This window comes from Dermochelys coriacea, chromosome 19 (assembly GCF_009764565.3).
Source record: "Dermochelys coriacea isolate rDerCor1 chromosome 19, rDerCor1.pri.v4, whole genome shotgun sequence".
NCBI lineage: Eukaryota > Metazoa > Chordata > Testudines > Dermochelyidae > Dermochelys > Dermochelys coriacea.
In genome coordinates, this window is record NC_050086.2 from 12,170,762 (window position 1) to 12,235,295 (window position 64,534).

General features: G+C 44.1%; 2 protein-coding genes and 1 pseudogene across 13 annotated transcripts in view; all 3 read right to left on the reverse strand.

The window, feature by feature from the left end:
- Positions 1-19,425: 19,425 nt before the first annotated feature.
- On the reverse strand, positions 19,426-46,422 carry YTHDF2 (YTH N6-methyladenosine RNA binding protein 2). 2 transcript variants are annotated; one of them, XM_038377653.2, is made up of 6 exons: positions 46,038-46,391; positions 45,642-45,666; positions 44,942-45,021; positions 38,097-39,683; positions 35,393-35,478; positions 19,426-20,348 (listed from the first exon to the last, which is right to left on the reverse strand). In XM_038377653.2, the coding sequence occupies exons 1-5, from the start codon at positions 46,062-46,064 to the stop codon at positions 35,422-35,424; spliced, it is 1,776 nt and encodes a 591-aa protein (XP_038233581.1). In that variant the 5' UTR covers positions 46,065-46,391; the 3' UTR covers positions 19,426-20,348; positions 35,393-35,421. The 2 variants fall into 2 exon arrangements, with proteins under 2 accessions (XP_038233581.1, XP_038233582.1); XM_038377654.2 differs by lacking the exon at positions 35,393-35,478 and having other exon boundaries at positions 46,038-46,422.
- Positions 46,423-53,591: 7,169 nt separating this feature from the next.
- LOC119845266 lies at positions 53,592-55,046 on the reverse strand (annotated as a pseudogene).
- GMEB1 (glucocorticoid modulatory element binding protein 1) overlaps positions 53,592-64,534 on the reverse strand; it is a 19,466-nt gene continuing 8,523 nt past the window's right edge. For 7 of the 11 annotated variants that reach the window (XM_038377898.2, XM_038377894.2, XM_038377896.2 and 4 more), the window contains 6 exons: positions 61,016-61,119; positions 60,314-60,471; positions 58,543-58,671; positions 57,546-57,683; positions 56,833-56,955; positions 53,592-55,776 (listed from right to left, as the gene is read on the reverse strand). In XM_038377898.2, coding sequence (XP_038233826.1) covers positions 55,073-55,776; positions 56,833-56,955; positions 57,546-57,683; positions 58,543-58,671; positions 60,314-60,471; positions 61,016-61,119 — 1,356 coding nt within the window. In that variant the 3' untranslated portion in view covers positions 53,592-55,072. The remainder of the gene's footprint in view (positions 55,777-56,832; positions 56,956-57,545; positions 57,684-58,542; positions 58,672-60,313; positions 60,472-61,015; positions 61,120-64,534) is intronic. The other 4 variants (XM_043506148.1, XM_038377900.2, XM_038377901.2 and 1 more) reach the window with 1 other exon arrangement.

The window sequence follows — 64,534 nt, forward strand, 5'->3', positions numbered from 1 at the left end:
CCATGCTGCAGCCCCAGTTTGGTCACCAACTTGGACACATCGGCCCCACTCCGTGCCTCAGTTTCCCCATCTGTAGAATGGAGATAACACTGACACACCATAGTGAAGAGCTGTGAGATGGATGGATAGAAACCCCTCCAGCAGCAGAGAGTGCTATTATCTTGGCCCTCCCTTTAAAACACCTGGAACTTACATATGCCTTTAGCACGAGAGACAGATCTGTCCATTTCCGTTTTCACTCACACTTACCCTTCTCCAGGATGAGACAACCTTGGAAATCAAAGTTTGCTAGGGACTCGCTCTCCTTGTTCCTGCTTGGTTGTTTTTTTTTATTTGGCCGGGGCAAAAGCCTGGTTGAGTTGCTTACATTTGCAAAATGAAGACAGCTTCCCCGCCTGGGCAGACGGCATGTGTCTCTATGCTTTGCCCACACACACCTGCTCTGATGCATTTCGCATGGAAGCAGACAGAAGCCCCCACCCCACCATGCCTCTTGCCCGCAGTAACTGTGCCATCCAACACAGGACAGAAAGGGAAGGGAATGACCAAGAGGACTGATGGTGAACTCACAGTCAGGGGGCTGCTTTAAGAAGCAACCAAGGATGGGAATTCTGGGAGAGGGAATGAAAACGCTGCCATGAATAAGGAACAGCTGCAATTACACCCACTCAGATAAAGCGAGCAGGGCCATCAATCCTCATGCTTTGATGCACACACTGATCACCAGCTGGGGGTAGGAAGACATCTCTCCCCTCCCCCTCACCTCCGCGGTGATACTGGCCCAGATCATCATGCCGTGCTTACTGGCATGGAACTCCTACTAAGCTCCCTGACCCCCCAGTGCTGTACAGTAGGTGATTACAGGAGATTGGGGGTGCACCAGGGGAGTGTCAGATCGTAGCACCCCAGCCCTGGCTGCCACCAGAGTCCCATCCTGTGACAGCTCTGTGTCCATTCTGGAATGGAAATGAATTCTCTTCCCTTAAGGCAGTGGTTCTTCACCTATTTAACATTGTGGGGTCACATATGTGACCCACAATGTGTTACCTGGGCCACAGGTTGAGAACCACAGTGCACACCCCCCCCCGAAATCCCTCCAAATACCCCTATGCGCAGTGCCTCTGGCTCAGAGACCCCTCCACAGAGTGGGGCCAAGAGCAGAGCCCTGGCCAAGGGGCTGTGTGGGGCCGGGAGTCAGCCCTGACCCTGGATCTGGCCCCACAAGGCCAGGCAGCAAGGCAGCTGGCTGGCAGACCCAACCCCAGACCCCCGCCAGGCAGTGGGGATAGGTGGCGATCCTAGAGCCCTGCCAGCAGTGGGGCCAGCAAGCGGTGGCTGTCCCGGACCCCTGCCATGCCAGACAGCCAGGAACCCAGACCCCGCCATGCATCCCAATGGCCTTTAGCACACAGCTGGGCCACGGGTTGAGAACCGCTGCCTTTAGGCAAAGTGTCTCCAGAGCCACTTGGGGCAGAGGGGACATTACCGTGACTTCCAAATACATTCAAGAGGCTGCAGAGAAGTTTAGGAGCAGAGGTCCCACCTTTCTCCTCATGTGGCCCACATCTTCAGAGTGAGATTGGCAGGTGTCCACAGGACAGTTTTGACCATGCACCCACCCACCTCCCCTCTCTCTGGCCATCACATCCCAGCCCTGCAGCAACTGCTCGGGGCCGGATTTCCCTCAGAGTTCAGCTCCCATTTGGGCAGCAGAGTAAGGACCAGATCTGCCCACATGATCAGAGCCCAGCAGCTCCCACTGGGATACGCACAATCACGTTTTCACAACACGCCATGTTCTTTTGCGGACTGAGCCCATCGCCTCTGCCCCACTGCTCTGTTCAGACACAGCCAGGGCAGATCCCTCACCACGTAGACAACAACAGGGGACCCACTGACGTGCCGAAGGAACCTCGCGGGAGCAGCACCACTGAGCGGATTTGATGAAGCTGAAGGTTATTGAGCAATTGGGCTGCTGCCCTTCCAAGTTGCTGCTGTTAGAAGCGAAACCATTTTCATTAGCCGTAGAGCATCATTCGGTCCTAAAATCTGGTGAAGCTTTACGGGCAAGGCACAAAATGAGAAACCCTCCGATGCCTCAGTGCTGCAGCAACAGAAATAGTAACAATACGTTCACAGATTTCTTTCCTATCTTAGCTCAAAAAATCCTTTATAGTTTAAACACAAGCATCCTCCTAGCCGACATTCTCAGTCAAAACAAACAAGAGACCCTGGGCCTGCTTCTGCTCTCACGAGCGGAATCAATCGGGTGTAACTCCATTAGCATTGCTGCTCTGTGTTGTAGAACCAGCAGAAGCAAGATCAGAACCGGTGCCCAGGAGAGACGGGCTTTGCAGAGCCGCATCACTCCAGCGCTGAGCTGGCGGGGCACTGCTAAGTCACAGTGATGCCAGGCTGGTATGGCCTCATTCCAGTGGGTGAGCAAGGTTCCGCGGCCTGCACTGTGCAGGAGATCAGATGAGATGAGCACGGTCCCGTCCGCCCTTAAAGTCTTTAAGTCAATGGTGTGACTCCAGATTTACTCTGAAGGCCAAATATGGCCTTTAAAGTGAGAGCGAACAAAAACAAAAAAAACCAAACAAACCAACTACCCTTGGGCTAGAGCCTCAGTTGGGGCAAATCAGAAGAGCCACTGAGGTCAACACTGCTGGAATCCCACTTTACAACAGCTGGTACCTGCTCCCTTGTGCCACAACTTCATTATTTATTCCTCCAACATTGACACCCATGCTCATATCCTGACCCACCAAGGGACTTGGCAATCAGCCCCCCACTCTGGCACAGGGTAAGACACTCTGTACAGGAGTGAGGGATTACACTGAGATTGGAACAGACTTGCAGCCTTTGTGGATTAGGCACAAGCAGGGAACACATGCTGAACAGTGGGTCCCAGCTGCACCCGCTGCAGGGCCACAAGCATACATTGCACAATCTAGAGTGAGCCACATGCGGCTCCGTCTCAGCCCGAGTTTGGTTCTTGGGAGCCCCGGCCCAATGCTGCACTGCCGCTTCAGTTCTGTACCGGTACGCTCCCCTGCCTTGTAAACAAGGCCAGATTGGAAATAGCCAGCCAGCTGCTCCATTAAAGCAAACAGCATTCTGTGCAGCTTCGGAACGCCAGAGAACTTTGTGCTTGATGTCAGAGTCTGTAAGGGACTAGCCACATGTAGAAGTTTTAGATAAAAGTGTGATGTAAAATTGGTTTAGTTAAACTGGTGCAAAAGGGCTGTATGAACACACTTAATTCAGTTCAAACCAGGCTTAGCGCCATTAGGAGCAGGTTAATGGAAACTAAGCCACTCAGACCGAAATAAGAGTGTCTATCTAGGGGGTTGCTCCCAGTTTATTTAAATCAGTGCAAGTTGGCCTAGACAAGGGCTAAGGAATAGGGTTTGGAAGAGAGTTTAGAGCCTTCTGAGGGTGAATCCATTAAAACCAGACTCCTCATGACCTGGCTCCATTTTTTTTTTAAATCCAGATTGTAAAATCCTCAGGGCTCTGTAAAGTGCTGTAATCACCCATGGTGCCACAATGTACATATTAAATGTACATTTAAAAATACAAGCTGAATCCCCTAGTGGCTGCACCAGCTGCATGTGGGTGGGTTTGAGTTAGAGACCCCAACCAAGATCATGGCCTCATTGTGCCAGGTGCTGTACATAGAACCAATGAGAGACGGCCCCTGCCCAGAAGAGCCCTATAGACCAGACAGAGCCTGGGTGGGAAAACAGAGACACAGCGAAGGGAAGTGATATGTACACGGTCACCTAGTAAAGCCAGGAATAGAAAGCCGGCCTCCCAAGTGCCGGCCCAGCAGCCTAACCACAACCCGACAGCTGGTGGGGAACCTATAAGTCAAGGACTTAGGTACATATCTATGGTACTTATAGAGCCCCCTTCAGTGTTGTCCCTGAGGACTGTAATGTATTTATCGTCGTAACAGCCCTGCAAGGTAGGATGCTGTTATATCCCCATTGTACAGATGAGGAATTGAGGCAGAGAGAAATTAAGCAACTTGTTGGAACCCATGTCTCCGGCTAGTATCCTAAACTCCTGGGCCATCCTTCCATGGCCTCCGCTGTCAAACCCAGGATCTTTTACCAGATTAAAAAATAAAGGGAGGGGGAAGGGGTTGAGACTACCCCTGCCCAGGGATTTCTATATGGAAATATGATAAAAATCAAGGCTGGGTTTCCAAAGCCTACAGCATTCACAGCCCTCAGCTGCCTTTGAAAATGTAAATCAACAAGGAAAGTCAGAAAATGTAAAGTAAGGGGAGGAGGAAAGGGCAAAATGACAAGCTTTATAGCAGCTGCCCCGATCCACCCAGAGGTGACTGTATTACCACGGCAGGTGGAGCCGTTCCTCTTGCCTCTAGATCGCACAGCTTTTGGGAACGAAAGACCCTGTGCATAGATATTAAATGCTGGCAACAGTGAAAACAGGGCATGGGGGAGGGAAGTGAAAGGCATCTGCAAGTGTCCTGAAGACCCTAAGCCACTTTGGAGTTGGTCAGGATGGACTGACAGATGGACAAGCAGCCAGACACAGCAGAGAATCAGAGAGCAGCTGTTTGCTCAGGAGGGGGACGGGCAGCACCATCATCAGATGTATGGCTGCCGGTCTCTGCATTGGGGTACACGAAAGGGTCCACTGATAATCCCCATTCCCAGAAGGATGGGGTGGCTAAGAGGCAAGTGTGGGATCAATAGGACAAACAAGGTGCCCCAGCTCCATCTCTTGTCCAGACAGATGGATTTGCCCTGTAAGCAGGCAGGTGGGAGGGAGGCCAGGGTGAAGTGAACCCACGTCACGCGTCCACTGCAAGGGAAGGTGGGGCTAGTCTAAGCCAATGTCTGAAGTTTGACAGGAACCACTAGCCAGGGACACCTGTGGGTCATCCTTCCCCCACACCTAGTGACTCCTGCATTCTCTCCATGATCAGACACTAGAGCAGATTACCAAAGGCCAGCATGCTCCAGCTGGTAACTGAAGTCACTGCACACGTGACCAAGAGGACACACTGGGGCAGCAGCTGTTCTAAAGAGGAGATGAAGGGCCAAGCTGGGTCCAGCTGTGTTAAGATGATGCCAGCGGGTGGCTGCAGGCCACAGGGTCTCAGCTGCACCTCATACAAGAAACTCTTTTAAAGTGGGATTGTTGCACTTGGCTCTAGGTTTACCTCTTGGCCCTGAGCATTAACAGAAAGGCCCTCACAGCTGATGGGTAACCTTTGAAAGCCTTTGCCACATGCTGCCCCACTCACCGCTGCCTCCATGGGGAGGGAAGTATTTGGGATGTGGAAAGGAAGGCTTGATCCTAACAGGGCAAAAAGCCAGGCTGCAGTTCCAGGGAGTTAACAGGCCAGGTAAAGACAGTGGGGTGGCCTAGTGGTTGGGCTTGTCTGCACAGGGTTTAGCTGGCTTCTACTATAAAACTATGCTGGTCAGTTTCCCCATGCAGACAAGCCCTTGAATGGAACTTCGTATATAAGGTGAAAACTATAAACTGCCCTGTCTTGGTTTTACTGTGTGTTGATTTGAGCTGGTTAAATTGATTTAAGAGACTTTAACTGCTATGCCCATCATCCCTGCTCAACTCTCACCAGAAGATTTAATTAGATCTCTTCTTTCTCAAAGGATATCATCCCTGTTCATAAGCAGAAGGCTCCAAAACAGGTCTCATTGGCAACTATTTTCAAGTCCCTCCATCCACAGGAGGAAAAGCTCCATAAAGCTCTACAGAAGGAAGAAAATTATTCTTGTAAAACGATTAAAGGAAAGGTAGAAAGATTTCATTCCCAAGCACGCTTTATGCTGGTTTTTTATACATTAGATAATTCAGGTCCTTTCTACCCTGATTTTTCCTTGAAGACATTACAGATGGCTGGAGAGCTAACGGGACTTTATCACAACCACACCTAGGAAATGATACAGGATTGAGGAGACACTTTTATTCAGATTGTATGAACACAAACTGGACTGGATCCCCAGCTACTCTAAGCTGATGTAGTATCACTGCAGAGGAGCAGAGAGGATTTATATGAAGTGGGGAATCCGGCCCTTTATTTTTGTCAACACCATTTTAACTCAAATGCCCGAGGAACGGTTAGGAGAAAAATCTCTTAACAAGACCAGCCTCATTCCTATTATGATGGAGAAGGGTTCTGTGGTAAATGCCCTGGCCTGGGGCTCAGGAGAACTGGGTTCAGTTCCAGTGATCTTGGACAACCCGATTCATCTCTTTGGCCCTCAGCTTCTCACGCTGTACAACGGAAATACTAGCACCTTGTCTATTCAGTCTGTAAGCTCCTGGGGCCGGGCTGCCTCTTACTGTATAGCTCCGAGCACAGCAGGGCTATGATCTCAGCTGGACCTCCAAAATGTACATAACAAAAGGGCTCCAGCTGTCTAAGGCAAAGCCAAAACTTGCACCTCTTGATACCTCCAGGAAAATGTGTCCATTAAGGCCTGCCTCACATACCACAGAGCAGCAAAACAATGAGGTCGCAAGTCCATGCCCTCACCCAGCAGATCACCTTTTGCTTCTTAACTTTCAGACTCATCACACAGCTGGGCTGAGCCAAACAGCTGCTCTTTCCTTCTACTCTAATTATTCCAACAAAGGGAGGGGGGGATGACCCTGCATCACTCCCAAATGCCCTCTCGGTTCAAGCCCTGCTGATAAATGAGCCATCTGCTTCCAGAACCGCAATCGCCTCCTTTTTTAGTGGGACCTTAGGACAGGCTCGGATGTCAGAGCAGCATGGAGGGGGTTTATAAAAATGCTGCTACGAGCAAGATCTTTGGGCTTAAAATATACTTCGGATGATGACACAAATGCTGTGAATTTCATTGCCGGTCACGTGCCAACCTCTAACTGCCTGCGGTTTGGAAGAAAGCTTCCGCCAGGTCTGATCACCGTGGGCTCCCTTTCCCCTGCCTCTGAGGCAGCTGACTCTGGTTACATCAGAGATCCAGTGAGCTGGATGGATCCCTGATCCAGTGCAGCAAGGCATGAATGAGCTTTTTCAGGGGCCCTCACCTGAGATGGGATCGAAACCGGTCTCTGTGATCCCTTCAGAGCTCATGCTCTCACTGCTGAGTGGGACACCGATTGCAATGGTGGACTGATGCCCAGTGGGAACAGAAATTTAATTTCGGACAAGCTCAGTCACCCAGCGACAGAGCCCAACTGGAGATTTAGCTGGCTGCCTCAGCCCTGAGCACTAGCCATGACCAAGCGGGTAACATGAAGGACTCATGCAGCTTTTGATGCCAGCCCTACGGCCTGGGAATTCAACGAGACCAGCTGCCAAAGTTCTGATCTGAGGGTCACCAAAGCAATGAGCCCAGGGGGCGTGACTGGGATCAGAACGTGTCCCAGGCCGAGGTAGGATCAGACTCCAGAGGCCTTTGCAGCAGGGGAAGGACAAGCAAGGCTGGGGGCTAGTCATTACAGGGGAGAGGCCAGGAGCCTATAAATAAATGGAGCTCATACATAAATGTATATCGCCAAGCAGCTACGGGCTCAGAGAGGTGTCTCAAGAGAGCAGCGGTTCAAGCGCACCAACTGCACTGCTTCCCGCGCCATGAATACCATTAGGTCCTTAACACTTTCAGTGCTGGAGCCTCTCCGGAGCCCCCCTTTCCATGGGCCACTGGGAGGCTGGTCTCCCCGAAGGGGCAAACGAGGGATGGGATCATACAGCTGCACTGGAAGGCAGGGAGCCGGGATCCCCAAACAGAGAGAGCAGCATGCAGCTTCCAGCTAAGGGTGATGCTCTGCCCATGACCCACCACTCGCTGCTTTCCCCATGGATCTTCCCCCAAAGTATGAAGCCTTTGCTGCCTTCCCATGCTCAGCACGGCCAGGGAGGGGGGCTGACTAGTGGTTACAGCAGGAGACTGGGTAGCCCAGAGTTCAGGGTTCTGTTCCCCTCCCCGCAGTGTGATGTGGATGGAATGACCCACCCTCTCTACTCCTCTATTACCCCTGCTGCAGGATGACTATGGCACAGTGACCAGTCAGCAGGAGGGGCCCTATGCAAAGCATCCTTGAGCAGAGCGTCTGCCCTGCGGAAGTGGGCCGGGACCTGCTCCCCCAGGAGTTCTATCCACAGCTCAGGGCAACATTCGAGTCCCTGGCTGGGACGTGGGTGGATACAGTGAATAACTGAGCCAGCACCTGGGTTGAAAGCCTCCCTCCCATTGAGTCACTGAAAGACTGCAGGAGGGGTTCTCTGCCTGTGGCCAGTTTGCAAGTGGTTCAGCGGGCATTTCAAAGGCTCCCAACGTTGGTTCATTTGGACCGGAGCCGTGGGTCACACACACACAGGGCAGGCTGGAGACGTGCTGGTGCACGACTTACTGGGCCATGCTCACCTGGCAACTTCCAGGCAGCTGCTGTACCTGGAGGTGAGCAAGCCCGGAGCCTTGAGCAATATCCCTGCGCTTGTTTAGATGTGATGCTGTAGGGGTCTGCTTCTCCCAAGCGCCAGCCCCTTCCCAAGTCCTGCCCTCACAGCCACCCTCAGCAAGGGCAGGTCAGACGAGGCTCCCCTCCAGAGAGAGCTATTGATTAAAGGGACAGTGAGTTATTGTCAAGCCCTCCATAGTCCCCAGGAGGGCTCACAGGGCTGATATAGCCCAAGAACTGGCCCCTAGCTCTCCCTTGTGGAAGGACAGAAGCTCACAAAGCGTGTTCAAACACAGAGGTGCTGCCCAGCATGCTCTTGACTGGAGGGTCACAGAGCGCTTTGCAAGATGCGAGTTACCCAATAGGGAAACTGAGGCACAGACCTAGAGAAATGACTCATATTCACAATCAGAAGAACCAGCTCTCCCAGCCTATCTTGCTCTGACCAGGACACTACACTAGCAACTCCTTTGCAGACTCAAATTTCAGAGCTGGCTGCCTGCAGTCAGAGGGGCATAATGGACAACGGAGGCACTGAACAGAGTGACAAACAAGGCCTGGGACTGCACTCGTGGGAGTCTCCTCTGCTGCGACGGGCGCTTCCCATCAGCTCTACCTCTCGCTGCCAGGCAACATGCCTTTGTATTACAGTAGCGCCTAAACGCTTCCACTAAGAACTGGGATTCCATCGCACAAGGCGCTGAACACACAGTAGGAGACAGCCCCTGCCCCACAGAGCTTCCAGATCTAAAATGGCCATCAAGGGCAGGGCTCCTCTCTGCAGAGCTGGGCGCCGGCTGAACGTCCAGGATCCCAGTTCGGACTCTGATCCTGCAGCCAGGTGCTGAGCACCCTTAATTCCTGTGGGCTTCAGAGGCAGTCGAGGGTGCTCAGCAGCTAGACTGAGCCTTTCCTGCTTTCTAAACCCCTCTGCAAGCCCAGATGGTATCCGCTGTGAAGGGAAGTTTCCCCACAGAGAATGAATGGGTCTATGCAGCAAGGCTTAATAGTGCAAGGGCTCCCTCTTGAGGTTAGCACCAGAATCACAGAAGGCCTACATGGTGCATCTGGAACGGGTTCGTGACTTCACCTTTCCTAGAGTGAAACGGCTCCTGCTTGCGCTCCCATTTTAACACTCTCTTTTGAGCAGATTGGGCTTTATTTTGATTTCCCCATTTGGCTGAAAAGTGTTAAAAGCTGCAAATTAACCACAATGCCAGGAGAGAGCAAATCTAGAAGGGAAGGTGGGAATGAGTGAGATGTGAGAAAGCAGAGGGCCTTCAGATCTTCACTGATCAACCAGATTCATCCACTGGCCAACTCTGCGCACACTGTCACCTCCTAAAGCTATCCGAGCTAAAAACAGGAAGATGCATTTAAACGTCACAATAGACTTTAAAGCAGCAATGCCAGATAAAAGCCAAGATACCAGGCACCTCAGAGATGTCCTCCAGCTTTTTCATTCTACTGACCACACCTCAAGAGAAAGCCTCTGACCTAGTTACCCTGTGTGTCTACCCCATTGCCCAACTCCTTTCAAATCTCAGTTGGGCATTAACATTCCTGGCCCACACCTTTTATCTTCCGCTCTGTTTCTCAATTTAACTAGCATCGGACAAGGGTCTTTCAAGGAGGGGGAAATGGAGGAGTTTTGTGGTTGAAGCATGGGAGAGATCAGGAGGTCAGGGATCTATATTCTAATATGTTAAGAGTTGTTATAAAGACAGTGATCAATTGTTCTCCATGGCCACTGAAGGCAGGACAAGTAGTAATGGGCTTAATCTGCAGCCAGGGAGATTTAGGTTAGATATTAGGAAAAAAACTATAAGGGTAGTTCAGTTCTGGAACAGGTTGGACCAACACCTGTCAGGGTGGGTGTAGGTTTACTTGGCCCTGCCATGAGTGCAGGGGGCTGGACTAGACCTCTCGAAGTCCCTTCCCACCCACCATTTCTATGATCTTTGACCTTCAAGTTCACAGATGACATTAAACTAGGAGGTGTGGTAGAAAAGCTGGAGGGTAGGGATAGGATACAGAGGTCCCTAGACAAATTAGAGGATTAGGCCAAAAGAAATCTGATGAGGGTCAACAAGGACAAATGCAGAGTCCTGCACTTAGAACAGAAGAATCCCATGCACTGCTACAGACTAGGGACCAAGTGGCTAGGCAGCAGTTCTGCAGAAAAGGATCTACGGGTTACAGTGGACCAGAAGCTGGATACGAGTCAACAGCGTGCCCTTGTTGCCAAGGCGGCTAATGGCATTTTGGGCTGTATAAGTAGGGGCATTGCCAACAGATCAAGGGACATGATCATTCCCCTCTATTCTGCATTGCTGAGGCCTCATGTGGAGTAGTGTGTCCAGTTTTGGGCCCTACACTACAAGAAGGATGTGGAAAAATTGGAGAGAGTCCAGCAAAGGGCAACAAAAATGATTAGGGGGCTGGAGCACATGACTTCTGAGGAGAGGCAGAGGGAACTGGGATTAGTTAGTCTGCAGAAGAGAAGAATGAGGGGGGATTTGACAGCTGCTTTCAACTACCTGAAAGGGGGTTCCAAAGAGAATGGAGCTCGGCTGTTCTCAGTGGTACCAGATGACAGAACAAGGAGTAATGGTCTCAAGTTGCAATGGGGGAGGTTTAGATTGGATATTAGGAAAAACTTTCACTAGGAGGGTGGTGAAGCACTGCAATGTGTTACCTAGGGAGGAGGTAGAATCTCTTTCCTTAGAGGTTTTTAAGGTCAGGCTTGACAAAACCCTGGCTGGGATGATTTAGTTGGGGTTGGTCCTGCTTTTAGCAGGAGGTTTGATTAGATGACCTCCCGAGGTCCCTTCCAACCCTGATAGTCTATGATTCACCGTTGGCTTTGGGATTTTGGCTGTGCCACGTCACTCCTCAGTTTTCATTTGTGAAAAACCCGGGATAACTCGTACCTACTGTACAGGGCACATTGGGAAGCCTGATTCATTCACGAGAGTGAATCAACTATTCACACAGCAGATGCTAGAGGTGGGAAAATATTCCCCTGGTGCCTACGACTAAGGTGGCATTGTCTGGTTAAACCTTGTGCTGGAAGCATTCCTTACACAGTGTAAGGTGGTAGCTAAGCAATCACACAGAGGGCAGCAGTTTCAAAGGTGGATGCCTAAACTCCACATTTAGGTAAAACTGGTGGCTCAGTAAGTCTGATTCAGGCCATTTTATTTAGGTACCTCAATGTGGATCTAGGTGCCTGATATCAGCCCTCCCCCACACAAAATTTTTGACCTTAATGCACTTTTCACCCTTTATCCTGTTTATAGAGTCTTAAAAAAAACAAAAAACCCCAAACCATTTAACTTGGACCAGGAGAACAGATTAATCAGTTTCACTTTCTAGCCCTGGAGCTAGGACAAGGCAGCAATGTTTGTTTTGTGAACACCCCAGGGAAATTTCTTAAGTGGAAACCAACATTGAGATCTTATTGAGTTAAAACACAATAGATGCCGTAAAGAGGAAAGCACACAGCATGACCAACCCCCAAGCCTTCAGAAATCATGACTGTTTTTAAAAATGACAAATGTTGGATTCTTTTTATTTACCTTCTGGGTTTTGAGCCTTAGGATTCATGTTTCCCACCTTCTCAAGGCTAGAAACTAAAAAAAAAACAAAAAAAAAAACCACACAAACCAAGCGTTAGTTCAGGGCAACTGCACCTGTATTCCCCCTTGATGGTGCAGCAAGGGCACCCAACTCTAGGCTTCTGGCCTCTCAGTTGTGGGCTGTCTTGGGTGGACACACGTCTTCCTTCTGACTGGGATATTTCCAGGCTGCAGAGTCCCCTGACTACACTGTGAAATCCCCAGCAAGAAGCAGGCTGCCTAAGCAGGCTTCTTTTCACTTCTCTTCGGAGACTGTACACAGTGTAAATACCACAGGTGTAAGTTACCACACAGCTCTTTCTAAGCAAGCATATTTTATTCCTAAGGTAAAAGGATTACAGAGAACACACATTAAAAACAATAAAAGAACCTACACGCATACTAATGAGCTTACCAGAGATCACCCTGGCTCCAGCAGTCTTTGAAACCACAGGAAAACCCCTCTGCGGGGGTTCAAAGTTCGTAACACCCTTTGCTCAGAACAAGAATCCTCGTGAGTTTGGGAGACTCATTCATCCCATATGGGCCTTTGGGGTGACAATTGTTAATCAGCCAGACAATGGATTTCTGCTCCAGGCTCAGCTACAAAAGGATGGACTCAGAGATGGGTCATTTGCATTCCCTTCACACCAAGTATTGCCTAGGAAATTCACTTTGCACATGTTGTCTCCAAAAGTCCTTTGGAGTTCCTAAATGCTCCTAGAGATTGTATTCCTCAGGTCTCCTAGTGAAGTTACATATAATTCCACAACACAAACAATTCAATTTTTAATACAATGGACCCCAAAATTATTAACTCCATAAGGTTTGTCCAGGAGACTTGCAGGATACTGTCCTATCCTGTCACAGATTCTCCCATGATCACAATAGCCCAGGGGCTGGGGCTTGAAGAGAAACCACCAAACCCCACAAGACTCAGTAGAACAGAGTTGGCAACACTACCTGTGTTCTGGGCCTCAAATTACCTGCCTCTTCTATTCGATCATTTCTTCTCATACATCTGGATAATGCTTACCTTCCTGTTGTGAGGCTGAATGGTTTGTACACAGCTTTGTACACAGCTTTGAGGCTTCCAGTGAAAGGTACTGTTCTACAGGTATAGCCCCTTCCATGCAAAAATTAAGCCTGGTCTACCAGTATTATTATTTCAGCTGAGGGTGTTTGTGTGTTTTACAGTATCACAGACACAACCCTGAGTGTTGACAATTATACCGGCAAAAAGGTGCTTTATACCAGCATAGCTATACCCCTTCCCATATGGGAATAAGCTATACCAGTGTCAGTACATTTGTATCAGAATAATTACATCCACACTTTTTTTTGTGGGGGGGGGCACGCATACACCATTAGATATACCAGTATAGTTAAAGCAGTGCACATTTGTATTTAGACAGGGCCTTATAAGCAACATACAACAGTTGACATTTCAAGCATTCTTGACACCAATTCCCCCTCTTTTCATCCTCTCACTCTACTAAGAGGCCAATCTGGATTTCAAGATGCTCACAGGGTGGAGAGATCTTCTGATGTACACAGACACATTGGGATGTATCTAATTCACATCTCCAGAAAGCTTAAAAATCCCCTAATAGCAAGCCCAAAGGATATCAAGGTTATCACTCACTGTGCTCTAGCTCTTGATGAGCATCTTTCTTGGACCACGTGTGTTTTTGGGACGCTCAGACAAAAGGCGAACACCTGCCCCTCCTCCCCCACAAAATTGAAGCCAGAATCATTCAGTCCACCCAAGCAAGATGCAGCTGATGAAATCACTGATGCTGCAAAGAGGCAGTTAAGAAGGTTTAGGAATGGAATATTATTACAGATCAATTAAAGGCCATGATCCTGCAATCATTTAAGAATATGCTTAACTTTAGGCACATAACTTCTGGCCTTGGGCACTGGTGCACCTCTGTCCCTCCTATTCTCTGTCTAATGCACAGAGTACTCTAGTGGGCTGTAATACTTCAGAAAAATTTTGACTGTTGGGTTTAGTGTGCGGGTGCTGAAAGGGGTTCTTGGCCTGTTACAGGAGGTCCCTTCTGGCCTTAAACTCTGAGACTATAAGCACATGCATTTGCAGAACACATTTTGCTCCCTGAGAATTCTCAAGCAATATATTCTAAGATAAGAAGAGTTTCATTTTACAGGAGAGGAGTGGGAGAGAGACACAGCAGGGGAATCAACCTGTCTTGGGTTGCATTAGCAGGCACAACAACAAAGGCCAATGACTTTTGCCAGCCAAGAAATGTTGAAACTGCCACACTGCACTGTCAGGAGGAGCTTGAAATGGAATTCAAACATAAGGCGAAGTCAGATCCACAGCCTGACTGTTTCAGAGTAGCAGCCGTGTTAGTCTGTATTCGCAAAAAGAAAAGGAGTACTTGTGGAACCTTAGAGACTAACAAATGTATTAGACTGACTGTTATAGATGTGCGGTTTGATTTTCAAATTCACTTGGTGCTTAGGAGCCTAAGTCCCCTGGAAAGGCAATGAGCTAAGTCACTTTTTGTCACCTATTTTGGCCTCATTGCTGACCAATCTCGGAATGGAACAATCCGGGCAACCAAGGGTCATGAGAACCCCCCCATCTTCTCTGAAATGGCACCTTCATTTGCTTCAGCAGTGTGAACTCTCCCTCTGGTGGCTGTAAGAAATAAGAAACCAGAGAGGCCTGTTTAAAATGGGCTGCTTGTGACTTCTTATGGGTTATTTTACTAAGCTTAACTCAAGCGAGCCTGGCAGAGAAGGCCTATTTTGCAGCAAGAGTGGCCTGTTCTCCAGCTCAGCAGAGCGACTTGTTCAGTGAACAACTTGTGGCATACGCTACCAATGAGATGGAAGAGTGCTATCAACAGACAATGGAATATCAGAACTAGGTAATGATCACCCACTTAGCTCAGGGAGAAAGAATATTCAATGGAAATCCATTGAGAAATTACTGAATTCTACAACTATGGTCCTTGTAAAGTAAAAACATTCCAGCAAATCAACATTTTCACACTTACCTGTACATTACCTGCAAGGAGATTATATGTCATGCCACCATAGCCTAGGGACAAAACCAAGATTACTCAAACGTAGGGAAAGTTCTTTTGTCCATATCCTGCAACCAGTCCTGCAGTTCATAACACAAAGCACTGCCACAGCTCATTAGGAAGTAAAGCTTCCTTAGATCTGTAATAAGATCCCTGGATCTGACCTACCGTACAACCTCAATATCACAGTATAGGAATCCTTTATATCCAATGCCAGAAACACACCCACTCAATGACGATTCCCCGTTTACAGCTACATTCTGAGACCTATCAGTTGGCCAGTTTTTAATCCATTTAATGTGTGCAATGTATCAGTCTCATTGTTTTTAGAATCAAAATGCCATGAGGTACCAAGAGAAGTCTAAATATATTAGATCAACACCGTTACCTTTCTCTACCAAATTCATCTAATCAAAAGATGATATCAAATTAGAAAATAGATCCTGTCAAACTATAAATCCATGTTGATTGGCATTAACTACAATACCCTCCTTTAATTCTTGATTAATGGAGGCCTGGATCAGACACTCCATTATCTTGCCTAGGAGTGATATCAGATTGACAGGCCTATAATTACCTGGTTCATCCCATTTACTTTTTTTAAAATATTGGACAACAACATTCTGCCAGTCTTGTGGAACTCACCAGTGTTAAGTTATTGAAAATCAACATTAATGGTCCAGCAAGCTCCTCAGAAGCAAGTTATGTGGACCTGCTGATTTAAAGATGTCTAACTTTAGTAGCAGCTGTTTAACATAGCATGGAATTACTACTGGAATGGAAAGAGCATCATCTTTTGCCTGATTACATCATGTTTTTTCCTCAAATACACAACAGAAATACACATTGAACACTTCTGCCTTTTCTGAATTGATAATTCTATTGTTTCCTCTTGTAATGGACCAATACCATTGTTAAGATTCTTTTGGTACTTAATACACTTAAAGTCCTTAACTCTGCTGCGTCATAGATTTTTTCCATTTGTCCCTTCGCTTCCTCCAATAGCATTAACTCAAAGCAGACTACAGAACTTTTAGCGCACAGCAGCAAGGTCCACACAGCAACTTGGTGAACTGCAGATTTACATCTCTGCTTGCCACGCACCAAGTCTTTATATAGAAAAAGCCCCGAGACACCATGTGGAAGTCAGCAACATTGGGTCTGTGCTGACTTCTGCAGGGAACACATCCCTGAAGAGCAGATTTGGGTAGCAAGTGTGCATTATAAAACTGGAAACATCCCTCAAAAGTAGTGACACTTGGGATTGGTCCTACTTTGAGCAGGGGGTTGGACTAGATGACCTCCTGAGGTCCCTTCCAACCCTGATATTCTACGATTCTATGATACATTTTACAACAGCTTCACCCAAAAGGCTGCAAATCACATCAGCATCTAGAAGAGGTTAAAGCTTGTTTAACCCCATCAGAAATTCCCATTTCTCTCTCCCCCCCACCTTTTTACTCTGCACCACCCGTTTTGTCTTCCTTTGATATTTCCTGTAACACAGTGATTTAAAAATTATATACACTCCAATGGTGGCGTTTTGCACCCAATAAGACCTTCCATCCAAGAATCCCGAAGTGCCTTATATGCAGCAATCAGACTAAGTATACCTGGCCTGTGCTTATGAAGCCAGTTTTACTGCAGAGGGGTTAAGTGGAGAAATCTGTGAGATCCAGGAAAAAAAGCTGCAGCTCCTGATCCCCAGCCCTGTGCCTTAAGCTCAAGACCATCCCTTTCTTACTGAAATACGACTGCTTCATTTCTTCTCCTTGTGGGTAAACCTCAGAGCTGGTTTACAAACCTGGGTCCTAATCCCTCTGAACTACAGGTGGGCTGACCCCTGTGAAGCAATGACAAGGAAGACATGTTAAAGTACCAAGCCCAAGCAACTAAGTGAGCTTTGGTTCAGAAAAGAGGATTTTAACTCATGCAGCTAACATAAGGGAACAAATGTCATCTCAAATTAAATGAGGCACATCAGCTTGGTGCAGTCCCAGACTGTTTAAAGTGATAGTTCACTTAAGATAGTTAAAAAAAAAAAAAAGAGGCAAAAGTAGTTTCATGTGTTACATCGGAGCTGAATCCAGGTCAAGTTCTGGGGGATTTTCAAATCACATTTTTCTGTTCCTTTAACAGGTCTTTTCCCTTGTTACTGTGTGAAGATCCACCCTAAAATGGGATCTGACTATACAGAAGGGAACAATTAAACTGACTATGCAAAGTATTGCGAATTGCATGGACTGACCACACAGAAAAACCTCTCTTTTTGGACTTGTGGGACTCGGGTGTTACTGACAGCAGCAGGTAAGACCTCTTCAGAGAAAAAGTATGCTTAAATTGACACGGCCTCTTCAATAAAAGTACAATATATATGCTTCTTCCAGGCATTTTGCTCATCATGAAGCTTTAAAAACTATGCAGACTTTCCATGATCAAAGTTTTTCCCAATGGAACACCAGTCTGTAGAAGGGTACCTCAAATCAATTTGCATTTATACTGCTGAGCTGAGGCAAACAGAGGGAGCAGTCAATAGGTTGGATGAAGAAATCAAGGGATTAAATCCAGGCTGGAATTTTCAAAAGAAAGTAAAGGAATGAGGTGCCCAAATCCTATTAAATCCAATGAGAGCTGAGCATCAAGCTCCCCTCAACTCCTTTGAAAAGGCATACAGCCTGTGTAACTGCATTGTTCAGTAAGCAGGCGATCAGGCAGTTAATAGAACATCTTTAGACCTGTGACCTTGAGACAACACAATCAAGTTAGTTCAGACACACAAAAAATGTGGGACAGGGTTTCATTCTCCAGTCTGAAAATAAGCTTTTTCCCCCCCCCCACGAAGCTTTTCAATTACCAGCTCCCCTTCTGTGATATAACCGCCACTGCAACAGCTAGTGCTAATGCAGGAGAATCAGGAAGTGAAACAGACTAGCCCAATTTCTCTGCTCCAGGTGAAGGAAATGCAGAGTAGACAGCTAGCAATAGTGAAAGCCATATGATAATCAACACCCATTTAACAACAAGGTGTTTTTAATGACATTTTCTCTCTCAACAATATCTCATTTCACTAACAAGAATAAAGTACCGTTCTAGAGCTCAGATGCTAATTTTGTTTGCAGCCTGCTCAGCAGAAAGAAAAAAGGCAAGCAGGAGACTTGGATTTTTGGTTTCTTGATCTCAAATCATTTCACAGGAAAAGGAGATCTTGGACCCAAGTCTACCCTTATGTGTTTGAAGGGCTTTGGTAGGGTCTTCTAACCTACTCACTGAATAGAACTTAATATCTAATACACTCCATTATTTGACACTGACACTTTTTGTACTTGGGAAAGAGGGAATGTTACAGTGTATGCTAGAGCCAGGCATAGTGCATGCAACTACTGGAGAGCTATGGCCTTCATGGATCTAACACCACACCTCAGTCCTGACATGCGGCATCTCCTGCTATTCCAGGCCTGGGCTCCCTACACAGCTGCATCAATGCACTTCAATACTGGATCTGGAGCACCCTTGTTCTTCTCATTCTGACCTTCCTAAACAGGGACATCTTGACAAATCCTGTATTTTGGAGATAAATATAATTTGTAATGTAGGAAAATGTCCACCAGAGATCAAACTTACTTTGCTTGGCACCTTGGAAGTCAGGCCTCCAAATGCAAAAAGCTGGCATGTTAACCAAAGCAGTTGTACTAATTTATCAGGCAAACCTCAGCTGTACCAGTCAGTCCCCAGTGCCCATGTTTCATATTTAGGGTCCATCTACACTAGCAGAACTCCTATGTTCCTGAACCTGTTTATCACAGACCATACCCTAATTCTATTTTAACAGGCATCCCAATGCTGTAAAGGGAGTCAGCAATAGATTAGTTCAGTTTGATCTTGTTCACATACATGAAAAAAAAAAATCACTGCAGGATCAGGCCAGTATCATGCTGTAACCGGTTCTGGGTCAAAACGGTTTTGTTATACATGGGCCAAACTGACCTGCTTCAAAGCCAATCTCAAAACAGCAAGAGGAGCGTTTGGATGAGACCAAGCTCCCACAGATGATTAGAGTGCACACAAATAAAAAGGAAAGTAGCAGTAGTGTGCTGTGTCCTAACAATGATGTTTAAAACAAACAGGGGAAGCCTAGAGCATTGGCTCAAAACCCTGCAGGGATCACACAATAGTCAATGAACCAGAAGTTAGGAACTGAAGTATTAGCCTGCTACCTCATTTGCAATTTTATTCTCCCATGTACAGCCTCCTCATAGTCACAGCCAGGGCAGCACCTACCACACTGAAAACTAACTGGAACACAGAAGTGATGCTCAACAGGATCTCACGTTTATTATTGAGAAGTGATTAATGGTGAAAAGAAAGGCAACGCCCATTCCTCATTGGCTTAACAAGAAACTGAAGAAACATATTCACTACACATTTTACAATATTTTTCGTTCAAAATTCATGTTCCTGTAAACAAAACAAGTTTTTACCACTGTTCTCAGCCTTTAAATCAAATTAATCCAGACTTAATCTGTAATCCATATAATGCACAAGAACAGAACATTTCTTAGGACTCCTAGTACTTGACTTTTGAGTAACAAAGGGTCAGAGGAAAACAAACCGCCCTTAGACACAACCTTGGCAATAATTTCCATTCGATTCTTCCAGGCAAATAAACCCAAATTTTTCATAAAATTCCTCCTCTTCCATTCCAAGGAAAAAATAGTTCTTCCACTTTCTGCGGCAGATGTCCAAAAAAAGTCACAACTCGGTGTTCCAAGTGCAAATGTCAAAACCAGGGGGAAAGGAGGCGCGAGGGAAGTGGAAGAAAGGGATGCAGCAGGTTTAAAAATTAGAGAAAAAAGGCATATGCCACTTATGGACTTTCAAATCCGGAAAACATAGTAAAAAGACAAAAAACAAAGCATATGCTCTGAAATCACAACCAAAGCCAAAAGAAAGGGGACAGTTTTTTACCTATACTCTACCTAGAAGGGATTTTTTTTTTGTTTTGTTTTTTTTAGTCCTATGTCTCTTGTGACATTCCAATACTTTTTTTTTTTTTAAACTGCAAGTTTGTAAGTTTTTTTGTTTTAAAGTCAATGAAATTAAGAAAAAAGTCCTAATTCTCTCTGGGGTGTTTTTTTCTCCTCTCTCTCTTTTTGAAAGATATCCCGGATGCAACCTCTGCTGCAGTCTCTGTGGGAAGGGTAGCGTTTTACTTGACACGGCCTTGGCGTTCCTGCAGGAGGAAAGAGAAGATGGTTAGTTTAGAGCAACTCTTGCAAAACTTCCATGGTCAAGAGGGAACAGGATTTTGTTCACTATCATCTCATACACGGATCATCAAAACATAGGGCTGGAACGAATGTCAAAAGATCACCCAGTTCACCTCCCCACACTGAAGCGAGATTAAGTATTCCTAAAACCTTCCCTGAGGGGTGTTAGATCACTAAATATTAATGTGGACAATCTGGTTTATGACAGGAGAGGTCCCTTATAACTAAGCTGAATCTGAGAAACAGTCAGTTTCTGTTCAAGGAGTAGGAGCTCATTTTAAGAGGGCAGCTGCACATGGCTAGTATGACAATATACTTACATTGTATCGTGTGATGCCTCCCAGCTCTTGGGATTTCCTCTTTATAACAGTAGTTGCCACCACAACCCCTCCCCCCGCACCCTGCTCCTTTCCTCTCCCTAGCCCCAGCAACATCTTTTGCAGAAAGCAAGAGCAGAGGTCCTACCAATTTAATTCATTAAAAAAAACAGCTCTAACAGATGCAACCTGCTCAGATTCCCCCAGTTCTGTACAGCCTGCCAAGTATAATGAAGGGAAGTGGGACTCAAACAAGGAGGGAGGGGGAAAAAGGGCAGCCAGTGAAGAGCTAGTGAAATAAACCAACTATTCACTGCTAATACAGGGTACAAGCCTTCATTTTAAAACACCAATGCTTCTAGCCAACATGACAGCAAAAAATGGCAGACTCAGGCTGACATCCTATTGGTTCACACTTCACTTTTTCAAGGCAGACAGTACAAAAGAAGTGCGAATGGTTCCATGCATTGAATGGACTGGTAAGCACTGAAACCTAAAGATGGCAATACATAAGGAGAGCCGTGCTGTGTCAGACCAATGTTCCATCTAGCTCAGTACCCTTTTTCTGACAGCAGCCAGCGCCAGATGCTTCAGAGGGAATGAACAGAACAAGGCAATTTTGAGTGATCCATCCCGTCATCCAGTCCCAGCTTTTGGCAGTTGGGGGGTTTACACCCACAGCATGGGTGTGTGTCTCTGACCATCTTGGTTAATAGTCATTGATGGACCTGTCCTCCGTGAACTTATGATTTGATAGACCTCGGTCATATCCCTGCTTAGTCATCTCTTTTCTAAGCAGACGAGTCCCGGTCTTTTTAATGTCTCCTCCTAGGGAAGCTGTTCAATATGCCTAGTCATTTGTTCCCTTCTCTGCACCTTTTCCAATTCTAATATCTTTTTTGAGATGAGGTGACCAGAACTGCAGACAGCATTCAAGGTGTGGACATATCATGGATTTAATATAATAGCATTATGATCCCTTTCCTAATAGTCCCAAAATTGTTTGCTTTTTTGACTGCTGCTGCACACTGAGCAGATGTTTTCAGAGAACTACCCACAATGACTTCCCAAATCTCTTTATGTGACAGCAGCTAATTTAGACCCCATCATTTTGCATGTATAGCTGGGATTACGTTTTCCCATGTGCATTATTTTGCAACCAACAATGAATTTCATCTGCCATTTTATCATCCAGTCTCCCAGCTTAGTCAGCTTTGGACTTAACTATTCTGAGTAATTTTGTAATATCTAAAAGTTTTGCCACCTCATTGTTTGCCCCTTTTTCCAGATTTGTGAATATGTTGAGGAGCACAGGTCTCCGTATAGATCCTTGGGAGATCCCACTATTTCTCTCTCCCTTGTGAGCACTGACCATTTATTCCTACCTTTGTTTTCTATTTTGATCAGTTACTGATCCTTGACAGAGCCTTCCCTCTTATCCCATGACTGCTCACTTTGCTTCAAAGCTTTTGGCAAGGGACCCTGTCAAAGGCTTTCTGAAAGTTCAGGTATACCATATGGATTGCATCACCCTTGTCCACATTTGTTGACCCTCTCAAAAAATTCTAATACATTGATAAGGCATGATTTCCCTTTATAAATGTAGTGTTGACTGTTCCCTAACATATTGCATTCATCTATGTGTTTGATAACTTTACTCTTTACTCTAGTTTCAGACCATTTGTCTGGTACTGACGTTAGGCTTACTGGCCTATAATTGCCAGGATCACCTCTGGAGTCTTTTTTTCAAATTGGTGTCACATTAGCTACCCTCCAATCTTCTGGTACAGAGACTGATTTAAAGCGATAGGTTACACATCACAGTTAGTAGCTCTGTAATTTCATATTTGATCGCCACCCAGTCCCTTGAGTGACTATCATCTGGTCTTGGTGACTTATTACTGTTTAATGTATTAATTTGTTCCAAAATCATCTTCTACTGACTTCAATCTGGGACAGTAGAAATTTCAACTATTTCACTGCTGATCATTTTAACAGAAGCAGGTAGTTATTCCAAAATCCCAAACTACCTCCTATGGTTCTCCAGGTGCCAATGCCTTAACTGTCCCCTACCCAGCTGCAAAAACCCCCAACTTCCCCTTGACAACTGCTACACTACAATTATGCACTGTCAGGATAAAAATAGACAGCATATTGAAAAACAAATGAGTGGAAAAGAGTAAATTACATTGAATTTCATTTCAAAGAAACCTCAGCGGCTAATGCATTGATATAGTTTGTTTTCATGTTGGATTCATTAATTTTTTAAATGTTAAATGCAGCGGCTGCAAAATTTCCCTGTGTTACTTCATAATCAAGGGGCTTTGCCACAGCACTTGAGTCCAGCTTGCCACAAACGGTTAAAAAAGCAAGCTGGAGAGAAATGCTACCTTAAATCGACCCAAAGCCTTGATTAAACGTCCGACAATTTAACATGCAATGTCAATAAAAAGAGCAAAAATGTGTCAACAGATGAGCTCTTCATGAACAATGATGCCCACATCCAGTTACTGATTACCCCCTTTTCTCCACCTAGTCAGTCATTCTTGGTGATCTCTTGCTTGAAGTTCATTGAAAAGGTTGGCCCTCGATGAAACTATTTTTGGATCCAGTTTCTACCCTAAGCACTGGGAAAAATTAACCATTGCCATTGACCAGCAACAACTGGAAAATGACAGCTATGAGTGTCTGGTGAGCCTCAGGCATTTGTACCGCAGTATAACTCCCTGTGTGGAGATGCTTAGGCTCAGTCTACACTGAAAAAAGTTTTATTGGCATAGCTACGTTGGTTAGGCATGTGAAAAACTATACCCTGACCCACAGTTATGCCAACAAAACACAGCTATGTTGCCAGAAGAGTCCTTCCATCGATGTAGCTCACGTCATCTGGGGAAGCGGTGTTCTGCACTGACAGAAAAACTTCTGCCGTAGTCTGTCTCGACACTAGGAGGCTATGCTGGCATAACCTCCACAGTGTAGACAGCCACATTCTGGTACAAGGGAGCCTTTTCTGATTTAGTTTATGTCGCTTGGAAAAAGGTTTAATCTAAATCTAACCAACCCACCCTTACACTGGAATAAGAGTGTCTACACAGCGAGTTCTGCCTAGATAACTAGTAGAAGTTTCCTGTACACGTGAGGACTAAGCGCCAATTTGAAACAATACATTTTCTACCCCCATCAGCCAAGGATACAGTAAGTGGAACGCTGCTTCAGTTTAAAGCTTCTTCCTCACAATAGGCCTAGTCAACCCACACTTCCTTTTCTCCACAGGACATTTGAGAGAGTGCCCTGGATACTTACACATTGCCTTTTAGATGAAAATTAGGCTAAGGTGGAGCAAATTCTGTCCATGAATATCTGCCATACAAACTGAACAGAACTGAAAACAGCAGAAATCAAGTACCACAATGGATAACCAAAGCAGTTTTGATCCCTTGGCACCACAGTACAAATAAATAATAAAGCCATATGCCTGGGGGAAGCTGCAAATCAAAAAGAAGTTGCCAGGTCTTATTCCTTCCCTGCCTCCTGGTTCTGTATCCAACACGGTTCAGTAACCAAGGACAGATGGCAATATGCCCCACCCACTCAGGAAGAGGCCACAACTGCATGAACTAAACTCCACCTTCTCAGGCACAGATGGGTTTTAAGCTAGCTGCAGGAATACACAGCCTTAGAACTGCCCTCCTCCTCCCCCATTCTAGCTTCAAGTGAGAGCCCCATTTTGTCCTGCAGATGGTGGCTGCAGTCCCTGCTGACCACTTCAACTGATTAGCTGACCAGACAGATCCCGAACCATGGTTTTAATTAGTTGCTTTCTTCTTTCCCTTCTATGAAAGTAAAGCTGCTCCAAAGGCCAAAGCATGGCACAAGGAAAGGAAGACTAGGGGTCTAAGAGGAATAAGACCATAAGCACAGCCATATTGGGTCAGACCAACGATCCATCTAGCCCAGTATCCTGTCTTCCAACAGTGGCCAGTGCCAGGTGCGCCAGAGGGAATGAACAGAACAGTGATCATCAAGTGATCCAACCCGTCTCCCATTCCCAGCTTCTGGCAAACAGAGGCTAGGGACACCATTTGTGCCCATCCTGGCTAATAGCCATTGCTGGACCTACCCTCCATGAACTTATCCAATTCTTTTTTGAATGGTACAGCGGAGATGGAGCAAAAAGTCGCAGGATGCAGGAACAAAGGATAACTCAACCCAAGAAGATTCTCAGAAATGGATCCTCCATACAACCTGGAAAAAGACCAGAGACTGGAGGAAGGAGACTAGAAACGAACTGTTAAATTTCAGGATGGGAGACCATACTGCAAATTTCTCTCAGCTGAATATTCAGCATAATAACCTGAAGAGGTTTGAAGAACTAGTGCCACACTCTGGCGCAGAATAACCCCAGTACTTTCCCCACTATTGCAGCTTCACAGAATATTTGGGGGGTAGGGGAGAAGAGTTCCTCCTAAAGGAATGGTGTAGGGAGTCTAATTGTTCCTGTTCAGATTTTTGGCTCATTCTGTTGCCTGCTGCAAGTGACTCTTCCCTGCGTGGCACAAGGATCTGGGTTTATGCTCTCATCCATGCATATGCCATAGAGGGAAAGCGAGCAGTTTCCTTTTACTCCAGTGTAACCACTTGTGGTCTGAAAGCCCAGCGTGTATTAATATGAGCACTGCTCTCAGTGCTGAAGGAGATACAGGGCATGATTTCATTCTCTTCATTCATGGCAGTTTTTTTCCCCCCGTGCTTTTGTTTGTAGCTGAATGAGCAGTTTCTCTTGCATTTCCTTCTAGGAAAGAGGCCTTGGCCTAGAGATGATGTCCCCTCTATACAGTCCAACATTGTCCACACCCTCATCCAATGCAGTGGGACACCCCCACCCCACCCGACCCACCTACCCGGAGAGATGTCTTGCTCTCCAGGAGTTACAAGTGAGTGCTGGATCACAAGAGAGGTAGGTATATTTTCTGGGGTCAGAGGTGGGGGTTAAGTGCTGTGTACCCACAACATCTCTATTCTTGTTTTCCCTCAGCTCTCAGGAGTGTGGGGGATACTGCTAAGATAACACCCACACAGCCACGCAAAATCAGAGGAAAAGGGCCTGGGGCATGTGTGCCTGCAGGTACTAACCATGATTCTACCCTTTGACATATGAATCCCTGGATGACAAAAAAAATATCCACATTGTGTTTTATTAAAGTTTCCCTTGATCAACAAAGATTGGGTCAAGTATAAAGAAAAATGGAAGACAGGATCGAGGACAGACCAGGCAAAGCCAGAGCTATGAAGTGTCAGTGAAGGACGGGTAAGAATACTATGGGACTACAATGGGAGGACTAACTGTACACAGTACTGAGCAACATGGATAACGAGAAATTTATCCTTGCTCCGAGCAAGTGGAATAGACACCTATGCACTTTTGCAAGCATGTGTGTGGACATGTCGGGTTTACAGGTATCCTAGAGAGCTGCATCAAAATTCTCCATTTCAGACAAGGCTAGAATGTGTAATTAGAAGCCCTTTGTGATTATTCTGCATAATTTTAGCCATGTTACCACAGTTATAGGGTAGAAGCCGTGATGTCACAAGCTGGCTTGTGACATTACTGAATGAATGAATGGAGTGTAGTGCAGTAATCTGATAAAAGGATGCAGTTTCCAGTCACACAGCTTGGGAGCCAATCCTGACAGGAAAGTAAAACACTTGCCTGAAAGCTTATAACTAGCACCTACATACCATGATGAATGGCACATTAGAAAGGACTGATACATAGATGCAAATACTATGCACTTGTATAGCACCTCTCAGAGGTTCTCGCATTGATTTACAAGCAGCACTTGCCCTCAACACTCCTGTGAGGTAGGCCAGTATTATTCCCACTTGACAGCTTGAGAAAGATCTATCTAAGGTTACAAATAGGGATAGAACCTGCAACAGAACCCTGAACTCAACTACTAGTTTCATGCCCTCCCCACCAAGCCAGTGATTGCCAAGTGTGTCTGGCGCACTTGGTGGTGGGCTGGTCTGATTTCAACACACATTACTTTCTCAATGTTTTTCCATATAAGCAACTGCTGTAATGAGCACAAGGGTGCTTTGTACGCCTGAGTGGAAGAAGTGGTAAGACTTAAACTTTTAGGCTGTGGGCCCCATTATGGAAATTGAAAAACCTTTACATTAGACCACTCTCCTTCCTCTAAGGTCATATAAACAGATGACTACGTTCTGTCCTCTAGATATGTGCATGCAACTGCAGCAGAGATCAATGGGAAATGTGCACCTTGCCCAACAGCAGAATTCAGCCCCATCTTCAACAACATTTGCTGGAACGACAGGGACTTTTTAAAATCAAGAATCATTTTGTTCACTTAGAAATAAACCATTTGAGGCCTCTCATGTCAGATCATATGCAATCCTAAGCAACTAAACTAATACAATTTCAGGGCTGCCAAAAGTTATGCCACAAGTCAAATTGATTTCTGACTTGAATTAGAAATAAGAGTGATGTTTCTACCAATTATATTTTCCCTCTAGCTGTATCCTGCCAGCCTTTCCAACAAGATCAGCTTAAAATGTGGTTATGGTCAGCACAATAGCACCTTGTTACTATGCTTATCCGCTCCCCGTGCGGCTTCTGAATCTTAAAATGCTCAGTTTATACACAAACATTTTACTACTGTTGGTACTGGAAAGCCAATACAATTGCAGAGGAAAGCTGCATCCTATCCTAACCTACACCAATAGAAATGCTAGCTCTATTCAGTTTGCAGATTTCTCTTGGTTTGTGACCATGGCTGACTTTCAGTTATTTATCACTTTGCACTGCACTTCGCACTCTTGTAAAGGAGCTCCTTAAAATTCAAAAAAGTAAATATACTAGACACTTTGATAATCCCATCCTAGAACTCCTCCTGCTCTGATAAATTAAAATTTAATCAAAATCTTGATTAAACAAGAAAGCCTTACAACTTGACCAGAGGGCAAGCAAAATGAGACCCATCTGTGGGATCATATGCCAAAGGAGGCTATGTAATCAGTCCTGGAAATCTGAATTACAGGCACAGACAAGTGTTCCAACCTCAACTGCATCCGTCGGCAGGATATAGGAGAAGAGGGACTCTCTCAAAAAGGTCCACATCACAGACTGAAAAGCCGAATCACAATATCAGGCTGAGTTTGCACATCCTGGCAGTTAGAAAGGTCTTGCTTCAGCATAAAAACTGAGTATACCACCTAATTTTTGTCTAAGATGCCTATCACTCTAGTATCTAAACAAACTGTTATCAAGGCATAAGAGTAAATAGGAAACAGCAAGATGTCCTCTTTCAAGAGTGGTTGTAACCAAAACATGACTAAACCTACTGTAAGCATTTACAGAGCACCAACCACCACAGGATCTGTGGATTTTAAACCACAGCTTGCATTTCTAGGTCAACCATCCAGCTTGGGAGCTAGGCTGTCAGGAGGGACTTCATGGAAGTCTTGGAAAGATGGCCTTTATTTCTGCAGCAGCAGTTACACACTGTCAGTTGTTCCTGGTTGTCAGCTGGCTGGCAGACATGCTCAAATCCCATCCCCCAAGACCAGCTTTCAAGGGAGCATCAAAACTGATGAAATCTAATGCAATGGATTAAGTCTGCCGGTCTTCACACTCCATATCAAAAATGCATTCTGAAGCAACAACACTTTCTGCAAACACTTAGAGGAACTTTCCTGCAGGAAGCAGCTGCCCTGAAGAGCATAACTTGCCCAGGAAACAGAATGGTATGTGGTCCTAAAACAAACATGCTACTGGACACCAACTACCCAAAGCCACATCACAATGAGCTAGTTGGTCCTTTTCAGTGAATACGAGCATTTAGATCCCCTACAAAAACCACAGGTAGTTAAGCTTTGAAAAATTTACCAGCACACCTTACCCATCGGAAGTTAATACAAGTTATGGGAGCCTTCTGAGTGGGATTCCAGAGACATCTATTAAGTACCACTGGGCTTCCTACCTGAGCATAGTATTTGGACCCGAATCCCCTCCTGGCTTTAGTGTATAGGCAAAATACATTTGTAGCTTCTTTCATGGTATCTTGGAATGGAAACAGGATTCCCTATTCCCACACCCAGCTGTTAACAAGAACATTCCCAACACCTTCCTTGTCCCCCGACCATTTGATAACTATGTGCTACAGCTTTCCTGAACAGCCAAGTATAAAACTTAAACTCTTTAGCTTTATTACTGCTCAGAAAGCTATGGGCAACAGCAGTGAAACAGACTATACTCTTGTAAGTTTCAAATTGCGGCTATTGGGGAGGCCCAGAAAAAAATTTCTACTGGCAAGTCCAGTCTTCTTCCCCTGCCCCCAGTCTTACTTCATCAGTTATTCTTGTGTATATATTGGCTCTTATGTCATTACATACATGAGGAAATAAGGGCTATTTTTTCAGTTTGCTGGCCCTGTGCATTTGACAGCACTTGGTTACCGGGCAGTTTGACTGTTTGCCTACTTGGGTCTTTCAAGGAGTATGGAATAGACACTTTCTGCATGGAAAGAAAAGGAGTACTTGTGGCACCTTAGAGACTAAAATTTATTAGAGCATAAGCTTTTGTGAGCTACAGCTCACTTCATTGGATGCATTTCCACCAAATGCATCCGATGAAGTGAGCTGTAGCTCACGAAAGCTTATGCTCTAATAAATTTGTTAGTCTCTAAAGGTGCCACAAGTACTCCTTTTCTTTTTGCAAATACAGACTAACACGGCTGCTACTCTGAAACCTTTCTGCATTGACTTATACATTAAAGACTCCCATCCTAGCTTTCATAAAGTCAATGTCATTTACCAAGAACCTTCCTTTGAACATTGTTGTAATGACTGCAATTACAAATTTACTTTAATTGAGGGCTTAACAGTAAAGAGTATGTGAAAGTTCATAAAAATTCACCATAACGTAAAACAAGGGTTAATGGGAAAAGGTGCAAATGAAAGATAGAAAAACTGTTAGTCCAAACAAAAAGACCTGGTATAACTCAAGGACTGTGTTAAGATCATGCCTGATAAGAAAAATCATATAACGAAAAAAAGAATGAACCAAAATTGGTGTCGGAAACTAGGTTTAATTGGTAAACAAAATAAAGAGGGGATGGGCTATTCCACCCATCGCTCCCTTCTGGGGTTCTTAAATATTTTGGGGAGAAAAACTGGCTACTGGACGAAGCTTCACCATAATGGCTGGTACCCCCCAACATCTCCAGGGACCCAGGGCCTTTGTCACCCTGATTCTGAGACATGTTCTGACCCGACTAGGCCAGACAGAGGGACCTAGATGAGCTCCCTACCTTTACCGACTCTAGCTGAATCTCAACCGCCACCTTGGATGAAAGAGCATTAGACTTCACAGCAACAGCTCCAGCCACCTCAGCTAACTTCCTCTCTTTTCCCCAAAAGGACAGATATTGCTGTCTTTAATGTTATCTAAGAGACTACTGAACAAGGGGTTTTTTCCTTCTATACATTTTCTCCAGCTAAAGGGAAAGGGACATGGGATGTTAAAATGTAAGTCTTAAGACTTTACATTTCAAATGCTTTGACTGTTTTTCCTTCTTTAACTTTAATAAAAGGTTTAAATGATTTTTAGAAATAGTGTATTGAGCTTACTTAGTACCATGACAAAGTCTTTGTATGTAAAACCCCTGACATTCTTTAATACTGTTTAATGTTAGACAGTAACTGGTTTATGTTAACACCTTTGGACCATTTATTCCATCTAAATTAATACAACATTATAGTATATCCTTGAGTTTTAATCTGCAATGGTTACAGTGAAGTAATGCACCCTTGGTGCAGGCTTGGGATCAAATCTCACTCGGTCACATGAAATGGGTCTGATGACTTCTGCTGACTACATAGTAGAGAAATTAAGTGTTGGCATCAAACCACAAAATTTGAACCACAAGATGTTCTGGAGAGGGAAGTTCACCCACTTCAAGGATTCAGAATCTCAATTAATGCAAAGCTAATAAAGCATTTGTTGTACTCGTCATACAATACAAATGCGACAGCTAGGTTTGAATAATACTGAAGCCTGGACAACTCTACATCCACCCCCATGGAGCCTGGACAACAAGTACTTCATTCTGTAAGCCAGAGGAGCTTAATATTCATTTTAAGATAAGGTCACAGACAACAGGCCATGCTTTCTCCCACTTCCATTAACCAGTTGATACCATAATTCAGTTAATGAGCTCCAGTAAGGAGGGCAACACTCCCTATTACCATTATACAAAAATCTCTATTTCCTAGGTATTTAAAAGGGAATCTTATGTCCCCACAACAGTAGCTGAGACGCATGAATTCCTGCTTAGTTCTTTACAGTTTCACAGTGTTGTCTTATAAACATTAATATCCAGTATCAACCTTTTTGGGGCCAAAATTTGACCTGTTACATGAGACTCTATAAAGAATGATCCTCTGGGCTTTAAATCTCTTAAAGATCTACTATGATGCCAAGAAATTCTTAAAGGTAGTCACTTTATATAGGGCCTATGCTTTTGTCCTCCTTATGATGACAGTCAGGCCAGGGAGCACAGCAATCAATCAATAACACCGATGCACACACAGAAAAGGAAATAAATGCCTTTTAATTTCAAGCTCAATTAGACATACGGGACAGATGAGAAGGGAATTATAGTTTATTTTCTTTTTTTTAATCCCCCCCCAGTTCCTATCTTGCTATTCTATTACAAACAATAGAAAAGCAGCTAACTCAAAAAACTGCTCAGTACTGCCCTTTTAATAAAGAAATTCTAACAGTATGAAACTAGAATTGCTGTCTAAATCTCTATAGAATGGCTCACAAAACCCCCAAATGCTGTTATTAACCTGAACACACACATTATTACATGACTTATCCTTCAATTAAAAAGCAGCATGCTGGGCAGCTACCCATTGGAAAGAGCAACAATCAACTCCCTAGTCTAGTCATCAGCTTGCATAACCACAATTCTTGTTAACCAAGACTTCCTTGGACAGCTTTACTGCAGTAAAAATGCACTTGCCCTATTTTACATGTCAACTGTCCAGTTTTATGCCACTGAGGAATTGGCTTAACTTGTAATGCTGTAAGACTTACTATTACAACTAACTATAACAGTACATTTTAGAAAATAAGGCAGAGTTCTAATAACTGTAGCTAGCATGCTCATACAATGACAAAATAAAAATACCAAAAGAATCCTCTTAAATTAATACTCGTCACCGGACACCTTATATAAAAGAGAAAGCAAAAACAAGTGACCTGTCAGACAGAAAAAGGTTGCAGGAATATATTCTAAGAACAAATAGAAATGCAGGGCTGAAGGGACCAAAAGTCAGTCAGTCATCTAGTTCATCCCCTTGCACTGAGGCAAATAGCTCATGTAAAGCTAAACCTACTAAAACTCTGAATACAGGAGGTTCATGTGTTCACACACTAGTACTTTCCTAGCTCTTCCTAGATACTAATCAGCTTAAGTAGTGTCACCTGACCAATTACAAGTCTTCACTGGGTAGAAAAAGCAGACAAGAGAATACTATATCTGCTCAGCTGCATTGAGCTTTCAAAAAACAAAATAGACAACTGACATTTAGGTTCAGAAAAAAGTAACTGTCCTTGAGAAATTGCTGCTTCTCAGATTATTACAGCTAAATTGCCTAGAGTTCTGTAACACTGCCCTCCACCAGTGGCCTATCAACCACAGTGTTGGTAAGTTACTAACATTTTCTGCATTTTCCCTCCATGTATCAAAATCTCATGAAGTTTCTGGGGAATCCTCTTCCTAAAGCATCCCAAAAACATTCAAAGAATAGCAACACAAACCCTAGACAGCAGCACCTTTAATTTGAATTATTGGGGAGAGGGGGAAAAAAATCTGACACGCCACATTAAAAAGGCTTTCATTTTAGTTCACTGTGGTATTAACAGCTGAAGCGTGCAGCTTAATGTTTGTTAAAAAATAACAAATGCCAAATAAGATCATTTGATCTATTGATACGTCTCAATTCCCTTAAGTTTACTTTGATCATTAAGGACAAAGACAACACTGAGTTAGAAAAGAAAGTCTTCTGCAAACTGTCCCTTGCCAGTGTATCCCTGCACTGTTCTGGAGAGATCACCTCCAGCAGAACAATGGTCAATTTCCTTGGTCTCTTCACTGAGGCTGCCAGTGAGGGTTCCAGTTGTGATTAAACAATCAGCTCACTGGAAAGTGGCCTGAGATCAACTCATTTCATGTAGGCCATTCCTTGCTAGAGGGCAATACCTTTTTGGTTACTCACAACATGTACTGCATTTGACCCGGTGACCTAGAGGTGAAAGGCTCTTAATCCGATTACCAATCCTAAAGAAAATTTTAAAAAACTTCTCATCTTGACAACTTCTAGAGATCAGCTTCACAAGCTACCAGTTGACTAACAGCCATTAAATCTTGTAGCTTAATGAGATTTATTAACTTACTAAAACTCAGAGTACATCTATGCTACAAGCACTACAGTGGCACAGTTGCAGCACTGCAACTACACCATTGTGGCATGGACATTTGATACAACAGAAGATGTTTTTCCATCGCTGTAGTATATCCATCCCCTTGGAAGAAGTCTTCCATCAACCCAGCTGCATCTACAATGGGAGTTATGTCAACCTAACTATGTCATACAGGATGCAAATCTTTTCACAGCCCTGAGCAATGTAGCTCGGTCAGCCTAAATTTTAGGTGTAGACCACGCCTCTGTCATTGTAAAAATGAGAACTGGATTACTTTTCCCAATCTAACTTCCATTTTGTTTGTACTAAGATCACTTGTTATTCTTATTGTACAGCAGAGGAAAGACTCCCTTCTTCTAAAGGAGGAAACATGTTTATGGATTACAGCATACAATAAAGAGCCATAAGATTTCCCTCTTAAAAAACCCCATAGAATATAGAATGAGGCTCATTTATCAGTTTCGACTAAGTGCCTTTAGGTTGGATAAAAGGCATAATAAATGCAAATTACTACACATCAGCAGGTAGGTACTGAGACAAGCAGAGTAGTTTATCCATTTCCTCTATCATTGTATCATGGCAAATATATTAACTAGCACACTATTTAGAGAAGGCTGGAACTGTGATGTGCATTTCAGAACTTTAAAGGGTCATAACAAGGATATTCAGCACTGGCACACCCAATCAATTGACCTCATACTGGCCAGGTTTTTCAAGGTTTTAGTACAAGTACAGTAGGTAATCTTATGACCCCTGGATGAAAGGAGCCATGTCAGTGCAAGCAAAAATTAATTTACATCATGAACTGCAATACTCGAGCAAACAAAGAAGGAAGTTCTAGCTCTGTTTACTCAGAATGGTTTTAACACAACAGGCATTAGATAACAGTAACAAGAATCATGAGGCTCTCCACCAACCAAACCAAGGGAAAATACTTTCCCTTCCCCAGCCAACTACAAAACCAAAGAAATACAAACTATGTTAAACAAAAAGACCAGTGCTTTAAAAGTGACCATAAAAAAAAAATCCAGGTTAGTAAATGCAGATTCAACATTTAGTTGTTTTTTTCCACAAGTTGCATCCCTCAAACTGGCAGTGACATTTACCACTCAGTATTTTAAAGGAGGTTTAATATTCCTCCAAAGCATCAGGTGTCAATCAATGAGAAAAGATAATACACTTCAGGAAATAATGTCCCTGTTTTGAGATTCTGATAGATACACCCTGATACCCAAATCAACTTCAGCTCTTTTGGACTCCATACAAGCTTGATTCTTACCTTTTGAAAAGTACCTTTATCAATATCGAAAGCAGCACACTACAACACGCATTGTCACTGGAACTGGGGAATGTAAATCTTTATGCAAACTCTTTTCTAAAGTCCACAGAATGTGTGCACTGTTCACATGCAATTCATAATGCCAAAGCAACAGAACAGAGTTATAAAGCCGAGAGCCACTGCAATTCTTTAGCAAAAAGAAAAGGAGTACTTGTGGCACCTTAGAGACTAACAAAATTATTAGAGCATAAGCTTGAAGTGAGCTACAGCTCACTTCATCGGATGCAATTCTTTAGAAAGCACTCATGATTTTACCTCCACAGCTTTTGAGTCTGGAATACACAAGGTGCTGCCATTCCAATGTAAGCAGAATCTCAAAAGCTTATGCTCAAATAAATTTGTTAGTCTCTAAGGTGGCACAAGTCCTCCTTTTCGTTTTGCAGAATCTCATAAGATTTCCTTATTAAATATAGAGAACCACTTCACTGAAGTCAATGCAACACCTTCTAGAAACAAAGCGTTACTACTAGTTTTAAAATATAAAATAAAGCAGTCCACACGCTGTAGCAGTCAGTGACGGAATCTACTTTGGGAGCAATTGTCAAGAGTCTTGAGAAGCCTGAAGCCAGCTTGAGAAGGACTATCTTGGCTATCAGCTTCAGCAGTCTTGGATAGGAGAACGTCAAACGCTTTGAAGGAAAATCTAATTCTGGATTGGAAAACACAGAACAAAATCTAACTAAGGACAGGGAAGACGTGGAGACCAGCATAAGAACATACATGCAGCAGAAAAGGCCCAGTGGTCTGTTTGTAATAGATTTAGACAAACTCAGCCTTTTAACCTCCCTTTATAAGTGAAAGGACATAGCACGAACACCAAAGTAAAGTACCACTTACATGCCTGTTTAGATATGCTACACAGTTCTCTAAAGAAATCTGTCACTCCCATATATCTTGAATGCAGGCATTCTTAAAGGGATAACCTGAGAAACAGGAAAGAAAACACAGGGAGACCCCAGAATTTTGAGAGGGTTAGGAGAGAGTACATTCATCAGGCACTCTGTACAAGCTGCTCTGCAGAAATGACTAATAGAACAGTCTTGGCCAAGTTTGAAACCAAATGAAACAGTTTTAAGCTTGTTAAAAGTTAGGCATCAGCCAAACTTGGAGATGTTTAAGCTTCAAGGAACAAGAATGCAGAACATGTACATACTATCATCTTCCACTGACTGTGACTGCAGAGACAAAGCCTTTAGCAATGGGGTTTCTCCAGTACAAAAAGTCTAACAGACCATGGACAGGCAGTCTGCATCATTAACTGCTGCTGGGGCAGTGTTTTAAATTGGTATGTGAATCCTTTTCAGGTGGCCAGCTGAGGTGCTCATAGAATGCTGCACACACAAGATTTGCTTTTGCCAACAATAGTCACATGGCAGAAACACAAGTACCCATTTTATTAATTCCCAACAAAACTGGAAGCCAGGAACCAAAGTCTGCTGGTTCTCATTGAAGTGATGAAACAGTAACTGCAGGAAAACCTAAAGATTTTCAAGGCCGCATCAGAAAGGGATCTGAAAGGTCAAACTGCCCCTGAGATACCATATTGAAAATGACAGGCTAAGTCACTTCCTCCATACCAGACATTATAGGGCTGGGACCCAGAGCATATACCATAACAAAGAAAATGAGTCAGTAATAAAAAGCAAACATACTGACTTCTAAACCTAAAGGAGTTCATTCCTTGCCTATGAATTTCAGAAATACATATTTAAGTTCTCACACAGGGAGAGAGGAAATAATTTCCTTAACCACTTCTCTACTTGACTGGTACACTAAGCTAACTCAAATATAATGCCAAAAGCAATCTCCAATGCTCTAAACATCTTTTTCAGCTGCCATTTCTGCTCTTAGCATTCTGTGTCACTGGTAACTCTCATGGGAACTGTTTTTGAAGGAAGCAGGGGAAAGAAATTGCAAATACATTTTTAAAAAACTGAAGTTGAGGTTTAAACCAATTTAATTTCTTAAGATGCTTCTTGTATGGACCATTAATAAGTTACAATTTAACATTTTTACTATCTTAAAAAAAGATTCTAAACTTTAAAAATCTAACAAGTTTTCAAATCCGTTTGCTGGGAACTTTCTACACCTTTGCATTTGTTTCTCAGTTCTCCGCTGGGTTCATCACAGCCCTTCACACTATTCAGCTGCCTCCCTTCCCCAAGATGTGACCTTTCCTTGCACTGCAAATTCTGCTGCTCTGCACACATCCAGTGTGAAATGTACTAGGAATCCCACCTCCTGAAGATCTCCATCCTGCACTTCAGTGATCAAATTTCTTAACTTCTCCCTCTGTTGCAACTTGAAACTTAGTCTGGTTGCTGCATTCTGGGCCTCAAATGACATGGCAGCTTTTAGGACACGAAACCACCCAGAACCTCCAATCTGCCAACAAGTCCGGCCAAGTTCACATAATGTCAATATAACTATTCCAATGCGTTCCCACACAGACTTGCAGGTTTTCTGCTAAATGCTAGTCATGTTTGGTATCCCATCTCTGTATACTAGTAACAAAAACATTAGAAACAAGGAGTCCGGTGAAACCTTAAAAAGACTAAGATTTATTTGAACATAAGCTTTCGTGGGTAAAAACCTCACTTCTTCAGATGCATCTGAAGTGGGGTTTTTACCCACGAAAGCTTATGCTCAAATAAATCTCTTAGTCTTTAAGGTGCCACCGGACTCCTTGCTGTTTTTGTGGATACAGACTAACATGGCTACCCCCGATACTAAACATTAAAATGTTGTACTTGAAAAGGTGTGCACTGTTTAATTTTTTGTTCCATGATTGTCACACTGAATTGTTTGCAGCTTATGTTTTATCTCTTCAAATACCAGGTGGAGGATTCCCTGTTGCTGGAACTAAAGAGAGCCCTGCAAAACTTGGCAACAAACTAGGAGCTGCTGCTAATTTTTAATTAGTGTTTTGGATCAAATAAGAGTTATATCCCTAAGGGGAGAGAGTCATCCACAGGCAAATTCAACACCCTGATTTGTATCAAACTAAAAATCAAGGCCACTAAATTTCCATCTAATTTCAGTATGGATGGTACTTTAACTCCACTGGTAAGAATGTTTTGACAACTCAGATTCCTCATTGATGTGTTACATCATCATATATTACCCGATTGCCACTCTTATTGTAGAGCATATACTTGTCAAAGAGGAGTATTGACAACACTGATCAATTTTATTTTTTTGATCATGTGAATTTGATACTCAAAAAAGTTTGACTTGAAGCACTGACTAGTATCTAGGTTAGCGCAGGCAGGTGCCACACAAGTTTCCCCACACAGCTCCACCAGAACATCAGTGCTGTTCTGTACAACTCCTTCCTACTCTTGGACCCATCCAGAGCAGGAGCTGCCAAACTAGATAGTGGGTTCAAGATGTGGGGAATTGATTAGCTAGGAACTAAAGCGAGACCCCAAACTCACTTATGAGCGCAAGTCTCCAGGTTACTTCATCAGTCCATTGTACCACCTAGCTTCTCTATGCTTCCCCATCCCACAAAATTCCTGAAGACAGGTAGGCAGGTTACCTTTTTAACATTTTCCTCCTCCTCCTGGCGTTTCTCATAGTGTGAGAAGTCATCAAAGATGGAGGTGGTGTGCTTGTAGGTGGCAATGATTTTCAACACCTGCTTAGCCTTTTCCAGAGGCACTTCCTGAGTGTCCCTGGAGTTGGTCACTGGTTTATTCTCGTTATTCTCTAGGCGGATGTGCCGCAGCTGGCTGTTGGGAACGTCCTTCACAAAAATCCACCTGACATCAAAACGTCCCTTCCATTTGTCCTGGGACCACACACCTGCACATGTGTTGTAGTCCACAGCAGATTTCATTTCTGCCACTCCGCAGAAGTGACCACTGCCGTTGACACTGAACAGTAAGTAAACGGGGCCTTTCCCGTTCATGGAGCGATAAGCAGCATCCAGTCTCTTGTTGCCGTGCTCTGTACTGCACCAGATGTTATATTTAATGGAACGGTGGATATCGTCCTCAGAGTAACTCTTAATGATGAAAACCCGGCCATGTTTTGGGTTCCAGTCAAAATCCTTGGGGTTGTAGTTGTTGATGGACCTCAACTTCTCCAACACTGGGTGCGGTTCCAAAGGAACAGAACCAGAACTGGCTTGAGACTGTCCCACTCCATTACCATCTACTCCATTTTGACCAAACCCATTGCCACGGTTACGAGGTGCAACCCAGCGGGTTGGCTGAGCTGCCTGTTGCTGCACCGGTAGCTGGGCTGGCTGTGGTGGTGGTGGGGGCAGTGGCTGCGGCTGTTGCCCTGGGGAAGCCTGTGCCACTGGTGGACTGTTATTGATCTGTTGGCCCACTGGTTGAGGGGACACCTGGGTTGGCTGCTGACCAATATTCTGAACTAAAGCCTGGGAAGGCGCTTTTGCTACCTGCCCTTTGTTATCCCAAGTTCCAATATCCATGTTATGTTTTATTGGAGGCGGTGGAAGACTTGACCCTGCAATGCCATTCTTGGTCTTCAGCTTGGGCTGCTGTTTTGCAGGTTTACTAGCAATATCAGCCCATGATGTCGGTTTCGGAGGAGCAATGGTAGCAGGAGGCAAACTGTTAGATGCCACAATATTACTGGTAATGGACCCGCTACCAACAGCGGAACCAACAACTTTTGGGACATTGCTTGCAACATCTGTGCTGCCCAACTTCAGTGCTGCCATGCCTTGGTCTATGGTATTCATGCCAGGAGCCTTATTCAGAGTCTCATTGGCAAAAGCAGACTGTCCATCAATCATGGCTCCACCCAGTGAGCTTGGTGCATAAGCATAATTGCTACTATATCCAGAGCTTTGAGTGGACTGTCCCTGAGAACTGTTATTTCCCCAAGCTGAAAAGTCAATTCCACTTGGAAAGAAGTTAAAGCCATGCTGCCCAAGAAATGGAGTGCTGCCAAGGGCCCCTGGCTGCCCAAACATTGCATCTGGGAGAAAGTGAGGCTCCCCATTGCTTAGCTGTCCATAGGATGTTAAGTAGGGCATGGGTGGGTCACCTCCTGTAGACCAGGCAGCTTCGCCTAACGAGTAGGAGAATCCAATGGATGGACTGTAGTAGCTTGGCAAGTAGGAGTCAGACATTGCAGTGTATGCGTTATTCTGCAAAACAAAAATAAGCTTGAGTAGTTAGAATAAGCAGAACCAACCATCAAGGGGCCTGAAATAAAAACCCTTTTATTCTCTTCTCATGCCCCACCACTCTACCTCAGCTGTTCAAACACATTCAAAGCTTTCAGTAAATAGGATTCATGGCTTGCAAATGTATCTTCTGTCAAAGGTGTATTAAAACAGTTTCTTTGTCAGAAAGATTAAATAGAGATTTAAGACACTATTCATCCCAAAATGTAGAAGCATTAAGTTTACAGATGCACCATGTGGAACTGGGCACAGATTTTACAGCATGAGCAAAATGCTTTGGAGCTGTTCAACATTTTATCTAGAGTACAAAGAATACCTTCATCATTTAATACCTGCCTGACGCAGTGGGTTTTAAGGTTTTTCTTTTCAGATGGGGGGCATTTTATAATCTGCATGGTTGGTGGGGTTTGTTTTCTTTTTTTGGGGGGGGGGGGGGGAAGAGAAAGGGATACAGGAAAAAAGGGACCAATAAAAAGCACTATTAAAATTATGAACAACTCCTTAAACAGTTTTGTTAAAGGCCACATTTTATTTCAATTGAAATTATCTCAAATTGATTATCCATAAAAATGTCTCCAAAGGTTAATAATATTAAGTGCTCAAAAATATCCCAAGAACTTTAGAACCAACCTGGAAATTACTGTATCATGCTCAAAACTCAAACTATTTTGGAGCTACTGCCACATATTAGTGACATACTAAAATATGTGATAACCTAAAGCTTTTCCAGAGGGGCCTTTCCAGCACAGCTACAGAGACTGACTTCAGGTTTGGAAGAAAAACTTACTGAGTTTTCTACTCTAGATGTTTACATCCAGACAGCCCCTATATTCTACCATGGATGTCTAATTTTACAATTAGGAAACGAGATCACAAAGACTTGCTTGCATGAAGATCATTTTATGTTTAAACCATACCACCAGGAAGTTCCTGAAGTAACACTAAGGGGTTTTATCATCCAGTAATTTGAACCTATACGCACACAGGTCTTAGTGTTGCATGACAATATACATGACAATCCAATGCAGATTAGATGAAAGCCAGGTTCCATTCCTGTTTAAAAACTTGTCTTACGTTAGGCACCTCTCCATTTTTCACTGAATCATGCCTGTGGGTGCCAAGAGCAGTTCCTGAAGGACTTCATGCCATATATGCATCAAAACCTATGTAGGCTCAAGATAGCTCTGGCACACTAAAGGAACAGCAGTTCTGTCTCCCTATCTCTTTTTGAATTAAGTGAAAGTAACCTGCCTAGACTCAAAATTAAAACAACAGGTTATATTTGGCCTGAAATTTATCTAAAATTAGTAGAAAATTAATTGTAAAGATTCCAATGGTGACAGATTTGGTTTAAAAAAATTCTGAAGTTCTTGTCAACCAAACAATCATATCATTGTGCTACTGCTTGAAAACAGTAATCTGACTAGTCTATTTTCATTTTCCCAGCTGAGAAGAAAAAAAAAGTAGCAGCACAATAAAAGTGAATTCATAGATTTCAAGACCAGAAGGAACCATCATCATCATCTAGTCTGGCCTTCTGGATAACACAGGCCATAGAACTTCCCCAAAATAAATCCTAGAGCAGATCTTTTAGAAAAAGATCCAATCGGGATTTCAAAATTGTCAGTAGTGGAGAATCCACCATGACCCTTGGAAAGTTGCTTCAATGGTTAATTACCCTCACTGTTAAAAATGTATGGCTTATTTCAAGTCTGAATTTGTCTAGCTTCAACTTGAAGCCACTGATCATTATACCCGTCTCGGCTAAACTGAAGAGCCACTTATTAAATATTTGTTCCCTACGTACGCAATTACAGACTAACCAACTCACCCCTACACTGTCTTCTTTGGTAAGCTAAATAGATTAAGTTCCTTAAAGTCTAACAGTTCTAATCATTTAAGAGCTCAATCCTACTAAACCTAACTCAGTGAACAATCTTTACTTAAATTGACAGGACTACCTGTGAATGAGATGTTGCAGGATGGGCCCTACAGTGTAATGTGTAATATAAATAAGGATTTTTTTAAGATGTTTGCTAAAAATCATACAATGTCTCTTTGAAGGATAGAGACCTCTCTCCCCAGTTTCACAGGTAATTTAAAATACTCAGAAGGCAGTTGGCCTTACAAATATATAACGAAGACTACATTTAAAGCTTGGAACCATTCTATCCTGGTGATGAGACCTTTGGTTTGATAGATTTCTACCATACAGTGCAAAAAAAGTGTCTCTGTCAGATCAAATGTGGTCCCTAATCAAGTCAACATATTCTCTTTTCACCCATTCGCTTATGTTTTGTCTCAAATACTTTTCAGGGGAGGACTGATTACAGAATAGACTGATATACTGTCTAAATCTGTCATACAGAAGAGTTATATTTGTACAATAAACCTACGAGCATACAAATTAAAATAAGGGTTAAAACAGCAAATTCAAAGAAGAGAGGTCTGTCTGCTCAGTGACGAAATCCTAGTAATGTGTATACTATTATTAAACAAAGTCCAGTGCTTCTATATCTCAATCTTGAGTGATAGAAAGTTACTGATTATTATGCAAACAGAACTCAACCAGCATACAATTCCCCTGGATGACTAATGTTTTTTGAAAATTCCCCCCCTCCCCCCCTCAGACTCACATCCTCTGCATCCCTCTCCCCAGGGATAAGAGTTCTAAAGCCTTTTTTAATGTTTAAGTCTCACTAACTCTACTTTTGAGCTTCGGAATACAAAGCAACTTAGTCAAATTTAAGGAGATTCAGTAAGTTGCTAAATTAGTTAATAGTGGCTCCTAAAATGGCAGCTCCCACTTGCTCCCGAATTAAAAAGTATGCACCTGTGTCATCTAGTTACTTAATGTTTTATACATATTAGCTGGAATGTAGTTTCAAAAGGCAGCCACCCCTCATTATTTGTATTACCATAGCCTCTAGGAGTCCTACTCATAAGCAGTTGACTACGTTAGCAAACAATTTAATTTCTGAGTGTTTTATATACATTCTGCCCCATTTTCCGATAACGAACCTTGACACTGTTTTCCTACCATTCTGTTCATTTGTTCAGGGGCGCCACAGTCAACTCTGACTGTGTGTTGGTTTCACTCATCTTATATGAGCTGAAAATACGAGAGCAGGTGACAAACTATACAACATAGTGCGAAATGAAATCATTCTAGTGGGACAATTTTATTTGGAGCTGACCAAATTTGTCTCATCTTTTATTTTTCTCATTCAATATTTCAAGGAACACCATCAGTTTGAAATTCAGTCCGTTTCAAAGAGTTTCCAGTATTATGCCAGCCAGTGAATTCCCCTACCAATTTTTGTAGTTCTACAACCAATCATTTTCGTATTAAAAAAAAAAAAAAAAAAAAAAAAAACCAGTTTTCCCTGTTTCTCGTGAAATACCTTCACAAAGAGGGGAGCGAGTGACTATTCACAAAGTGCTTATTAAATGTTCCTAATAAACTTAAAAGCAGTATTTTTTTTCTTTTAAATTGTCAGATATAGTTAACTTAGCTGTTTAGTTAGTAGGTAATAATTCACATAGAAGTGCAATTTGTAAATTGAAAGTCTAACTGTTCAAAAACCTCTCAGAATTGGTGGTATCAACTTCTATGACAACAAAAGGTGCCAAATGAAGTAGGCGCGGACACAGCTATCTTTATCTAGGACTCTACAAAAGAACCTAAACCCTGTCTACACAGATTCTGAACTAGGTTTGCACTTCCAAAAACTAGACTCTTAAGTGACCTTACCAACTAGGTAGGCAGCTAATGATAGCAATTAAGTTCACTAGAGGCAAGGGAGGACAGGGGCTGATTAAATAATTAAAAAAAACACAACAAGGAGCTGTTAGAAAGTGTCATACTTGTTGCAAATTAAACAAAGATAAGAAGCCTATTTAGAATTCTCATGACAGGAGCCAATGAAATGGGTATCACTGTTTGAAAAACTCCCAACTATAAAAACGTGGCTGACAAAACTAAATGAATTGAGAAATACAACAACTTATTGGCTATTTTTACCTGAACTATGAGAGAAAAGATGAACTAACTGGGATTAACTGAAAAGGTCACTGATACAGCTTAACAATAATATGTATACCTACCATAACTGAACCTATACTGCCTTAAGTCTGCCATATTCCTTCATCTTTTATGTATGTCACACAATACTCATTTAACAGGATTAACAGTACAAGTTATGTTTAAGAAGCAGCTAGTATCAAAAATACAAAGAGTGGTGAAGTCTCTGGTAATGACAATTTCAGATTTGACTGCAGCCTTTACAGCTCAGTTTCTAATTAAAGCTAAGGTTTCATTTGCTAGTGCTTTTTCATTTATCAACCCACCTATTCCAGTTTTTGTAAAAAATAGAGCAAAACTTCATGGATTTTCCAGTTTGCCTGGTAAAGAGATAACACTGATAATATCCTCTCTGAAACAAGCCTCTAGAACATTACCACATTTTACCGAGATATTTCACATGGCCATAGAAAACACTCACTCACATTGTATAATCAACCAGAAATGAGTAAGGAAGTGACATGTCTTAAGAGTAAAACTGAAAGATCAGAAATGATCACATGCATCCGATGAAGTGAGCTGTAGCTCACGAAAGCTTATGCTCTAATAAATTTGTTAGTCTCTAAGGTGCCACAAGTACTCCTTTTCTTTTTGCGAATACAGACTAACACGGCTGCTACTCTGAAACCTGTCAAGATTTATGAACTCCTTTTACTACTTCCAGCTTCATCAGAAGCACATTTTATGTTCAGAATAAATATTTTTGGGGTCAAGTTCTGCCCACAGCTACATCAGTGCAACCCAAATAAGTCACAAAAGTGTTAAGGAGCTTCTTACCCTTATGTTTGTTCCCCAACCCCAAAGTATTTTTTTTCCCCAATTATTGCTGTTAAAAAAAACAATATTCATTGTAGCAGCCCTACACCTAAATACAAATATTTAATCAATTAATGAGAACTAATTACCAGTGTTTTTTACTCACAGTGCTGCCTATTTACTGACAAATTAGAGTATTATTTTTATAGCCATAAAAAGCTAGCAAATCTCAAAAACCAATCTATGGGGTAGAGAAGACTTAAGAACAACAAAGAAAAACCAAAGAAAAATTCATTTTAGTCAGTCACTGGCAGAAAATTATGTAATTGCTTGGCACACCCTACCCCTTAACTAAAGAAAGAAGCTTTGTAATACTCACCGGCCTGGCCTGAGGACTCAAGTAGGGTTCAAAGTCATCATCATTTAACCCATCCTTCTGATGCACAGATCCATTTTGCACTAAGAACAAAATTCATACCCTTACAAAGAACTCCACAATTCAAACAAGTACATGTATTAACCTAAAAGTATTTAGTGACAAAACAACCTATGTTAGAATACAAAAATGTCTCACTGGTTCCAAATGTTGCCAGCTGAGCCACATTACTAAGGGCAAGGTCTCACACACACCAGCATGGTCCTCTAAAGGAAATTTCCTCTGACCCACAATGGAAACTAATCTAATTTTCCTGATTCACTGACACAATTACTTCGGCCGTATAGCTTCCCAGACATGGCCTGCAGACAGCTCCAATCCATAAACTCACCAGGAGGCAACACAGAGGAGGGGAGATTCTTGGAGAAATTCTTGTATCCTAATGCTGAGCCCCCAAAAGGGCTTCATTTCCCACTCCTCTTATTTCCCTTTAAAATCCCCGTTTCCCGTGCTCCAAGGAACCCCCTATATTCCTCACACCTCCGCCCCGCAAAATCCTGTCCCCCCGCAGCTAGGCCGCCATGGGAGGCCCGGACAGCCCCCCCCCCCCGATTTACTCTCCCCCCTCCCCACCCAGGGATCCGCTCCTACAGAAATAAAATCCACGCCCACCCACGTCCCCAGGGGCCCGGCTGCCTCTCACCTTTGTTGCCTTGGCCCTTAGGTCTCTGGAGCGGCGGCGGCGGCGGGGCGAGACATGGGAGAGAGAGGAGGGAACAGCGGTGAGTGCGGGGAAGCAGCAGCGGGCGCCGCAGACCCCAGCGGGCGGGAGCTGAGGAAGCTCCAGGGCGGGGGAGAACCAGGCTGGATGGACCCGGGCGGCGAAGCCAGGCCTGGAGCCTGGCGGGCAGGAGAGGCCCAGCCGGACCCGACCCCAGCGCGGCCTGGCCGCAGCCTCCCCGCCCTCGCCCAAGAGCCGCCGCGGGGCTGGGAGAAGCCAACGCCGCCGCCCCGCCGGGGCTAGGCCCGAAACCGGGGCCTTTCCCAGCTCCCCCCCCCCCAGCGCGGCCCGGGGGGGCCGGCGCGCGGCGGCCGGTACCTGCTCCAGGAGGCTGCTGGCCGACATGGCTCCGATCGGGCTCCTCGCGGCGGGGGCGGGGTCCGGGCTCTCGCGGGCGGGTCTCGGCGGCGGCTTTGTCCGGGGAGCGGGGCGCAGGCACCGCGCGGCTCGGCTTCCTGGCGGACTCTGACTCGCCCGCCCGCGGCTGCTGCGGCTGCCTGCTCGAGCGACGCTCTAGCCAGCTCCTCGCCCCTTCCGCCAGCGTCTATGGCCGGGGCCGCCTGCCTCGAGCTGACACCGTCCAGGCGTCACGAGGGGCAGCGCGCGCTCCACTGCGAGGCACAATGGCGAGAGAGGAAGCGCGGTGCATGGCGGGCCGCTGGAGGACTGAGGGGCGTCGACAGCGCCACCTGCCGGAAGTATTTAGGTAGTGCAGGTGAAAGGGGGAATTCACTTAGCAGTAGTTCGTGGCTGGGATCTCTTAAAGGGACAGAGTCCCCTTTAATGAGATCCAGATTCTAACTACAAGGGATGATAATGATAATTAACTTTTAACACTTAAACCTGTTTTATCTTTACATGAAAAATAATTTAAACTTTTAAGGAAAATAATTGTATGCAGCCTTGGTGTAGCCATGTCAGTCCCAGAATAGTAGAGAGACAAGGTGGGTGTGGTAATATCCTTTATTGGATCAACTTCTCTTGATGAGAGAGATGAACTTTTGAGCCCTACAGAGCTCTTCTTCAGGTCTGCGAAATGTACTCAGGGTATCAGAGATGCTGGTCCAATAATAGTAAAATCATGACATTTTAGTAGAATTACAATTTTAATAAAACAATACTGTTTAATGCAAAACTATTGTCACTTTTAAAAGAAATAATGTAAGCCCCAATCCTGCAGTCCAACCCATGCAGATGGGAATAATCCTGCAACCCTGAAAGCAATGGGGCTCTGCACCCCTGCAGAGGTCCACTCTGGGGTCTGCTGGATGGAGGCTTATGTGTTTGCAAGATCTAGCCCTTAATGTTTAATGTATAGGTATTGTTAATAAAATTGAGAATTACAAATGAGCCTTCACTGTGGAGATTACAGCATTTGCCAAGGGATCAAACATGGCTGTTTGCAATATCACAGCATTGCAATGTTGATTTTGATGGGAGTTGTAGGTATCTGGCACCTCTTGCAATCAGGTTGTAATAAAGCTGAAGGGATCTTCAGTTGACCCTCTTCTGCAGAACATAATTGCGCTGACATGAGGCCAGCATACGGTGTGTGGGGAGGAGTGGGTTGGAGGAAGATGGTAAATAAGGGCTTCCTAAAGGTCCAGATTGTATTCCTCCCACCTCAAACCCTGAACATGATGAGTCAGCCAGATTCCTCACCCCCTGGAAGAGCCCTAGCAGTTTGGAGGGGCAGGGAGTATGGATTGCAGGGGATAGAGCCAGGAAGCATCTGTGTAGAGTTGGAAGTTTTCCATTTATTCAACTAGTAACAGGTGTTACCAAACTTCACTACTAAATATCTTATAATTCTCTCAATGAATCTCAGGCTTTGTAGTCTGTGCTCATCTCTCATTGATCTGCCAAGTTCCCATTAACCTTCAAAAATGTCTATGCCTTGGAGTTTGGGGTTCTTGATCTATGCTTTGAAGGTTTCTCCACCCAGGGATGGGCTGTAGCCTGCTGGTGATCTGAGGAGTTTCTCCTGCCACTTAGCTGCAAACCAAAACTCAACCAAGATCCTAGAGGAGCATGTATTGGTACCCCCCTGTAGCTGGGATGCCAATGCCAGCAGCACTGTGCTACATGCACTTAGCGTGGTTGCTTGCATTTCCTTCCCACAAAAGAGAGCACAGGCCTTGTGGTGGTTGAAGTGCCTCTACAGAGAAAGAATGAAAAACAGGCAGAGATGCACTCCAGCAGCATCTGCCAAACCTGTTGGGGAAGCCATCCAACTTTACTCGCCCAAGGACTTGGCATTGCCAGTTGCCACCTACTCTTCCCCATCTGCAGCAGTCTGCACTATAACCTGTGATGGTGCTGGAAGGAGCTGAAGATTTGCCAGCCATTCCACTACAGTAACATTCCATGCAGAACTGTCACTCCGACCTTCTTGAGTTCCCTATGTTAAACAATCACAGAAAGGGAAAGGTGGAGGGGGCGCTGCACAGTTGCAATAATCAAACGTGAGGTCATGCGCTAACTTCACCAGCATGCAGACTTTTCAGTATTAAAGGTGAACACAGGGACATGAACAGGCTGGATTTCCATCACAGCAGGACCCTGACCCAGGCTGCAGTGTTAAACCCACCTCGTGGTCAGGCTGAGCTTGTCCAGTTTCAGTGTTTCATGGCAGTACCTGTACCAGCCCTGCTACTTCAGGCTTTTGCTAGTGATCACTGGCTGCCCCTCCACCCCACTGCTTGCCAGTCTCCAGTCCAACCCACTTTTCTATATGAATGATAAGATCTGGGTCCAGCTTCCCTGCTAAACCCTACTGCCCTTCCTACTTCCCATTCGAATTGGGGGCATTCTAGCCCACAATGGTGCTGGGCGGCTCCAAATCCCTCTCTTATGCCTCAACTCACTCTGCTTACCACTCACTTGTTCTAGCTCCCACTAAAGTCTATGGAAGCTTTTGCCATTGACTGCGGTGGTAGTGCAGCTGGCCCTATACTCCACTGCAGGTAGAACTGGTAAAGACAAGGCTTTAGGCTGGTAAACTGATAGGCCTGGTTTACAGAAGAGAAACTGAGAGTAGCCAGAAAGGTCTCAGGGGAGCATTGTTCTATGGTTTTCCTTGTGTGATGCAGAGTTGAGGAAGAGCAGTTAATTCCCTGTAGAGAAACAAATCCAGAGACCCTAGGCTCAGAATAGCTCTTAAGTGAGCATCCCAAGTACATAGGGCAGGTCAGACACAGACTTTTATAACAAACCTGCAGTGTGCCTGTCATGCTGATACAGTACCACACTATCCCAAGAACTGACTGGGCAAGGGAAGCTAGACACATAGTGGCCCCCATTTCAATGGATCTTGAGGAGGCTTCAAACTTTGTTGAGAAGGGAGCAAAGCTTACCTGGGCCCTGCTCCTTAACCTAGCAGGGCAGATGCTGGTCTTCCCCGGGTGGGACTTCAGGAGTGGAGCACAGCATGGCCCAGCCTGGCCTCTCCTCATTGGCCACCTTCCAAAAGCCTGGATGTCACCTTAGTTACCATTTTTCCATCCCCCAGGCCCTGGGTGGGGGGAAGGGAAGCGTCTGCAAGTTTAAGATCCAATGTATAAATGTGTTTTTAAAAAAAGTGTTTTTTGAATGATCTGAAAATCAGAAAGGTCCCTGGTGTGAGCAGCGATCTGCATTCAGCTGTTCTCCCATGGAGGCTGAGAAGTCTGGGAAAAGGACCTAAGTCCACCTCTCAAGGCCAACTGTGGCCTGCCTGCACATTCCCAGAGGAGAAGGGGAAATCCAGGTAAGACTCCTGGACATGAAAGGGTCAATAGAAGGGGGAAAAAGCAGCATGTGAGAGAAAGGAAATGTGACAAGATATTGCAACAGCATGCAGTATATTTGGGGCCTATATTGTATTAAATTTAGGAACGGTTTATAGAATCATAGAAATGTAGGGGTGGAAGAGACCTCCAGAAGTCAATCCAGCTTCTGCACTGAGGCAGGACCGAATAAACCAAAACCATCCCTGAAGGAGAGCTCTGTGTAAGATCAAAATTTTGTTTTTCTCACCAACAAAAGTTGGTCCAGTCAAAGATATTACCTCACCCGCCTTCTCTCTAGACCATCTCTGACAGGTGTTTGTCCAACATGTTCTTAAAAACCTTCAATGAAGGAGATTCCACAAACCCCCCTGGAAGCCTGTTCCAGAGCTTAACTACCATTATAGTTAGAAAGTTTTTCTAATATCTATCCTAAACCTCCCTTGCTGCAGATTAAGCCCATTGCTTCTTGTCCTGCCTTCAGTAAACACAGTGAACAACTGATCACTGTCCTCTTTATAGCAGCCCTTAACATAGTTGAAGACTATCAGGTCCCCCTTCATTCTTCCAGCCTAAACATGTTGGTTTTTTTAAAAACATTTCCTCATAGGGTAGGATTTCTAAACCTTTTATCACTTTCTGTTGCTCTCCTCTGGACTCTCTCCAATTTGCCCACAACCTTCCTAAAGCGGTGATGCTCAGAACTGAACACGGTTCTCCAGTTGAAGCCTCACCAGTGGTGAGTAAAACTAGACTGTTATCTCCCATGTTTTACATACAACACTCCTGTTAATACACCCCAGAATATTACCCTTTTCTTGCAGCTGCATCATGTTGACTCACATTCAATTTGTGATCCATTATAACCCCGTGTCTTTTTCACCTAGCCAGTTAGTCCCCATTTTGTAGTAGTGCATTTGATTTTTCCTTCTTAAGTGCAGTATTTCGCACTTGTCTTTATTGAATTTCATCTTGTTGAATTCAGACCAACTCTCCAATTTGCCAAGGTCACTTTGAATTCTAATCATGGCCTCCAAAATGTTTTCAGCCCCTCCCAGCTTGGAGTCATCTGCAAATTTTATAAGCATGCTCTCCATTCCATTATCCAAATCATTAATGAAATATTGAACAGCACTGGACCCAGGACTGACCCCTTCAGGTCCCACACTAGATACGTCCTCCCCGTCTGACAGCAAACTGTTGATAACTTTATCATCTTTCAACCACTTTTGCATCCACGCTATAGTAATTTCTTCTAGACCACATTTTCCTAGTTTGCTTATGAGAATGGGAAATCATGATATTTCACGTCTACTGTTTCTCCTCTATCCAAAAGGCCAGTAACCCTGTCAAAGAGGGAAATTAGGTTGGTTTGGCATGATTTATTCTTGACAAATCCATGCTGGCTATTCCTTATAACTTTATTATCCCCTAGGTTCTTACAAATTGATTTAACAGTTTGTTCCAGTATCTGTCCAGGTATTGAACTTAGGCTTACTGGTCTACAATTCCCCAGGTCCTCTTAGTTTCCCTTTTTTAATGATAAGTTCTATGTTTGCCCTTCTCCAGTCCTCTGGGACCTCGTCTGTCCTCCATGAGTTCTCAAAGATAATTGCTAATAGTTCCAAGATTGCTTCAGCTAGTTCCTGAAGTACCCTAGAATTAATTTCACAAGGACCTGCTTACTTGAATACATTTAACTTTTCTAAATATTTTTAACCTGTTCTTTGCCTATGTTGGCTTGCATTCCTTCCCTCTTGTTGTTAATATTGTGTTGAGTATCTGGTCACCATTAACCTTTTCAGACAAGACTGAAGCAAAATAGACATTAAACGCCTCAGCCTTCTTGATGTCCAGCCTTCTGGATGTCATAAGTTATTAGCTCTCCTTCCCCGCTAAGTATGGGACCTTGTCTTTCTCTTGTTAGTAATGTATTTAAAGAACCTCTTTTTACTATTTTTTATGTCCATTCCAGGTTAATTCACTTTATGCCTTAGCCTTTCTGATTTTGTCCCTACATGCTTGTACTGTTCTTTTGTACACCTCCTTAGCAATTCATCCGTGTTTCCCCTTGTTCTAGGATTCCTTTTTGTTTTTCAGGCCTCTTACTATTCTTCCTATATTTTTTTTCACATCAGAATAATTTTCAGTTTTGCCTTTAATATTGTCTCCTTGAGAAACTGCCAGCTCTCCTGAACTCATTTTTCCCTTAGATTTTCTTCCTCTGGGACCTTACATACCAGTTCTCTTAGTTTGTTAAAGTCTGGGTTTTTTTTAAGTTTATGCCCTTATTCCGTAGCTTTCACGCCTTCCTTTCCTTAGTATCATGAAATCTGTCATTTCATGATCACTTTCACCCAAATTACCTTCCACCTTCCGATTCACTAGCAATTCCTTCCTTTTGGTCAGAATGGAGTCTAAAATGGCTGTCTCCCTGGTAACTTCCTCCATTTTCTGAAACAAAAAGTTGTTCCGAATACATTCCAATAACTTATTGGAAATTTTTTCTGTTGTGGTATTATTTTTTTCCAACGGATGTCTGGGTAGTTAAAGTCCCCCATTACCACCAGGTCTTGTGTTTTGGATATTTCTATTATTTGTTCTAGAAATTCCTCATCCACTTCCCTGTCTTCCTGATTTGATAGTCTGTAGTAGACCCCTACCATGTCATCATCCCTATATATTTTATCTCTTTTATCTTTACCTAGAGACTTTTAATTGGTCTGCTTCCTACCTCCTTCTGGACCTCAGAACAAATGCATATATTCTTGATGTATAATGCAACACCTCCTTCCTTTTTCATTGCGTGCGCTTCCTGAACAAGCTCTACTGCTCTATACCAATCTTCCAGTCATGAGACTTATCCCACCAAGTTCTGTGATGCCAATTAAGTCACAATTTAGCATATGTACTAAAACTTCCAGTTCTTCCTGTTTATTCATCATACTTCTTGCATTTTTGCATAGACAGCTAAGATGTTGAGCAGATTCCACCCCTGATTTCCCTCTTATTGCTCCTAAGATCCTATTGTAATTTTCCAGGTTACCTGCAACATCTAGCCCTCTCTTCAGGTTGTCTTTTATATGCTTACCTGTGGGCCTTTGATGTATCACTGTGTGCCAGGAATTGTATGGCTGGGAGTGAGGGGGTCCCATAGTTCCTCCAGGAACTAAAAAGAGTGGGGGTGGGAGGCTGATTAAGGCTAGTAGCTGCAACTGTAAAAAACTGCAGAGAGCAACCATGCTCTGGGGTAGTTGATATGGACTGGTTAAAACTGGGTTTTCCAGTGGCCAACAGACAAAGGAAGAGCTTTTGGTATAAAAAGGCTGAGTTTAAACTGGCACAACAGGACCTTCTTTTTGATTCAGAAAACAGACAGAAGCTTTAGTCTGGGGTGTGTGTGGGGGGGGAAGGGGGCAGCACATCTTGCAGAAGGATTGGAAGGACTTTGGCTTGCTAGGGCCCAATAAAATGGATTGGTGACTTCTGGTGAGATTTTAGCATGTGATTAGGAACTTTTGGGGTTTTTTGTGTGTTTTCTCTGCAATGCTTTCTCCCTCAGAATAAATGTATTTTGCTTTGTGATGGCTGGCTATTAACTGGTATACAATGTTGTAGCCCCGGGGGAAAGATTCACAGAATATCAGGGTTGGAAGGGACCTCAGGAGGTCATCTAGTCCCACCCCCTGCTTAATCACAGGTGCTGGCCTCTGGTCAGCCCTGCTGGGGAAAATACAGAAGTGCAGACAGACTGTAAGCCTAAACCCACAGATATGGAGGAAGAGAGACTGGGTCTCTGGCTGAGAGGTAATAGCTGGGAAGCCCGAAACCTTTAAGAGGGTGCCCTCGAGGAAGACCTGTGCGGGAGGTGCGGGGTTAATCCTGAAACAGTGACAAGATGACCTGGTGGTTCAAGCTGTGGTCTGGGACTCAAGAGATCTGGGTTCAATTACCAGCTCTACCTAAGACCATCTGTGCAAACAGGGGCAAGTCAAAGGGCCCAATTCTCCTGCCTTGCACCTTGTTATTTATAGCCGTGCAGGGTGGTTGTAAAATGCTACCAACCTAGCATGATACACCCCCTTTACCCAGTGACAAGCTACAGTCGAGTGGAAAAATCAGGCCTTTAATGTCTGTCTCTAATAAATAATATTTCCTTTCTCTCATCCTTTGTTTACAGTGTAAGTGCTACACGTCATAAACTATTTCCTATGTGCTGGTGCAGTGCCTTGCAAAACAGGGCCCCAATCTGGATTGAGGTGCTATTAAAATACAAACAACAAATTCACTGTAGTCCTTTCCATTAATAATCTAGATGCATTTAGATTTTTCCTTTTAATGCAAAAAAAATTAAAAAATAAAATAACCACACCCCACCTCCTCCTCCTTCCTCTCCCCCTCCGGGTCTATTTCTGTTATTACTGTTTTGCTTAATATATTTCAACCAAGCAGATTTTCCCCAGCCCTCCCAATTCCCCACAATTCAACAGTTGAATTAAAAATAGATTCCCTCCTTCCCTTCCTCGCTCCACAAAGAAACGAAAAGAGCCCCCCCCCCCCGAAGTGGTGGGGGAAAGGGGGATGCTGAGGCAGTCACAATGCTAAAATAATATGCCAGTTCTAATCCTGCAAATAGATTAAGGGAAAAAAACCTCACACACCAACATGTAGCAACTAGCAAGTACAGTTTCCAACGTGCGGCATAAACAGATGGGGCTCCTGCCCCATGGAATCCAGCCCTCCCAGGAAGCAACCGCGCAACACACGCTTTATACATCCAGGAGGTCAGCGCTATGCTAAAGGGAGGGCTGTGTTTTTACCAATGGGTTGATTCTTCTCCTTTATGCACCAGGCTTAAGCGATCAGTGTCTTGTAACAGTGTCCTGCGGCAAAGAAACTTACAAGGCCTGGGAGGGAGAAGGCCAGGAAGGGAAGAAGCAGGATTTGGGTGACAGAGCCCAAAAGCAGCTTAAGCACTTTAGCAGCCAGCAGATCTGGAAAGGGAAAGGGAGAGCAAAGCTAAAAAACAAAATAAACAAAAAAACCACTGGGTGTGGGAAAGGGGACAATGAACACTACAGTCAAGGTTGCTGCTTCCTTGCCAAAAGCAAAATACCAGCATAGCTGATAATGAGGAGTTGGACAGAATTCCCTTCCCTGGGAAAAAATAAAAATGAGGTACCTGTTTCCCCCAAAGCAACAATCAACCCCTTCCAGCAGTAAGATCAATGCTCCAGTTACTGGCCAGAGTCTCTCTCAAATAAAATAGTCCTAGCAATGACCAGGCCTGGGCAAAAACTAGAATAAGGACTGTATCACTGTGCACTCTCAGGAAGGAGAGGTATTCTCCCTTTCTGGTCTGCAGAATCACTTCTCCTTCCTCCCTGCAGAAACGGTTGATTTTGTCCATCACTCCATGAGATGGAGCCTTTTCTTGGGCCTCTCCATGTTTCTCCAGCTTTTTCCATTTTTGGACTATAAAAATGAAAAAGATCCATGGCAACGAACAGGATGACTGTCAAAATAAAAAAGTTTAACCAAAAAAAAACCAACAACCCATCCCACCAATGAGATTTGCCTTCCTTGCTAATCCTCCAAGACAACGATCTCTACATTGTGCACCTGATGCTGATGGTCCTCAACATCTGCCACCATTTTCTCCTCTGTCCTCAGCTCAGTTTCCAGAATCACAGCTTTGCCCTCCGATTCCTCAGTTTCTGCTTCAGGATCTGGTGCTGGGTCTATCTCTATGATGGTCTGTCCATCTTCTGAGGTGCCCTCAACAGCTTGGATGGTAGACGTCAGGCCAGACTCCATGGCCACCAGTTCCACAGGGTTCACCACTGCGGCCACATTAGCCAGGCCACTGCTGTCCTGCATAGCGGCTGAGCTCAGCAGGGCCAAGCTGGAGGACGGATGAAGGGTCACAGTGTCAGATGAACTGGACTTGGAGGAAGACACCACGGTGGCATATCGGAAGAGCTGTGAGGATGGCAAGGTGTGGAGAGTCACTGGGCTGGATCCCTGGCTGATAGCTGCCACCGGAATGTTGCCCACTGAGAATTGCTGTCCCATAGGTGCGATGGCAATGGGTGAGATGACTGTGAACTGAGGCTGCTGGACAGGGGTGGAGGGACTCAAGACTGTGGCAGAGGCCGGGCGCTGCAGACGAGGTCTCTTAGGGGGTTTCGGAGCACTGACTGGCATCAGCACCACGTTCTGGATCGTCTGAGACTTCATCTTCTGATCCCTGGCGAGTTTCTTCTGCTCCTCCAGCTGGCGTTCCAGGTCTGCAAGAAGAATGACAATACAGCATATTCAGATAAAGCTTGAGTCACTGCAAACAGAGGGAGATACTTAAAGGAGCTCCATAAAATCAGCAACATCTGGTGCCATATATTATTTATTTTGCAGCGGGGCATCTCAGATGTCCAATCAGGTTTCTCCTCAATCCGCTTCAGACAAAACTTTGTTCAAGATCAGGGGCCAGACTGACTATGGCCCTGCAGCTTCAGCAACCATTCACACCCGTGCAGAGTGGAGGCAGAACACTGCCTTTCTGATCAGGTAGCTTTTTACACCCACGTTGCATTTGTGTAAATGGCTGCACAAGGTGCAATGCAATGGAGAATTAAGGACCAAGGTCCTTGGGATTCCCCTTGTCTCCTCATTCTGGAGTGGTTTTCTACCTCTACTTATCTGCTCACAGCCTTGTTTTCACTGCCAAGAAGATGGATGCCATTGCTGCATATGCCTGTTCCAGCTAGGAGAAAGCATGGCAGTGAGAGCTATCTCCTGAGCTTGGTTGGGTGCCATCTCAGGATGGATGGCATTCATGAGCTGTCGCAGGGACTGGGAGTCCCAAGGCCACTCCTGAAGCTGGGTCTCCAGCACAAACATAGCTCAGATAAGGATCTTTGGGGGATATATCTGAAAATAATAAGAAGAATCAGCCATTGTGGAGCAGACCAGAAGTCTAGCAAGGCCAGTATCCTTCCCTCAGCGGTGGGAATACCTGATACTACACACTCCCTAACACCCCTGGCCAACGGCTCACTGCTACACAAGGGACTTTGGGGGATTCCTACCTGATCCCTAGAATGGATGGAGATTCAAGTGCACGTGTTTCATGATGTAGTATGTCAATAATTTTCAGTGACACAGGATAACACCAGTTTCATGCTGGTGTATGGAAAAAAAGGCAAATGTAGGTTTTAAATAAAGGGAGCAACATATTGCTTTGCACTCAAAGTCAAATAGGAAAGCGCACGAGTCACATCAGCTCTAGAGAGCTGTGATGGGACACCAGGTTTCACTAACAAATATTTCCCAGGCATTGACCATACCTGCTAAAGTATAAAGAAACTGCTCTTCTCCCTGCTCTGTTTGGCTTTTCCTGTTGTCCAAAACTTTCTTGACTGTGTCCATCAGGCCAAAAGTGTGGGCCACATTATTCAGGACTGCGGCATCTGCAAGGAAACCCCACATGGATGAGTGCCTAAAATTCCTTAGACAGCCTGAACTTCCAGTCAAGGAGCCAGACAGGTGAGATTTATTTATTATGCCTAAAATCCTCTAGTGCTTTCTATTAAAAGTTCTTCATTTTTCCAGAGTGCAATTCCAGGAGTGCTGGTTGAGGAGGGCATTCCCAACCCCATGGACATCCAATGATGGCACAACTCTGTTCATATCAAAAGAAAGACCTGTTGCTCAAGCAGCTCTGAATAGCTTCAAATTAAAGTATCATCTGTATATGTTAGACCACCCCCCTACAGTTTTTCTGCCCATAATGGTGGCAGTGTCATTAGCTCTCCAACAATAGTGAAGGTTGCACAAGTTTTTCCATTACATACAACTTTCTGAAACTATCATCTATCTGTCCAAAGATGAATTAAAAACAATAAATAAAAAATCATGGGTGTAACTAAAAAGAGAATTTGACCCCAGGAGAGGATTTTGTGAGTAGGAAAGGGCCAATTTTCCCTTCCCATCTCTGACCATAGCCACTTTTTCAGTAATCCTTTAATATCAACACAGAGGCAGCTGGCCTCCCACCCACCTGTGATCTGGAAGGGAGATTGGCCAAGCCTCTGCTGGACACCTTTCAGCACCTCTTCTATCTCTTTCTGGATGTTGCAGACAACCTCTTCCATCAGCCCCACGTCGGCTATTCCTTTCCAGAACATCAGCGTGTCCTCTGGCACAGGAAGAGACAGGAGGGAGAAGAATTCGACACGTACAAGCATTTGGCATTTTCCCGCAAGGCTACATTAAAACCGTTTCAAGAGCAGCGCGCTGTCATGCAGCAGTAACTTTGGAAGCCGGCTTCTAATCTGGCCATCAGGGTGGACATGACATGCAAAAAACAAAAAACAAAAACAAAAAATGGATCTGGGAAGTAAACATCACTAGTGAGGACTTTCATACAGCTTACGACTTAAAGAGCAGTACTTCACTACCTCTGCCTGTCTGCACAAGATACAGTGTCTATGGTCTTCACCTGCTGGCCTGGGGAACTCTGCCTAAGCTTCTGGACAGGTATCAGGAGGGCCAGTGAAGCACCTGTAACAATAGTGCAGGGAGAAAGTGGATGGCTCAGAGAACTGGTACTATGTTATTGAGGGCTTTGCCTCTAGGTCAGTAGTTTGAATCCAGCCATGGCCAATAGGGACTGAATGTGGCACTACTCTGAAGTTGTTCACTGGCCATTGGAAAATGTGTGGGTGGTCTCTGCCCAGTTCCTGGTAGGCCAGTGTCTATTTCACAAAGAGAGTTACCATATCATAATAGGCACTAACTGACCTGCTTGGTCATCTCAACAGAGAGGCCAAGGACTGAATGGGCTTTAGAGACTGAACTCACCCCTTACTCACAATAGTGGTCACCATGTGTGTTTGCAGGGGATAGGGGAAACTTGCACTACCGCTGCCTATGTCATACCTGTTCTGAGGACGTTAGTCTCCCAGACTGTAAATCTGGAACCTTTCATCAGCCTTAAATTCACTCCGAAATTTGGACGGGTGGTGGAGAATAGCCAACAGACAGTATGAACTTACCCGAAATCTCCTCTGTGTCCTTCTTGATTCCCTCCTCAGTGGCCATGGTGACAGCAGCCGTCAGAGCAGAGTTCCATTCAATCCCCTCCTCCATGCTCTCCTCGGACAATGCAATTTGGGTGATGCTCCCTGCAAAAGGATCCAGAAGAGGAGGCTTCAGCTCTCTCGGCAGCACCAGGAATTTCATGCTCCAATCAGCAGCTTTACTTTCCACTCCCCCAGTGTTTTTCACTCTCTGTCAGGCTATTTGTATCTATAAACCAAACTAGCTAAAAGCCGATGTTGTCAGTGGAACCATATCTATGAAATGCACTAGGGTTTATGGATGGAAAGCCGCTCCCTGTCCAAAGAGTTAACCAGAGACCCATCCTGGTATAAAAGTAGCAGAAGGGATCAGAATAAAGGAGGGAACTTAAGGAGCAAATTGGTCAGTCATTTCCCTGCCTTGTCACATTGGGAACATAGTACTCTCCATATCGGATCAGAGCACTGGTCTATCATGACCGGCATCATACCTCACACACTGGCTGTCACTTCAGACTTAGAGGAAAGTAACCTAACCAATTGTACGATAGGTTTCAGAGTAGCAGCCGTGTTAGTCTGTATTCGCAAAAAGAAAAGGAGTACTTGTGGCACCTTAGAGACTAACAAATTTATTTGAGCATGAGCTTTCGTGAGCTACAGCTCACTTCATCGGATGCCTATGAAGTGAGCTGTAGCTCACGAAAGCTCATGCTCAAATAAATTTGTTAGTCTCTAAGGTGCCACAAGTACTCCTTTTCTAATTGTACGATAATGTACAATGGGGAGGAAATCTCCTTCCTCACCTCTGCAAAAGATTGGCTTATGCCCTGAAGTATGAGATTTGATCAGCTTTATTTCAGCATTCATAGTTAAAATGCTATTGGTCATTCAAAGTCTCCACCCAGAGTAATTGATTCATTGACTTTTAAAATAAACATTAAACTTGAAAGGACTCTTGTTTTTCATTTTTATTCTGAGTACCAGCCTGAAATGGCAGCACCAATGCAGAAGCCATGCATCATGTAGGTAAATGATACCAAAAGTCAAGGTGTAGGGTTACCAACTACAGCATGTAGAAAACAGGACAAACCAGTAAGACTACAGGTGGAAATATGCTGCCAGAGGTAGAAGTGGGAGCCAGATCCCGGCTGGCTGGGGTTTTAAATGTTCCATTTGTTTATTTTTCAGAGTAAAAAGGCCGATCCAATACATGTCTGAGCCACCAGAAATCCAATATACTCCTTTTCACATGACCCTCCAATAGGCCTGCAAATAGGACATGCATCAGGAAAACCACTGCAAGCGGGTCTCTTTCAACTGTTTTTTCATGTGCTGTTTTGTGTTCCACACCCAAGTACTTTAGAACAGAAATTGCCAAGAGGTCGGTTACCAGCAGTTTTCCGTTGGGTCCCACAGCTGTCTACATCCACCACCTGTGCATTGCCAGCTGCTCCCGACCCTGAACCTTACAATGTACAGTTCATTGCTAGATCCCACTGATCCCCACTCCCAGCAGACTCAACAGGAAGCTTCACCCCTCCCAGGAATCTTTTGACGCAACTTGGGTGCAAGTAAAAAGTAATCTGAGATGTGGGACTGCACTAGGAGAGAGGTGGTGGTGCACTGCATTAGGACACTGCACACAGAAAACAGACAGAGACAACTGGACAGTCTCAGTGAGCAAGAGGAAGGAGGGAAGTGCTACAGGGTAACACATGGCATTTCTAGCTGTCTTTCTGTCCCCTACCATCAGCTGATGTGGGAGTCTGCACCACACTTGTTTGTTGCCCCGGCACCGGTGCTCTGGCACTGCTGATCAGGAGATCAAATTTGGTGCTTCGACAGGTGTTGGTGCAAACCTTGTCATGCTGGTAGAAGTCGATTTGCCCAGAGTCCATCATCTTCCTGTGCACAGAATGGGGAGAGAACTATGCAATGAACTCAGCTTGGATCTCAGCCTGAAGAAACCGACTGGTCAGAGGGACAGCTATGACTGCATGGGGAGGAAGAAGAACAAGAAACCCATCTCCCTTCCATGAGTCCCGCAGAAGATCTTAACTGAAAAACAGTGGCCCTCATGTCTCCATTCCCCAACTTAGTATACATGGTTCTGGCCCTGTGACAGTACCCTTATGCCCCACTGAATACCATGCAACCCTAGCTGTATATGTTCACCACATTAGCTCTGGGATGTAAAGTGAAATCCTGGTGCCAGTGAAGTAATGACAAAACTCCCATTGACTTCAGTGGGGCCAGGATTTCACCATAAAGGTCCTGCAGGCTGCTGGCCATCCATATTAAAAGTGATCTGCTGTTCCATCCACTTTTTCTCAATAAGAGATTTAACTGGCATATATTGAAGACACAGAAGCAGATGAAATGTCTGCAAAAGATTCTATTGCTGCACTGAGGAAGTGCTGAAGCTGACTACAATGGTGGACAGTCATACCTCAACATGATTCCTCCAAGGCGAATGGCTCTCTTCCAGTCCTTCAGGGTAGACTTGCCAGCCAAGTGAACAAAGTGCTTAGGGCTGATCAACTGGTCATTAAACTAAAAAAAAAAAAACAACAAAAACAAAGAATTCAGCCAGGCAGAAGGACAGATCAACAAAACCAGGAGGGAACATTACTTTACATTAGGACACTCCACAACCAGAAACCATTAGTCAGTTCTTCTAGCCCAACATCTTGTCTCTAACATCTTTTAAAAGTGGAAGTCAGATCGTAGTGAGATAAATAGAAAGGAGCATAAACACTGCCAAATTAAAATGTAATAAGAAAAGCCAAAAAGGCGTTTGAAGCTAGCCAAAAACTCAAAAGGTAATAACAAAATGTTTTTTAAGCACATCAGAAGCAGGAAGCCTGCTAAACAACCAGTGGGGCCCCTGGACGATCGAGATACAAAAGGAGCACTTAAAGACGATAAAGTCATCGCGGAGACACTAAATGAATTCTTTGCTTCAGTCTTCATGGCTGAGGACGTTAGGGAGATTCTCAAACCTGAGCCGTCTTTTATAGGTGATAAATCTGAGGAATTGTCACAGATTGAAGTATCACTAGAGGAGGTTTTGGAATTAATTGAGAAACTTAACAGTAACAAGTCACCGGGACCAGATGGCATTCACCCAAGAGCTCTGAAAGAACTCAAATGTGAAATTGCGGAACTATTAACTATGGTTTGTAACCTGTCCTTTAAATCAGTAACTGTACTCAATGACTGGAAGATAGCTAATGTAACACCAATATTTAAGAAGGGCTCTAGAGGTGATCCTGGCAATTGCAGACTGGTAAGTCTAACGTCAGTACCGGGCAAATTAGTTGAAACAATAGTAAAGAATAAAATTGTTCAACACATAGAAGAGCATAAATTGTTGCGCAAAAGTCAGCATGGTTTCTGTAAAGGGAGATCATGTCTTACTAATCTATTAGGAGTTCTTTGAGGGGGTCAACAAACATGTGGACAAGGGGGATCCAGTGGACACAGCGTACTTTGATTTCCAGAAAGCCTTTGACAAGGTCTCTCACCAAAGGCTCTTACATAAATTAAGTTGTCATCGGATAAGAGGGAAGACCCTTTCATGGATTGAGAACTGGTTAAAATATAGGGAACAAAGGGTAAGAATAAATGGTAAATTTTCAGAATGGAGAGGGGTAACTAGTGGTGTTCCCCAAGAGTCAGTTCTAGGACCAATCCTGTTCAACTTATTCATAAATGATCTGGAGAAAGGGGTAAACAGTGAGGTGGCAAAGTTTGCAGACGATATTAAACTGCTCTAGATAGTTAAGACCAAAGCAGACTGTGAAGAACTTCAAAAAGATCTCACAAAACTAAGTGATTGGGCATCAAAATGGCAAATGAAATTTAATGTGGACAAATGTAAAGTACTGCACATTGGAAAAAATAACCCCAATTATACATACAATATGACAGGGGCTAATTTCAAAAAAGCAAATGGGTTGTTAGGAAGCATTAAAAAAGGGATAGAGAATAAGACGGAGAATATCTTATTGCCGTTGTATAAATCCATGGTATGCCCACATCTTGAATACTGGGTACAGATGTGCTCCCCTCATCTCAAAAAAGATATACTGGCATTAGAAAAGGGCAACTAAAATGATGAAGGGTTTGGAACGGGTCCCATATGATGAGTAATTAAAAAGGCTAGGACTTTTCAGCTTGGAAAAGAGGAGACTAAGAGGGGATCTGATAGAGATCTATAAAATCATGAGTGGTGTGGAGAAAGTGAATAAGGAAAAGTTATTTACTTGTTCCCATAATATAAGAACTAGGGGCCACCAAATGAAATTAATGGGTGGCAGGTTTAAAACAAATAAAAGGAAGTTCTTCTTCACTCAGCGCACAGTCAACCTGAAGAACTCCTTGCCTGAGGAGGTTGTGAAGGCTAGGACTATAACAGGGTTTAAAAGAGAACTGGATAAATTCATGGAGGTTAAGTCCATTAATGGCTATTAGCCAGGATGGGTAAGGAATGTTGTCCCTATGCTCTGTTTGTCAGAGGGTGGAGATGGATGGCAGGAGAGAGATCACTAGATCATTACCTGTTAAGTTCACTCCCTCTGGGCCATCTGGCATTAGCCACCATCAGTAGACAGGATACTGGGCTGGATGGACCTTTGGTCTGACCCAGTATGGCCGTGCTTATGTTCTAGCAGTAGCTTCAGTTGAAGGAGACCGCAACGTCCCAAAAACATACTTAACCAGCAATGTAACAGTGGGTGGTTATTGGGAGCACTTCCTTCCTGAACCCCTTCCAGAGATCATTTTATACCCGGAAGCATGTGATTTGATACAAACATGTAGAACACAATCCAGCACATTTACAGGGATGTTCTCTGACTTTTTAGCAGGTGATCCAAGCAGATCAAGCCGAAAGCACTTTCCCTAGCACTTTTCAGTGCTGCCTTAAAGGTAGTTTTACAGCCCATGAACAAAATTCCTACCATAAACAGGTGCAATTACCTTTGAAGTCAGTGGTAGTTGCTCCCATTTACTCACAGGTTCACAGATTCCATGGCCAGAATGGATAGACGTGATCATCTGGTCTGACTTCCTGTCTAATGCGGGCCATAAAACTTCCCTAAAATAATTCCTAGAGCAGAGCTTTTAGAAAAACATCCAATCTTGATTTTAAAAAATTGACAGTGATGAAGAATCCACCATAACCTTTGGTAAATTGTTCCAATGGCTAATTACCCTCCCTGTTGAACATTTACACCTTATTTCCATTTGAATTTCTCTAGCTTCAACTTCCAGCCATTGGATCATGTTAAACCTTTCTCTGCTAGATTAAACAACATAACCCTTCATAGAAATCAGATGTCGGTCATATTGTGCACTGACATACACCTGGGGCTAACTCATTGACTTTTCTGGGTTGCATGCAACAAAGCATTTGGTTTGGCATATGCTGTATTGTAATACGGCCTGTCCTTACTCCCACTGAAGTCACTGAAAGTAATACCATTTAATTCAATGACGCAGTGTTGGGTTAATAACTAACAATGTATTTGAGAGATGAGCCACAACCAAAGCTCTATAAACAAACTTCAGATGCAGATATAGGTTTAGATCTGAGTTTGCAGCAGAAATCTCTCTCTGTAGTGGCCTGTATCAGAACAACAAACCTAAACACCTGGAACTTTGGAAAAGTTTACACCCCAAGTTCAAGAACATTTAGATTTGGATCTACCTGTAATAAAGATCCAAACCAACTTGGAGCTGGATTCAGAGTTTGGAATCAGGGGACTGGCCTCCCTTTAAAATTAAGGTATCTATTCAACATGCAAATTAAAACACTAAAATGGTCAGTGTAAATAAAACCTGATTTAATCGTTTGTTTGGCTTTTAACCCATCTTCTCATCTGCTTCCATTAATTCCATCATCCTCCTAGTTATAAAGTGACGAGTGCTTTAAAAGGAACTTTTAAAAAAATTACCCTTTTGG

Bases quoted from the DNA above. Each gene is read 5' to 3' on its own strand.
- YTHDF2 (XM_038377653.2), bottom strand. From the start codon at position 46,064: ATGTCGGCCAGCAGCCTCCTGGAGCAG. The intron at 39,684-44,941 runs GTGAGTATTACA...TTTGTTTTGCAG, and splicing joins TGAGTCCTCAGGCCAGGCCG to AATAACGCATACACTGCAAT. The intron at 35,479-38,096 runs GTAACCTGCCTA...CCTGTTTCTCAG, and splicing joins AGGAGGAAAATGTTAAAAAG to GTTATCCCTTTAAGAATGCC.